General features: G+C 44.6%; 3 protein-coding genes across 6 annotated transcripts; 1 reads left to right on the forward strand and 2 right to left on the reverse strand.

Moving 5' to 3' along the window:
* Window positions 1-13,895: 13,895 nt before the first annotated feature.
* atp5f1c (ATP synthase F1 subunit gamma) lies at window positions 13,896-17,071 on the reverse strand. 2 transcript variants are annotated; one of them, XM_053414860.1, is made up of 9 exons: window positions 16,952-17,071; window positions 16,401-16,435; window positions 15,782-15,913; window positions 15,481-15,688; window positions 15,161-15,304; window positions 15,006-15,070; window positions 14,765-14,920; window positions 14,433-14,529; window positions 13,896-14,095 (listed from the first exon to the last, which is right to left on the reverse strand). In XM_053414860.1, exons 1-9 carry the CDS (start codon window positions 17,029-17,031, stop codon window positions 14,092-14,094), a joined length of 921 nt encoding a protein of 306 aa, XP_053270835.1. In that variant the 5' UTR covers window positions 17,032-17,071; the 3' UTR covers window positions 13,896-14,091. The 2 variants fall into 2 exon arrangements, with proteins under 2 accessions (XP_053270835.1, XP_053270836.1); XM_053414861.1 differs by lacking the exon at window positions 13,896-14,095 and having other exon boundaries at window positions 14,429-14,529.
* A 1,071-nt stretch (window positions 17,072-18,142) lies between these two features.
* On the forward strand, window positions 18,143-33,218 carry tbc1d30 (TBC1 domain family, member 30). Its single transcript, XM_053414956.1, is given in 16 exon segments — window positions 18,143-18,925; window positions 20,682-20,846; window positions 25,313-25,374; window positions 25,478-25,543; window positions 26,006-26,131; window positions 26,857-27,042; window positions 27,165-27,234; window positions 27,332-27,430; window positions 27,523-27,691; window positions 27,835-27,940; window positions 28,061-28,167; window positions 28,388-28,527; window positions 29,163-29,195; window positions 29,198-29,383; window positions 29,802-29,879; window positions 30,974-33,218. Coding segments are annotated over 16 exon segments (3,288 nt in total). The 5' UTR covers window positions 18,143-18,393; the 3' UTR covers window positions 32,137-33,218.
* A 711-nt stretch (window positions 33,219-33,929) lies between these two features.
* prkcq (protein kinase C, theta) lies at window positions 33,930-45,762 on the reverse strand. Of its 3 annotated transcripts, none has more exons than XM_053414957.1 (18): window positions 45,703-45,762; window positions 42,378-42,684; window positions 39,521-39,720; window positions 39,319-39,379; window positions 38,341-38,521; window positions 38,224-38,255; window positions 38,055-38,140; window positions 37,724-37,853; window positions 37,303-37,412; window positions 37,093-37,222; window positions 36,816-36,988; window positions 36,486-36,659; window positions 36,313-36,404; window positions 36,094-36,156; window positions 35,871-36,009; window positions 35,580-35,768; window positions 34,829-34,957; window positions 33,930-34,717 (listed from the first exon to the last, which is right to left on the reverse strand). In XM_053414957.1, exons 2-18 carry the CDS (start codon window positions 42,493-42,495, stop codon window positions 34,559-34,561), a joined length of 2,166 nt encoding a protein of 721 aa, XP_053270932.1. In that variant the 5' UTR covers window positions 42,496-42,684; window positions 45,703-45,762; the 3' UTR covers window positions 33,930-34,558. The 3 variants fall into 3 exon arrangements, with proteins under 3 accessions (XP_053270932.1, XP_053270934.1, XP_053270933.1); XM_053414959.1 differs by lacking the exon at window positions 45,703-45,762 and adding an exon at window positions 42,903-43,209; XM_053414958.1 differs by lacking the exon at window positions 45,703-45,762 and adding an exon at window positions 42,857-43,209.
* Window positions 45,763-53,688: the final 7,926 nt, after the last annotated feature.

Below are 53,688 nucleotides of genomic sequence, written 5' to 3' on the forward strand. Positions count from 1 at the left end.
CATATTATTAAAGAGGATTTTTTCTGCTCATATTCAGGTTGATTCTTTATATTTAGAGAAAATGTTTAACTGTCCTTTGCTGCAGCTCCTCTTTTCAGCCTCTGTCCCAAACACTTGGTTTTTAGCTCCTGTCTCTTTAAGGCTGATCGCCCCCTGGTGGCTGACTGCGTCTCCTCCTCCATGTTAGCAGATGGGACATGTTTCTTAAAGATGGTTTCTGGTTTCGCTTCACGGTCACAACTACACAGACTCTGACCCCAGAATGATTTAGCTCGAGACTCGTCATTTAACAGTCACCGATTCAGACAGAAGTACAGTTGGTTCAGATCGAATATCGGCAGGAAAGGCATCATGGGAAATGTGTGTCACCACATCACAGGTCAGACTCTGGATCCGTCTCTGCTGTCGTTGGAGCATCACTTCAGTTTTCCTCTCTAGGAAGGAACGTCGGTTTAAAAGACACCAGAGAATAGGAGCCGCTGTCAGATTGAAACCACATCAGGATGAACATCAGTCGTTTGTGACCCAGCAGTCACCCTGAGGCCCGAGCACACACACACCCACACACACACAGACACACACACGCACACAACCCTTCATATTTGAAGCCTCCGCAGACAAAACAGCGGCATGTGGAGCGTGCAGTGAGAACTGTGTGTGTCCGAGGACAGATTAATCTGCGGCAGCGATCGGAGAGACTTCATTCCTCACGTCGCTGACAGGTTCCAGCCTCTCTGTCTGGTCACATCAGACGCCAACAACAACGAGAACAACAACAAGCGCGACGGCAGCGACGCTAGAAAAGAAGCTGCTTCCCTCCACCTTCTTATCCCTCGCTCAAAGCTTTCCTCCCCTCTCCTCTACTCCTTCATTCTCCCTCCTACAAACTATCTCCACCAGCTTACCGTTATGTGGTGGGAGTCTAGTATATTATGTGTGTGTCTGTGTGTGTGTGTGTGTGTGTGTGTGTTATAACAGTATTACCGCAGTTGTGTATGAAAACAGCAGATAAGAGCGCAGGATGATGAAATGCGAAGCAACAACACATGACCCAGCTTAAAGATCTCTGATAAAACAAACACGCTATGTACTGTATCTACACACACTGTCGCACACATTCATACACACAATGCCACAAAAGCACACGCGTCTGAATACACGTGTACACACCACAAGGTATACACACGTTTCCACAGATAAATACACACAAGCTACGAGGCAAACGCTACACACATCCACCGCGGACAGAAAAGCAAATGTACGGATGTGGATGTGTGTATATGCGAAGTGGGCGTCCGTCCGTGTGTGTGTGTGTGTGTGTGTGCGTATGTGTATGTGTGTGTGTGTGTGTGTGTGTGTGTGTGTGTGTTCAGTAATGACACACGGAGGCCAGTTCAGCATTGTAAATGAAAAAGACGTGATAACATCGCAGAGACCGGCCGAGTGACTTGGTGGTTATATGTTGGGTGGAGGGGATTCGGGGGGGAGGTGGTTCAGGTGGGGGGGGGGGGTATGGCGGGTGGTGGTTGACATGGGGTGTGGGGGGGGGGGGGGGGGGTCACAAGGACGCATGAAGGTACAATTGTTGTATCATTTTATTTTTCTGCTGCAAACGACTTCAAGTCTGCAGCTGAAATCCAGTTTTCTGTTAAAGCACAACAGGAGGAACAGAATGTTTTGTGTATTTTTTTTATTATTGTGTATTTTTCACTTTAATCATTCAATTTACAGATTCACGTGTGATTTGAAGATTTAGAAATTATTCACTCTGAGGATGATGGTCAAAATGTGCAGGAGGTTCAACCGGCAGCAACATTTAGAATCTCGGCACGACAAAGTGAAAACACTGGATTCATAAACACATCATGATTTGAAACACAGGCTCAGATATATAGTTTTTATAGTTTTAATAATTTAAACTGGCTCTGGATTTAACTTCAACACACAATTAACAGCCGTATTGCAGAAAGATGATCCTGATATTAATCTTTGCAGCTGTAGCAAAGGTTGTGTTACGTTCAAGCCAATTAACCTCAACTGCGTTATTTTACATAATAAATAAACAATTATTAATACCATCGAATATATTTAACAAAGATTTTCTGCATATTCCTCCTTGTTGCTTTGTCTCATATACGAACGATGCGTTTTGACGGCCGCGGAAGTTTAACTTTTTCAGAACGAGTCAGTTTTCTGGGATTCGGTTGATAGAGGACTTCTGCTCCTGGGACAGAAAACGTCTTCACACACACACACACACACACACACACACACACACAGACACACACACACAGCCCTTTGGTCTGATAGCAGCTCGTTGGGGGGGGGGGGGGAAGGGGAAGTTGAGGGACAGATATGTTTTTTTCCGGATGGACAGGTATGGTTCCGGCCACGCTCCGCTGCTCCGGGACACGTCGGTGATTGGCATGGAGGCCGGGTCGCCTCCTCCACTGACAGATTATTCATATCACCTAGTTAGGTTTCATGAAGCAATTATACGTCTTCACACTCCGCCAACTTCGGGAATGGCAGACTATAGAAACACACACTATACGGCCCCCGGTGGTGGGGAATGGCTGCCGGTGACGAAGAGGAGGGTGGATTCACTTCCATCGGGGCGGGGAAGTCAAAGTGTGATTTTAAAATTGTTAGTGATTCAAACTAGAGACAAAAGTATATTTTATTTGCTGCTTGAACGACCGGTGTCTGTCGGGTCTTATACGTGAGAGGTGATGAAGTTTACATCTTCAGCCTCTTGGGAGTTAATTGGAAAAGATTCGGGTCAGTTAGCGACGGGTGATGGGAAGTGAAACGCTGTCGACAGAAAATGACACAAAACTTTATTCCTTACACACAAGTTAAAAATAATGTTTACAAACTATAACCAAAAGTCTGATTATCACCAAAATATGTTAAACACTTGAGGAAATTAAAGTCTGTGTAGAATCTGTTCTGTAAATTATGACAGAATCCTAATTCGTTCAATTTTTGGTCCACGTCGAATACCAATACTTCAGCCAACCACCAGGTGGTGATAGAGATGCTATGTTCATTCATTCCGGGTTCTCTCAGCTGATTAATCTGAAGCACAACTTAAAAAACTAATATTATTATTTACACTTTCACCAATTGGGGAATTCCCAAAGTTCAATAATCATTAAATTATATCTGGTTTATTTTATCTGTGCAGAACAAAGAGTAGATGAGTTTGTTTCTTAACCAGGATCCATAACAGGCTTTAACCAGAAACTGTGATATTTGTACCAAATAATAAACGTAACCCAAAACTAAATAGATATTCATTGATGTTTCCTGTGAAACTCTCACTCCCAACAAACGCACTTTCAACCCTGTGAGAGTCACAACTTGTCTTTGTGTGTCAGCGTTCGACAGAATCAGGCTTTGATTGCTCAACCACTACAGCAGAGGTTCAGTGTAGCCTGACGCACTCTGAAAACACACACAGACACACACACACACACACACACACAAGCTGCTGAAAGACGAGGCTCCATCTGCAGAGCCCGGCACGTACGCACAACACACACACACACACACACACACGGATGAAAATAAACTTAACCTGAAAAATACACTCAGCTCTTCCTGCAAATCTGACACATTTGCAACCTGTGAGTGACATCATGGGAAAAGTGACAGGTAGCCGGGTTTGTTTTTGGCAACACACCTGCATAAATACTGGCAGGTTACACACACACACTCACACACACACACACACAGACACACACAGACACACACTAAATTGTCCCGCAGCCTCAGTTCTCACACCATCAGCTATGACCTGGTTCGCTTTAAGCTGCTGTTTGAGCCTGGCCCTTAGTTGAGGTTGGCTGCTCAGACAGGGCAATAGTTTGCACTCACACACACACACACACACAGACACACACACTGGCCACTGTGGCTAATTGAATGGCCGGGGCAGGAGGTCCAGGTCTTTATGCTCAGGGAGAGGGGGCCATGAATATCTCTGTTTCATTTGGACTTCACTCACGGTGGGAACAGGTGAACGAGTGTGGGAACCGGCGGCCTCTGAATATTTACCTTATTAGAGCGTCTGCAGGGCCGGAGCGTGCACGTGCGTGTGCACGAGGAAATGAGACCACTCATTAGCTTTCATTCTATAATTGGCTCAGTTTCCCAGAAACAAGGAAAGATTTCTCTTCTTCTTCCTCAACGATGAGGAAGAGGGAAACGATTTTAAATGTTGTATCGTGTTAAAATATTTATTTTACTGGAAAAACTATTTACCCATTTATATACATATACATAGCATTTTATACTCGTTATGTTTTGTATACCATATCTGCTTGTCTACATATAAACATTCTAATCTACATTTATATATATTTCATGTACATATTTTGTATTTTATTCTCTTGTCAACCTCACTCTGACTCACTGCTGCTGTGACAATGATCAATAAAGTTGTATCTTATCTTTAAGATAAGGTTTTATTTTTCACCATCTGTGACAATACGTAGAAAGAAAGTGGAAATGTCAGATTTAATGGTTTTTTCATCTTCCGGCCTCGAGGCGATTCCACAGCTTCAGAACTGTTCATGTGCCGGTTCAACCCGAGTGTCTGTAAACATCTGGCTTCTAATCGTTCTCCTGCTTGTGTGTGTTTTGTGTAACGCTTCATGCGTGTTGTGGGGGGTCATCAGTTATCTGCTTGAGGAAAGAGGAGGCGGAGAAAGGAAAGGAAAGGAAAGGAGACTCGGAGCCGGAGGTGGGAGGAGCTGACGGAGGAGAGGAAATTGAGATGGTGTGATGAGGAGGTGAAGGAGGAGAGGCCTTGTTTGATGCAATAGTGTGTTTTCTGTGTTATTTGCGTCACACTCTTGTGTTGAATGTGAGATATTAGTTGGAAATGATGAGTTGTCGACACTTTCACAACATCAGGATCAAATTGGTTCAATCTCCACCTCCAACTATAGGAGGCGACATTTCACCCCTGTCCTTTTGTGTGTTTGTTTGTTTGTGAGCAGGATAACGCAAAAAAGCTACAGATCGGATTCTCACGACACTGAGTGGAAACTCCCATGATCCTTTGCTGCTTCACGACGTCATCGAACCAGGTCTGTTGTTATCGTTTCGATTGAAAGACCCCTAGTGGCCGAAGTTTAGGTTTACAGGTTCTCAGTGTGTAGCCTCGACCCAAAATGGTTGAACATCTTCTTATCACACACACACACACACACACACGCACACACACACACACACACACTCGATCCGTGATGATGAGACTGACGCTGCAACAAATGAAGCGTCGACTAAACGCAGCATAATTGTCTGTGAAAGCTTTGTGTCCACACACACACTGGATATGAATGTTCTGTCTGAAGACTCACACAAGGTTACACAGGGGCCACGGCTTTCATTACGACGTAAATACTGAGGAGAAAACACACAACCACACAACACAGACTCACAAATAAACACACACACAGATGAATAAGGGGGAAGTGAGCGTCATTAGAGCAGAACTGAGCGGGAGCCCGAGGTTATAGTTGAACATGAAGTTACTCAGTGGATTCACACACACTTCAAACAGATCTGCTGCAAACTGAGTGGATCCACGTTCTTATTAATGTCTGACAACGCACAACACACAACACACAACACACAACACTCACACACTATTTGTCTGAGAGAAGAATTCAACCTGGATTTAATACAGTGGACAGTACATGTGTATTACAGCAGTTGTGTTAAAAACAAAATGGGGTTCAAGGTTCTTTTTCTCTCGTTAGGTGGGCGTGTCTGCGGTGTCGTCCAATCAGCAGCCTTGTGTATATAAACCCCGCCATATTAAAAAAGAGGCCGCCCTTCCATACAGCAGAGTCAGAGACATCAGGCGTCTTTTGAAGTATTAAACACACGTTTAACCTCTTTCATCCCCCCCCACGAGATTTCTTCCACAACGCCAGGATTGACCTTCTCAGCTGCCGTAGTTCCAACCTTACCACCACGTATGCGTTTCCATCAATGCTTCACCGGTGAGACATCAGACAGGCGGGTGAGACGAGGGCGTCTTCAGGGGGCGAGACACCAGGAGGGCGAGTCAGGGTTTAAAACTGTTAGTTTAGCCCCAGTGGCTGAATGTTCCGTCCCCCGGGTCCATTTTACATTCTTCTCTCTCAGAGCCTGCAAACAAACACGGAGCACAATTAGTGCACGTGAGCGTGTGCACGTGAACGTAACGCGTGGGAGCAGAGGGAAATGATTTTCCGACTAAAATATGGCGTTACGTGGACCTGAGCACACACACGGGAGGAAATGCATGGCCTGACAGACACACACACACACACACACACACACACTCTAATATGGTTCATTTTCAGCTATCAAAACACACATGAAAAGAGTGTTAACGCTGTCAACAAGCGAGCATGGGATGTGGAACCGTCGTTTTCATTCTCAATATGTCAAGGTTGGGGTGTATTCCAGCAGAGGGAGAGAGGGAGAGAGGGGGGGAGCGAGGGAGCGAGAGAGAAAGAGAGAAAGAGAGAGTGAGCGAGGGTTAGAGGGGGAAGGAGTGTCGTTCTCCATCCTCTGCTCTCCAGAGAATCCCATCATGAAACGCCAAAGCACAAAGAGCTCAGAGCCTCCGACTGAAACCCGGGGACCTTTTATCCGAAAGGCGGGAGCTTCGCTGGGGCAACAGCGCCACCCAGCATGCAGCCACGTGTACTGCACCCACGTCCTGACCTGCCTGGCTTCTCCATTAGCAGGAGGGGGTGGGATAAACAAAAAACTAAAAAAAGGGACGTGTTTCACTCGTCCACATTCAGTGATCAAAATGAGCGACGGGGAAAGAATCCGAGTCAAATCCCCGTTTTTGAGCAAACACCCCCCCCCCCCCCTCCTCCTCAAACCACCCAGCCACATGAGAGAGGTAATCAAAGCCTCCTTCGTCTTTCTGTGTGGGAATCTAACCCTTAATGGGCTGCACCAACCTCACAGCCAAGCACACACACAGAAATCAAACTAATTACAATTTGTCCTTTCTCTTTTGTCCTTTTCACAGAGCTCCCTTTTAATTCCCAACGAGAACACAGTCAAAAAGGAGAAGGGGTTTTTGTGTGTGTGTGTGTGTGTGTGTGTGTGAGGAGTGGAAGGGGGGGGGGGGGGGGGTACTGAGGGATTTTCCAAAGTGGCACAGTAAAATAACACACTGGAGTGTATATCGGCTTCCACTCTCCCTCATTTAAATAAGCGCCAACACTGATTTTCTAACAAAAATATGGTACTAGTATAATAACAATGAAATAAGACCCTGTGAAAACTCGCAGCCTGCAGCAAGTATTTAAAATATCATTTAAAAAGGGCTGATCTGTAATTCAGAGCGGATATGGTATCAGACGGCGTGCTTGTCATTCCCGGCTATAATCTCCACTACACTGAGAAACACACTGTCTGCTGGCAGCTGTGGAGAACAGGGAGGACGAAGAAGACGAGGAGGAGGAGGAGGAGGAGGAAGAGGGGAGTGGGGGGGGGGGATTTGACTACTTATTTTCCCTTCTCCTCGAGGTGCCGTTGGTTTGTCTGCTATCGCCGAGGAAATCTCCGAATCGTGTTTTAAGAAGAATTGTACGGGGAAGTCGAAGCGAGGAAAGAAAATAGGAGGAAGAAGAAGAGCCGGGGGAAGAAGAAGAGAAGGAGACGAGGAGACAAGGAGACAAGGAGACAAGGAGACAAACCTTTCAGGGGAAAAGGAACAAATCAACTGATTGATACTCGATTATTAGTTCAGATTAATACCAATTTGTGATGACACCTCAACCTCTCTGACTTTGCTCTGCTTCAGTTTATTGGATTCACATGTGGCTCAGATCAGGTCCAGATGTTGGGATGTGGAGGTTTTCATTCCATCTGCCTGATTTCATTTAAGATATTCACTCTCAAATTAAACATTTCTCTCAGGAGGACATTAAATATGTAATTTTCTTTGTGTTCCATCTTGATTTACTGAGACCCAGTCACATCTGTGCTGATGTTCACACCACATCACTGCAAACAATCAAATGTAAGTTTATTCTTTACCTCGGAGAAATACACAAAACACTGCAAGAAGCCTTTGAGAAGCTGTTTGGAGCTTTCGATCAGATCACGTGAGCTTTTTGAAAATTCATCCCTTTCCGGCCTAAAAGCTGAAACTGAAAGTTCATCAATGACCAAGAAGTTCTCTGAAATGCTCCTTTAGCCTTGAGTCTGGATGACACAGTGTAAGAGTTGATTAATAAAAGATTAGATTAATAATCTGACATGTCTTTCAAAGATGGTAAAGGTTGATGGACAGATCAAATCAATTACATTATTAATATCACTTATTTAAGAAAAACATTTCCTTTTCTCGAACGTTTTTGAAGAAGCTTTTAAAAATGTCTCAAACTTTTCCTCACTGCCTCCAGCATCTAAAATACAATAATTATATTAATATATTTGTATTTTTAACTATTTCTGGATAAAACTAATAATTTAGTAACTGTCTGTCCTGAGGAACCATGATGGAAATTTTGTGAATCAATTTATCAGAAGAAGAAACCAAACAGTTTTTAACCTGTGAGGATTTATTGGTGACTTTTGATATTTTATGGATTTAATATTAAATCAGATTGTAATTTGTAGATTTAAAAAAAATATATAAATATATATAAACAGACTGAGCTGCTCTCACTCTCTCTACACACTCTGCTACACACACACACACACAGACACACACAAACACACACACATTGGGTTTTGGTTAGACGTGTGGTCTGGACAGGAAAGGGCTGGGGCCGCCACACACAGCAGGACACGGACCTCGAGGTTCACACCACACACACACACACACTGCCAGGCCATCCTTACCCACCTATCCTGTTGCAGTGGGGGGTCGGAACTGGCAAGGCACACACACACACACACACACACACACACACACACATTGAGTTGGCGGAAACTGGCAGTGACAGGTTATCCGGCGGCTCAGACTGGGGGCTCTGAGGTTGGGCTGAGCCATCTATCATACAGCCAGAAACACAGTAACCCAAGACATGAGTGGCAGGGGATCACACACACACACACAAACACACACACACACACACACACACACACACACACACACACACACACAACATGTGTAAGTAAGCTCCCACAAACACAACAATTGTTCAAACCATTACAACGACACACTGACTGTTAATGATTCAAAACACACAGATTTACATTCTATCACAGAGTGTAAATAAAGATGGACGACATGACAGCCCCCAAAAGTGAAGCCAAAAGAGTCTCAATGGCCCCCCTGGTGGCTGGCTGCAGTATAGGTCACAAACTCCACCTCCTCCATGTTAGCAGATTGGACAAGGACCAAACTTTGGCCATTTTCACATATTTACTCTGGAATCAGCCCCAGACATCGTCCGGATTAGGCTGCAGATATTTGTGTCGTCAGAGCTTCCAGGTAGAAGGAGCAAGTGGGTGTGGCTCCTCTAGAGTTCGAGGTGTGCATTGAGGATTGCATGTGCAAGAGCCGCTCCCTGCCCCCCCCCCCCCCCACAATCAAGCCTTCAGCCTGAGTTAGTGCCCCACTTCATTTGTAAAACGCCACCGTGAATGATACCACCGCCACGTCCCCGGTCTAAATCCCTCAGCCTCTCCTCAACAGGCCTCACTATTCACCCCCCCCCCCCCTCAGAGAAGAGCCGGGTCGGGCAGATTGATGCGAGGACGCCTCTCATTGGGAGCGGGAGGAAAGTGGCCAGTTTAAGGCCTGCTACTGTATTTTAAAGTGCCGGGATGTTAAAGAGACTGATGAGCCTCGGTGGCGGTGACCCTCTCCAATGGCTCGGCTTGAAAACGCCACCGGGGCGAAATGAGAGGGAGGAGGAGGAGGAGGGGAATAAATCTGCGTGGCGGCGGGAATCGATCGTTTCTCCCTCCTCCCCCTCCTCCTCCTCCTCCTCCTCCTCCCGCGCTATCTCATCTGCAGCGGCTGAGAGAGGCAGAGCGGTTTAAACGATCCTGACCTTGTCCGACATAAATAGTCAGAAAAGTCCACAGAGCAGATAGCTTTGTGTAAGGCTGGGGGGGGGGTGGGGGAGAGAGGGAGGAGAACGCACTGAGATAAGAGGAGGAGGGGGGGGGGGGGTTGTTGAATGAGATAATACCCCAGCGTTACTACATCAGAGTCGGTGTCGCTCACATTCACAAATGCCGCCGTGGGAAACAGCCTCGGCCTCACTTCCTGTCTCCTTCGTCCACATCTCCCTGTTTCTGCAGTAGTCAGAAAAAGAAGGGAGGAGGAGAAGAAGAAGAAAGGAGAAGTAGGAAGTCTCCATCCTTTCAAAGCTCTCATCCTTCATTCTGCGATCACCATGAAAGGGGGATGGACGGACAGAGGAGGAAGAGGAAGAGTCAGTGACGCCTCGGCCTCGCTTCCTGTATTTTCTCCTTCATCCCTCTCTTCCCGCCCTTTAATCTTTTTCTGGTCATAAAAAGAAGGGAGTTGAGGGAAGAAGGAGAAGAAAATGAGGAAGAGGAAGAGGTGGAAAAGGAAGAGGAAGAATCAGAGTCACTCACATGCACAGATGTCTCAATGGGAAACAGCTTCGGCCTCGCTTCCGTTCTTCATCCCTATCTCCCCCTTCTTTTCCTCACATCAGAAAAAGAAGGGAGCTGAGGGAAGAAGTAGAAGAAGAAGAGGAAGAGGAAGAAGATGAGGAAGAGTCAGTGTCACTCACATGCACAGATGTCTCAACGGGAAACAGCCTCGGCCTCGCTTCCTGTCTTCATCACTACTTCCCCCCACTTTCCCTCTGGTCAGAAAAGGAGGGAAGTTAAAGAGTGAAGAAGAAGAAGAATAGGAAGTAGAAGAGGAAGAAGGGAGGAGGGAGGGGGGGTGGGAAGTCTCCCGTCATTACAAAGCTCTCTTCCTCTCGTCCTGTGATCACCTGAGAGGGGGGGGGGTGCAGGGCGGCAGTGGATTGGCTCCCCCGACTGAAGAAGACATGAGTGTTTTAAAGAGAGCGAGCGGCTCTTTTGTGCGGCGGCGCCCCCCCGGTCTCTTGTGTTTGAGTGTCATGCTGCCGGTACCTGACGGCGCCGCTGCCCGGGGCAAACGCACAAATCTCTGCCTCCATTGTCGCCGGCTCCTCTAATCATTTCCCGCCCGTCGAGCCACAATGGAGGACGACGATAACGATAACGAGGTGAAGCTAATACAGAGCGGCGGCGGCGGCGAGGGCGAGCCCCCCCCCCCCCCTCCCTCGAACACAATGTTCAGATGTCTTCACTCATTCACACACACACACACATTTATACGTCTCTTAATGTAGAAACACACACTCTCACACTCACACACAGCCTAACACAAACACACAATTCATCTCTTCTTTCTCCCGCCGCTCACGTTTCAGTCTTTTCATTATGGCGCCAAACTGTCAAATCACCTTCACATTAACACAGACACACACGTGCACAGTTTCATCCGGACGCACAATAACAACAGGAGAATACGAGAATCAAGTCGTCTCTCTGCTTTGTCCTCAGACGTCTGGTGAGCGGCTTAGAGGAAAAAATACATTCTCAAATTGTGGAATATATATATCCTGTAGTTTATGTTTAAAATGATGTGGAATAAATCTTTGTGTCGATATATAAAAAAAAAGGGAAATATCTTAAATAAGAAGCAAAGATGGGATTTTTTTTTTTTACTGTCAGTTTTACAGTTACACACATCGATCTCTGGTTATTGATCCAGAAAGACGCTTGTTGTGTTTCTGTTTATATCTCAACTTCAAGATGGAGGAGACAGCTGGTAGATGATCAGTAAATATCCAATAAAACCAGTAACTTACACGTCTGACGATGGGAAAATTATCCTGAAAGATTCATTTTTAAACGTCAAGCTCGACTCAATTCCACCGACATTCTGAGTTGATTGAAACGACTCAACGAGGTCGAGGAAGACGTCCCTCGACTTTGTGTCACATGACCTCGACGAGCTTCCACCTGGGACCTGGAAAAACTGAAAGTCTAAACTGGGACATTTCCACCGTGACGCACTTCCTGCTTCCTGTTCTCTTTGCACTAACGTAGAAAATATCACAAAAGACAAAAAAGAACGAGACTCGGCTTCTCTGAATCAACGAGACCTCCCTAATTTACCCTCTTCCTCACCCTCTTCCTCACCCTCTTCTTCACCCTCTTCCTCACCCTCGTCCACGTGACGCTGGATCACCAGGCCTCACCAGCGATGGGGGGGGGGGGGGGGGGGTAGCTCAGCCTGCTGCTCTCTGACTGTGTTTATCAGAGTCTGGCATCGCTGTAATTTCAGTGTTCAGATGCAATCGCTCCCCACTCCCCTCAGGAGTAAACAATAACAAGCACAAATACAATAGACAAACAAGGCCTGCAGGACATGCACACACACACACACACACAGACACAGAGACACACACATACACAAAGACACACACAGATTCAGGTATGCACAAACAGGAAGGACGATATTTCGGACACAGAAATTATATGGAAAGGAAACTAGAAACACCCTGTGACTTATTTTCCAGAGGAATCAAGTGCAGCCGGATTATCATGAAACCACCAGAAGAAGAAAAAGGCTGAACTCAGATCAGATATTGACAGAAATGATTCATCTATCAAACAGTAAATCATGGAGGAAGGTGTGATGTCTGAATGTAGTAAACTCTCGTCTCCTCTGGCTCTTGCTCTCCTGCAGAAAGATTCACTGATCATTTCTTATCGCACAGCACCACCTGGTGGACGCTGCAGGAAGTGCAGGAGGAAGAGACGAGAAGTGGAAACTGAGGTAGATTCATGTGAAGTTACAAATAACAAAAACTCCACTGATGCTCATCTGCAGGTTTTAAATAATCTTTACCTTTGTTTCCCCAGTTGTGCACCTCAGTATATGAATATTCTATATGCAGGACATCAATGTGTCACAAAGACAACAAACCACCTTCCCTCCACTGTAATATTATATTTAATATCATTGTTTTGTCCTTGTTTTTAAGTGCTTTACAAATAGAGATAATTATCAATATTATTATGTAAATATTGTTACAATCCAACCATGTGAGCTCTAAGATATCATTTAGAAATTTAAGAAACATTCAAAGCAACATTATCTTTTCTGTTTATCAGATTATAGACATACCAATCTTCATCTTTTGGATTTTTATTTTATAAACTGTCTAAAATTAATCTCTTGTTAAATCAACAGTGTGTCTCTTGTATTCTGAACAGTTTGTTTTTATAACTTACAGTAAAACCTGCCTGAAGCTTCCCTCACTGAATAATCCACCTGTTGTTTTGCATTAATTCTACAAACTGTCTAAGAAGTTGTTGCCGGTAATATTAAGAAACCTTTGGTTAGAACTGATCTGATCTTTAACTTCAAATATTCAATTAAAAAAAAATTTCACTTGATATTAAAAGTTCTGTATTCATAAGTAAAAGTATTTGTCTTGTGCCACTCTGATTATCGCATCAGAAGTATTTTTGCTCAGTTGATGTTTTACAGTGTCTGTTTATATTACAGACTTATTGTAGATTGTTGTGAAGATAATATAAATGTTATATAATGTGCAGAACCAGAATCTTTGGCTCATGTGAGCAACGGCTCAGAGAAATCTGAGTTAATGTGGTTTATTTACATCAGCTGCTGAATGAAGCCAGAACCAAAGTGTCCCTGAAAACAACCAGATTATCTGAGATCAGCTGTTAAATTAAACACTGGCTTTATAAAGTTGAAGGAATCTTTTGTTCATCTTCTTTGTGTTTTCAGAACTTAAGGAGTAACTCTACTAAACATCAGCCTAATGTAATAAAACCTTTGTAGAGTCAAACATCAACATTGATTTATCTCAGTCGTGAGCTTTTATTGGTGAGGAAACAGATACAGGGACCGAGGAAAGAACGAGAACTCTGGGTAAGAGGTTTATTTTTCTCCATATATTTTACAAATAGAAGCACAAATGTTCATGAGACTCTTGACCACACGTGTTCCAAGTACTTTGAAGGGCTATAGTTAAAGGAAACAAGGAAGTCGCCCATTTATCTGCAAAGAGAAAGACAAAAGGTTTAGAGCAGAGAACATTAAGAGACTTTCAGACACTGACTAAGAGTCTAACAACAAACTGGAACCTAAAGGGAAACTCTGAGTTTAAACACGTCTATCAAACACACTCCTGTCTCTTCTACAGGAAACTGATGTAATGTTACCTCCTGTTTAAAGACAAGCCTCAAGTCCTGAGTAGAGCAGAATCAGTCATGAGAGGATGTGATGGAAATTAAAAGACATGCAGGGTTGAGAGGTCAGAGGGTTAACAGAGTGATGGAGGGATATAATGAAGGGGTGGAAATAAACAGAGGATAGATGGAGGACAAAGACTCACAGAGCAGCAGCTCCAGAGATGATCTCAATGAGCTCCTTGGTGATGACGGCCTGTCTGGTGCGGTTGAAGGTGAGGGTCAGCTTGTCAATCATCTCAGCTGGAAGGAGGGAGGAGACATCAATCAATCAATCAATGACGGGTGAGAGAGTTTTATCATGGAGGAGGAGCTGTGACGTTACAGCAGCAGGTGAGATTATACTCCAGCAAATCTAAATCTATTTAACATGATGCCATTCGTTTCCAGTTATTACACAACTGATCAACTTTCTTTAACTAATCTCAACCGTGTCATTTCTTTTTATTGTTTTAAAATGTGCCGACTAAAGTCTTACAGGCGTTCTTGCTGGCGCTGTCCATGGCGGTCATCCTGGCGCTCTGCTCGGCGGTGGCCGACTCCTTCATGGCCAAGAACAGGATGTTGACCAGAGCAAACTCCTGGTAGTTCCTCAGCACGTCAGCATCGATGTCGTCGTAGATGCCCATGCTCTCTGTTGGGAGGCAGCAGATACAATGAGTGAATCATCTGACTGATAGAAAAGAGGCTGTGAGTAGAAACTGAATCACATCAAGTACCTGAGCTAGCCACGGCCTCGTTGGAAAACACCTGCTTGCGGTCCGTCTTGTATGAGATGACAGATCTGCAGCAGAGAGACGGGACGTTCAACTTTCAGTTCAACTCTTGGGAAAAGAGGATAAAACGAATCCAAGTAAAGAAAAGAGTCTCGAACCTGAATTTGTTGAAGACGATGGTGCCCTGGTCGAACTCGTAGCCACAGTTGATCATTTCATTGGCCACGAAGGAGGCGTCGCCGAAGTTGGGGGGCTTGCGGCCGACCTCCTTGCAGGTCATGAGGATGTGCTTGGAATGAGTTCTGAAGAGAGAAGGTCAACTTTAGTCCTTCAGCGTGTTTGGATAGATAAACAGTGATCGATGAAAAGACCTTGTTGTTTGTCGTCAGGTTTTAATTTGTCACATAAACATCACAAACTCCTGCTGCTGACAAACTGACTCTGGGTCTGCCTCGTGTGTGTCCGGGGGGGCTCGTACCTGTGCAGCACGGCTCTCAGCTTGTCGCCCACATTGATCACCATCACCTCCTTGCCGGCGGCGGTCAGTTCACCGATCTGGGCCTTGATGGACTTGGCCACGCCAGAGTGGATGGCGCCGCAGAGTCCACGGTCAGAGGTCACACCGACGATCAGGTGCTTGGCGCCCTTCTCCTCCGGCGCCTTGATCTCGGCCTTCTCGTACAGAGCTGAAGGTCAGAGAGGAAACAGAGGAATCTTAGCTCAGGGTCTAGAATCACTTTAAAGAGAGAGAGAGGTCACATGGAGGCCGGGTCACGTACCCAGAGCCCCCCCGCCATAGACGCGTGCCGGCTTCAGCTGCCGCTCAGCACGAGCGTACTTGGCGGCGGCCACCATCTTCATGGACTTGGTGATTTTCTGGATGTTCTTGATGGACTTCAACCTGATGGTGACTGGAGGGGAGAGAGGATTTCACTTAGCGTTAGGTTTCTAATGTCGTGGACACCGTTAGATTTATTGAATAACAGCAGATGACGTCATAAATCAATCAGTCTGACAGAGTTCAAATTATTTAATCTTCAAATCAGATCAAGTTCATCTGATAACCTTATACAACATCAAATGTCAGAGACACAAAATCAGTGAATTTTGGACTTAATCCATGAAGCTGTGGGAATGAAACTTTAAAATATGTCTTGAATATGATTAATAATTCTGAATGAACTACATTGTGTTTGGTGTGTTTGATTGTGTAGTGAATAGTTCAAAGTGTGTGTTGAATGAAGAGGAGATTACAGGTCAACGGTATTTGGCAGATATATAAACAGTTTATAACTTTATATATAATGTGTGTGTTTGCTGTTTAAACTCTGCATTCAGGGAGTTGTTGTCCTGTGTTGTTTTGTTGTATTTAGTGAGAAGTACACATTGAGTACTTACTGTCCTTCAGGGTAGCCATGTTCCTGACCTGCAGACTGTGGACACACAAAGTTAAGTCAGGTTCAAGTATCAACACAACATCCTAGTTGTTATGAATATTAAAGTTGTGTATCACTGCAGCTCGTGTGTGACGCCACGTTGACACGAACTCTGAATTAAAACCACGATTACAGATTAGAGCTGCAGCGGAGCTAGCTTGAATTAGCTCTGCGCACCAAACGCCTGTGACAGTTAGCATCGATGCTAACGACACCGCTGCGACTCACACGAGTGTTAAAAGTCGTTTCTCTCGCGCGCGTGAACGAGTCAAGTGTTCGATCGCATCTTTAAAACACACAACGTGCAATGTCAGCTGCGTTAGCATTAGCTGCTAGCTCCGGCTCCAATTCATTTCAGCCCCCGGAGCCTGCGGCCTCGTTAGCGCGTCCTTCAGAGAACCAGCTCCGCGTTCCCGGTCCGGGTTCCGGGCACACACGGACTCAGAGTGGGCGGAGAGGAGGTGGAGGTGCACGCTGCTGTGGAGGAACTGGTTTAAATGGGAGAATATTTACCATTGTGGAGAGAAGATCAACGCGCTGCTACGGGCGAACATGGTTCCTCCTGTGAAGGTCACACAAGCACGACTGCGCATGCGCCACTTCCAAGTCAAGATGGACGGATGCTGCCTTCAAGGACCGGCGGAAGTGCCGTTAAAACCGGAACAGGAACGAGCTCAGAATGCTGCTGCTAAAATAAGATTCTGACTTAAAAATAGTCTTTAAGAAGTAAAATGGATCAAAGTCTCTTTCATCGTTTAAATATGTTTGTTTTCCTTTGCTATTAACTATCTTTAAAGATCCAGTGTGTGAGATTTAGGTGGAATTATCCATTGGCAGAAATGTAATATTAAATAATCCTAGTGATGTTTTCACTGGTGAGTATTCATATACATTTTTAAAGGAAAAGGAATCAGTAAACCTAGATTACTCAGACAAAGTACAGATACCTGGTACAGTAACTTGCCCTTGTAACCCATATTAATGTAATAAAGAAGTGACGCCAAATCATCTTGAGCACCACCTGGTGGCCGGCAGCAGTACATGTCATAAATCCTGCCTGCTCATGTCATGTATTCACATGCACACTTGGTATAAATAACTCCAACCACAGTGTTAACTTGATATGATTTCGCATTATATCAACATTTACTATATTTTAACTTCATTTGTGTGGCATTTTTAAAACGGCTGTTTCAAAGACAGCAAATTATATAATACAACATCTAAAATAACAGATAGCTGATAAAACGTCTTCTTCACAATCATCATTCTTAAAATCCATTATTCTTATAGGCCTGCTTTCATGTGATGTTGTGTTTTTACTGTGTTGTTATCTTTTTACTTTTTCTTTTACTTGGTCATTTATTGTATCGCTATATATTACTGCTTTTATGTGTTCAGGTTTTTATTTACTTTTCTTGTTTTGCTGTCAAGGTACTTTGTGAACTCTGCTTTTAAAAAGTGCTAAATAAAGTTTATTTTTATTTATTTTTATAACGACATGACAGGTTTCTCAAAATCTATATCCACAGAGGGATGTTTATTTATGCTTTATTTATTTACTTAAAATAACTCGTAATTCTAAGTACACAAAGAATTCACGCCTCTAAATCGCGTTTTTCTGACAGGTGAAAGCTGATTGGTGGATGTATTTTGGGCTCGTCCCTGATTGGTCGACACCTGCTGCACCTGCAGAAAGTTGCAGTTGGGGGAGTTGATGAAGGTGGGTCGGTCCATCCTGGAGGGGAGGAGGGGGGGTGCCGGAGGAACAGAGTCCGGGATAGAGGAAGGAAACTCAAAGCTGCCGGACACGTACCTACCCCCGTGAGGAGGAGTGGACTGACCCGGGAAGTGCGCGCTCCTCCAGGGAAACTTTCCAGCGAAGTTAAAAAATGTCGCCTCACCTGTCAGATCCCCGCACCGCTACTTTGAGCTAGTTCACCGCTAATGGAGAAATGGCGACGCAGCTGAAAGGAACCGGGAGCGAACTTTTAGAAGTTGACATCAGCGACTCGGGAGGCGGCTTCGTGTCCGAGGACGAGAGCGACGTGTTCGTCAACTCCGCCGCCGCCGTGCAGGAGGACTTCTCCGGCTTCCAGCGGTGGTCGAGCCCCGCCGCCGCGTCCCCGAGTGACACATCATCACCTCCGGGACGACAGGAGCAGCTCCCCGGCGGGGGCACGGCTCCACCGCCGCCGCCGCCGCCGCCGCCGCCGCCGCTGCCTGGCACCCGGGCTGCCGACAACAACAACTCCGAGTCCCGCTGCGATGCCCTCCGAGCCCCGAGGAGCTCCATCGTGGACTGTCTCCTGGTCGAGCTGTACGAGACGTACAGCGGCCGGAGGAACGTGGACAGCTGGGACAGCTCCACCGAGGCGTCCGGGTCCGAATGCTTCCTGGGCCGCAGCAACTCCGGGTCCAGCTTCCTGCAGGAGCTCCAGGAGAAGCACACCCGGCGGCATCAGATGAACTACCTGGCCCAGAAAGGTGAGGGCAGTGCGGGGAGGGGAGGGGGTGCTGCTGCTGGGGCTTCAACATCTGGATGTACTGTGAAGTTACAATAACAATAAATATGGATCTTTAAAAGTTCCTAATTTACTGTCAATAAGCACAAAGTTAAGAGTCCTCTTCAATTTCTATTTACTCTCTTTGAGGGGATGATATATTTGGATATAATTTAGCTAAATGTAAAAAAGAGGTTTTATTGTTGACATTCCGCAATAAGAATATAATAATTTTGTATTTCTGCTAAAAACTGACATATTTGTAAATAGTTTTATAAGTAATGTGTAAAAACAATGATGGCGTTTGATAGGAAACTTTAAAAATGTTTTATTTTTTAAACATTTAATATTTCCTGCCTTTGTTTATCTTTTTGTTTAACTGTATAAATTAAAGGCAAATAAATCCAGAGCCTCGAGGCCGTATATGGAAATACACAAAAGTGTAGAAAGTTACAGGTATAAAAGGAAATACATATAACGAACCAAAATTATTAAGGCTTTATTCAGTGGATCTGAAAATGAGTACAGGATTTTTTTTACAATAAGTCATTTTGGAGGAGAAACGGGAAACAGAGGTGAACATTTGAGAGTTTTAGTTTTGTGATCCACTCGTGTGTCCTTCAGTAAAACCGGTTGTTAACAGTGGTTCAGTGTGATCAGATCCCAAAGGAAGGAATCCAGAGCATTGAGACCTTTTCAGACACAAACACACTCGGACACTAATTAGTGCGTCGACAGCTCGTGTTCAAACGTTGCCACAGAGTCTTTAAAGGCACGTCTGCCCTTTTGTTTCCTCTGTCACACCGGAATCTTACAGCAAACACGGCCGGGGACTTCCCTGTTTGTCCTCTGCACATGTGAGGCTCCCAAGTTAAACAGAGCCGAGTGCCAGCACAGGAGGAAGAGGAGGACGGCCTCTGGTAGAGGCTCAGAGATCAGTGAGAACACGAGGCCTCTGTCTCTGATGTGTGTGGTTAGGATGAGTGATAATCTGTTGAGGGGTCGGCTGCTAATTAGGATCAAATATCCTTAATGCTCCAAGTTATGAAGGTGAGTGACCTTTGACCTCCTTGTGGAAGAGGGTGAACTTCCAAGTGATTAAAGAGGAAATTGGGGTTTAAAAAAATACCATATTTTATATATATTTTTTATAATCACCTGTTTCTCTTGGGTTACTGATAACTGCTTTGGGAGACATCACATTTGTTTTTTATTGGTCTGATGTCAAAACTCTGATGTTCCTCGGGCCTGAACGGTTTTGTCTAAATTGGAGAAGGTGGGGGGGGGGGGGGGGGCGGTCTGGTTTTCATTTCCACTTCGCCTACGGACACACGACTGTGATGTTCTGATCTGAGCAGACATCTCATGTTCATCCAAACTGTATCAAGTGGCTTTATTTAGATGATATCATATTTCGGACAGACGTATCTGAATATCTCTGTGTCTGTTGTGTTTCTGAACAACTTGAAAACAAAGGTTTATATTTACAAATCACCCAGAATGAGTAAGAAAGAGTTTGATGAGCCGAGAAAATGACTGATGTCGGACCTGCATCTTTTTATCTTGTTCACGTGATATTTCTGAGTTTGTGTCTGTGTCACTTGTCAGTGTTTCCCTGTTTGAACCTCAGAAAACAACAGGAATGAAACGTCCCTGGTAGATTATCCATCCGTGCTGTTGAGACCCTGATTGAACCGAGTTGTCTCTGTGGTTCATATCTTTCCGCTTTGCTCTCTCAGCCCCGGCAGAGCTGCAGTCCATCATCCAGGAGGTGAAGTATCGCACCGGCCTGCAGTCGGCCAAGCTGCTCCGCCAGCTGAAGAGACGAGACCGACTCTGTCACAAGCTGCAGAAGAACTACGACATCATCACAGCGTGTCTTCAAGCCGTGTCTCCCAAACGACGTAAGAACACACACTTCTCTCTTTGCACTTCTTAAGCAGATGGTGTCGTTGATGATTGTCGACTTTCAGGAAGAGGTGCTCACCACAAATACTGTTTGTTTTTATGATGCTGTTCAACTACACTTTCACAACCACAAGTGCCAGATAAGAAGGCATTTTACATATAAGACGTTTATTTGTGATCATCAGGTTTCATCTGATCTTTAATATTTTCACTGTCTCTGCAAACCAACCCCAGGCTTAGATGTCAATTTAGAAATAATTTTCAAGTGCAACTAAAAGCACAAAATGTCACACAGCTGTGAAAGTATTGTGTTCACTAGTTGTCCTATCATATGCTAGTATGGAAACTACTGTGGTGAATTTACATAGTGGATTATGACCCAGACCCAAAGTAGGGAGTTGTATTTTTATGTTCATATCCCAGTCTCTCCACTCTTTAACCTTGAAGCTGCTCCTAGAACATTTCACCTGAAGGCTCTGTTGTGTAAGAGGTGTTTGTAGTAATGTGACGATAATACGATAAGGATGAAGTTGAGGTCATTTTGAATTGGTCGCCACATAATGATTGATATTTTTTGTTAATTAGTGAATATCATACTTTATATCTCAGCTCTCTCTACACACACTGTGACATCACACACATCTGTTAACTTGGTCTGTGGTTCAGAAGTGAGATCTGATCACAAGTGGTCACTTTCCAGTCACATTTTAATACCTGGTGTGAACAAACAAACTTATTTGTCTCCACTTGTGATCACATCTCTCAGGTCGGATGTTAATAGCAGGTCTGAAATGTACCACGTGACCTGAAGGCCACAGTTTGTTCTCCTCTAATGACCTGAAAGGTTGAGGGGCGTTCAGTTTGCTTCAATACTCATCTTCACCACTAGATGTCACTGTTCACTGTGTCAGCAGACCCTTCTTTAATCTCTACAGGAGCTCAGCTGGTTCAGTGTTTGGTTCATATGAAGAAATAATTGAGGGTGGATCGAGGTGCATGTTATTATTTTGCTTTTATTTTGAAACTGTAATCTTCTCTCAACACGCAGCGTGGAGGCTCACATGGAGGTGGGTGTGAAATACACTAAGCATGGGTATTTGTCAGTAGTTTTTGTATTATTATTATATTATTATTATTTGTGTGTTTTTGGCCTGACTGTGCCTTTATTTCCACTTCAGTGAGTATTTAAAAGAATCCCTCTTACTGGTCACTACAGCCGCCTCCTGCTTTCTTCAGAACAGGAAAGGCCACTTCCTCACTGATAAGTGTTATCAACAGAAACACTGAGACCAGACTGAGCTAACGTTGGTCTTGTTTCTGGGTAAAAAGGTCTTGAAATAATAATTAATGCCAACGATATCTGCTGAAGTTACAGCTTTTCACTTGGGGGAAACTTTATAAGCTCATTTGTATTAAATCATTGCATCAGAAGCCACTTTGCTTCTATTAACGACTCTTATTAAATTATATTAATGCAGTGTTACCTGTCTGAACTCTCTGAAGCTCAGGGAGATGTTTGTTTTTCTTTTTCTGGTCGACACCTATTTGTACTTTTTCCAAATTGGCATGATGGAGGCAAACAGCCCTGTGTCACTTCTCTGTTCTACATGTTGTGGCAGCTCTGGACTCAACATGCTATGTTATCTGTGACAGATTGATTATAAGTTGATAAGCTGATTTTTGTATTTTGTTACTCTAATGCAGCGTTGGGTTGAACATCTGAGTGCAGATCCTTTTCGGTTCTTCTCGTTAATATAAAAAAATGAAATTGACAGATAATATTGTTTAAAACACGGGAAGTATTGAATACTTTTCACAACCTTACTTTTAAGTAATTTAAAATCCACTCTGAGGTCAGTGTGAAGAAGCTCAAATCAGGGAGATGTACTCTGGTTAAAAGCTGAGTTCTGTTCTGTGTGCAGCCGCTCTACAGATTTTATATTCAGACTAGTTAAGAGGCTGTTTCAGTAAACCAGCTGGTTGAGATAAGAGCTTGTACAAATACTTTTTATGTCTTTAAAATGTGAGTAAATAGGACAAACTAATGTCCTTTGGTTATAGAACATTGTCCCAAATGTTGGTTATTTTTTTCTGTGGCAGCAGCTCTATTTAAATCAGATCCTGTCCCAGTTCTGGGGCTGATCCACTGGGACTTTGCTGTTTTTAAATCTTATAAATAAAATCTTTTGTGGGTTGTCTACAGAACGTGTGTCTTCTCTCCTGGTCTCAATCTCAGTGTCTCAAAAAGCCCGTTCACTTTAAAATGTATTTATTGTCTCAATAAGCTGGGATTTGTTCCGTTGTACAAGTGGGCCAACCACAGAAATCTATTCTTCCTCCCTCTTCTTCCTCTCCTCCACCATTACCTCATCCTCCTCTGTCTCCTCCCCACGTGTCTCTCCATCCTACCGCATCCCTCCATCCTCGCACCTCCTCCTGGTGACGCTGGACCAGAGGAGGAGGATGAGGAGTAGGAGGTGTTGAGCATCAGCTGCACAAACCGCTTCTTCCTCCTGAAATTACTTCGTTTTGCCATTTTTCTGAATCGTATTTAATGAGGATATCTGAGAGTGAGCTCGTGATTTCCTGGACGTCACCGCAGCGTCAGGATGAACCCGGAGATGTGACGTTTATTTGAGCTCAAATCGGAAACTCACCATCACCGGAAGAGAATTCAAACCAATCGATATCTTCGGAGGAACCGCTGCTCTCTCTGCTCCCCTCGGTGGCTTCTCCATCTCCGAAGAACACCCAAAGAAAGACTTGAAACCGAGCGGGTGGAGACGATGTGAGGGGAGCGATCGGTTTGATTCCCGATGAGGCAGGAGCGGCTCCCCGCCGCCGGCAGGAGGCCGAGGGCGGGCGGGCGGCAGCGGCAGCAGGGATCGGGAGGGGTCGGTAACATCATCAGCAACGTCCTGAAGAAGCGGAACGGGATTTCCAGGAGTGCTCCCCGGCTGCTCTGCACCTTGGAGCCAGGTGACACCACACGCATGACCCGACCCGATGAGCAAAGCATGGCACGGTCTATCACCTGGTTTAATGCATTGTAATGTAGTAGTGGTGCAGGCTATAACACCGTTAGTCGGTGGTTTTAATGGTGTCACTGCATCCTGTGGCTGCTGCTGCTGCTTAAAGGGATAGTTCACCAATAAAGGAAGATGTACTCATTATCTCCTCACCTCCATGCAGAGAGACAGAGATAGGTGAAGTGTTTGAGTCCACAGATATACAATTTTAGATAATTATGGCCAATTAGGCAGATATACAGGGTGTTAAAGTTATTTTCATGAATGTTCTTCCTGTGATAAAAGCAGATGACCCACTTGAGGTGTCACATGAGCTCGTTTTGATCCCAATTTAAATCTCTTAGCATGATGGAAATCACAGGTCAGACAAATACCCAGTGACGTGTGTCTATCTGATACTGGAATGACTGGGCATTGATTTGACACCTTTTATATAATTTGCATGAAGTCTTTACTTTTGTGGATCTTTTACTTTATTTATATCTTTACAATAATTACAGTTTTGATTTATTTCTAAGATAGAATTTAAAGATATAAGTAAGAACAGAAAACATCAGCTGGACTGGGAGCAGCGAGAAAGTTAGAAACTTCCCGGGCATCAAACGAATCGCTGTCATTTCCAGCCTCCTTCGAACTGGTTTAGTTTAAATCCCATAGAAACCAGTTTGTCTCTCGTCATGATGGAGTTGTCCTCTTGTTCCCCGCGTCGTGTCCGCGGTGTGGGTCTAATCTGGGACCGGGAAGTGGGAGGGGTGTTTCCGCGTTAATCCTCTTCCCGAAGCTCCGAGAGGAAACCACGGAACACAGAATGGCGCAGGAGGAAACGACAGACACGGACCGAACAGGTTAAACACGTTCTGTCGTTTATTCTTTATAATGGAGGCTTTTGTTTAACTGAAGAGAGAATCGTCTCCTTCCTCCTCGTGGGATCGGGAGCAGGTGGATTCTCTCCGGGGAGCGAGCTGCTGGAGGAGGAGCAGGAGGAGCAGGAGGAGAAATGGCCGCAGTTTGGCTCAGAGCCGAAAAAACATGTCGGGATATTCCCTCTTAACTTCAGATCAGCATTTCATTTCCGTTTGATCTTCGTGGAAGGAAACTGGGAGAGAAAGAGGGGGGGGGGGGGGATTTAGTTCTAGATATTCTCTAAAGAAGTTTGTGTACTTACAGTCACGCGAGTTCAGCACCACCAGGAAGTGGACAGCGACACATCACAGCACCAAACTGCGTTCATTTCTTTTCAATCAAATAAAGAAATAGAAGCTGAACACGTGTTATTGTTCTCATCTTTCATATCTGTGCTGAAACTAAACCCCTAAGCTCCCATATGACCGTTCAGAGACGTCCTCCTGTCCTCTCCTGTCCTCCCCTGTCCCAGAAAGTCCCTCAAATCTGATTCTAGATCAGTGAAACCGAATGTGTTTGACTGTTAACAGGAGTCGACACGAGGCTGAAGTTCACCATCGAACCATCGGTGGGAAAGAATGGATTCCAGCAGGTGAGGCCTCAGTTTGTCTAATACTATTTGTTCACTGCTTCTAATGGTTGTGTGTGTGTGTGTGATAATGTGATAAACCATGTGTGTGTTTTCTTCTCTTTAGTGGTACGACGCTCTTAAATCAGTGGCCAGGCTTTCTACTGGGATACCAAAGGAATGGAGGAAGAGGGTGTGTAACTTTTAAACTAAGTATGACTTTGTTATTCTTCAAGAAAGAAGCAAATCAACAAAACATCAATTTGTGCTACGCCAAGGAAAGTGTGTTATTCTTTTTTTAATTATTAACCTCCAGACGTGGTTAATCAGCAGCAGCACTTTGTCTGATTCATTTATCAGACATCTAAAGTTTCTCTCTTGGGACGAGCGAGCAAAAGCAAAAGGAAGTGAAGACTTTAATCTCGTCAGAGGAGAAGAACAATGAAATGACACAGAACAAATTGAGTCAGAGTGAAACACACAGGGAAGAGACACCAGAGGAAAACAGCACAGTCATCATATTTGTATCTTGTCCGTCCCGATACTGGAATCATTTCTCTGACTGTCTTCTTCTACTGACAGTTAGAGGTCATGGTTGTTTTTTTGTGGACACTTCCTGATTCTTTGTGTATCTACCGTTGTCGTCTCTGTGCAGGTCTGGCTAACTCTCGCGGACCAGTACCTCCACACCATCTCCATCGACTGGGACAAGACGCTCCGCTTCGCCTTTAACGAGCGAAGCAACCCGGACGATGACTCCCTCGGCATCCAAATCGTAAAGGTAAACAGAGTGTTGTTTTGGGGGGGGGGGATGGGGTTGAGCCAAATATGCCTGTTTGTGTGTTTGTGTGTTTGCGTATGTCCTGAGTCAGCAGCATGGGGCTCAGTGTGGAAACCTCAGCATTTCTAAACATGTCGATTGAGACAGAAAGAGACAGAAACTTTTGAAGTGTTGTGTTGAGAGTTTTCAGAGTCGCCAACAACACATTAATACTTTAGTACAACTAATGCACCATCGTAAACCTGCCTGTTCCTAAGGTTCGATTCCCCTGACGTCCTGTGTTGATGCTCCAGAGCTTCTTCAGACTGACTCCTTGTCATTAGAGACTCCTCCTCCTTCTACTCACTTCTACAATCCACTGTCACTTCTTACTGTTTGTGTGCAGAGCGAAGTTATACAACTTGTGTTCATCCTACTTGGTTTATGTGCAGTGAGGATTTTATAGTAATTTTCTTTTCATAAAACGAAATTGAATCTGCTCTTGTGGTTTATATATAAGTTAGAGAAATGTACTGAGCTGCTGTCGTCAGTGAACGTCATCACTGCCTCATGGAAACACCAGAGATCTTTTCCATTTCTCGATGACTCAGCAGTCAACAGAGCGATTACCGTCGAGACAAAGTCCATTCTTCAGCCTGTCTGTGTTTGTCCTCCTCTCTCTGTCCCAGTTAAAGCACCGGCCAGTATTAAACTAATCTATAACTCTGCTTCCTCCTGGTGTCCAGGACCTGCACAGGACGGGCTGCAGCTCGTACTGTGGCCAGGAGGGGGAGCAGGACCGGGTGGTGCTGAAGAGGGTGCTGCTGGCCTACGCCCGCTGGAATAAAAGTGTGGGCTACTGCCAAGGATTCAATGTGCTGGCTGCTCTCATCCTGGAGGTCACAGAGGGCGACGAGAGCGACGCACTGAAGGTAGCTACACACAGTGATGTGTGTGGTTGTGTTAAAACTGAGACACAAGAATACAGATTCGAAAAATACGATAAAATGCTTAAAATTGTGTACATGTCTTTTTTGCTCTTTGTTGTTTTCAGGTGATGATCTACCTGATTGACAAAGTGCTGCCAGAGAGTTATTTTGCCAACAACCTTCGAGCATTGTCAGGTAAATAGACACTGTTTTTTTTGTGTCAGCGCTTTGAAGAGAATAAACACTTATTGTCGAGTTTATCGTTTCACTCTGTCACGTCTCCTCCCGTCAGTGGACATGGCCGTTTTCAGAGACCTTCTGCGTGTGAAGCTGCCCAGACTCTCCCAGCACCTGCACCACCTTCAGAAAGCAGCCAACAGAGACGCTGGAGGTACACGTCAGATCAAATAGATGGAGGCAAAAGAAAAGTTATAATCCAGGTCGAGTTGTGTTCTAATCCTTCCCCCTGTGTTCCTCCTCCAGGCAGTTACGAGCCTCCGCTGACCAACGTCTTCACGATGCAGTGGTTCCTCACCATGTTCGCCACCTGCCTGCCGGCCTCCACCGTGCTGAAGATCTGGGACTCGGTTTTCTTCGAGGGGTCAGAGGTGCTGTTTCGAGTCGCCATCGCCATCTGGGAGCGACTGGGAGAGTAAGTGGGCCTCAGTTTGAATTACAGCCTGTTCGGAGGTTTCATTGTTCGCCCATTTCTCATCCTTCCACCAAGACTCATGGCAATCTGCTCAGTAGTTTTTGTGTAATCCTGCTGACACACCTCCCTCCCTCCCTCTGCAGGAGGATCGAGTTCTGTCAGTCAGCCGACGAGTTCTACAGCACCATGGGATGTCTCACTCAGGAGATGCTGGAGCACAACCTCATCGAACCCGCTGAGCTCATGCAGGTAAGAGATAAACTAATCTGCTCACAGCTCCTTAAACACCTTTTGAGATGTTGTTAACTTCATATAAGTACTTCTCCCCCCCCCCCCCCCCCCCCCCCCCTCTTCTCCTCTGTCCATCAGGAGGTTTACTCCATGGCAGTGTTTCCTTTCCCTCAGCTGGCTGAGCTCAGAGAGAAATACACGTACAACATCACTCCGTTCCCAACCGCAGTCAAATCCAATGGAAGGTTTGTTTTTTCTTTATGATAAGATTTGGAAGCTTCTGATTTTACCAAAATAAACTCAGCTTCACTTCTACTGCTGATTCATTGTATGTTTGGTTTTAGTAGTTTTTGCATAATCCTGCTAACTAGCAATCACAGAGAGAAACATAAAGCGGTTAAAATCTTTGTAAAAAGGTGTGATGATGACAGAGGTGGTGATGAAGATGTTATTCTCTCGTTCCAGTGGGGGTCTGGGCAGCTGGGAGAGCGATGATGATGCCGACATGGACGACGAGGACTCTGTGGTGACTGCACTGGGTTGTCTGGGGCCCCTGGGAGGCCTGCTGGCCCCCGAGCTGCAGAGGTATCAGAAACATCTGAAAGGTCAGTGCGACCGACTGTGGACACGACACACAGGATTTAAAGAGGCAGAGATAAACTGACAAGTAGTTTCAGGCGAGCTGTTGCCCCAAGTCCTCATGTTATGCCCCCAATTCAACTCAGAGTACAAACTCCATCTCTGATCATCTTCCTCTTCCTCTTCCTCCGGCGACTCTTACGAGCAGGAAACAGGCAAACAACCTCAGGGTTTAGTTTAAGATCTGAAGCAGGAGGCGTCACGCTCCAGAGAGATTTAACAGAGCGACTTGACCTGGTTCGAAATGGAAACTTAAAAAGAGAAATATGATTATCAATAAACATCACAGTCACGTTGGAACAAATGACCGAGAGACAAACAAGAGGATTTTCTCTGATGCTTAGTTTTATTTCTTGAGTTGTCGGCTGATTAAAGAAGACTGAAGCTGTAATAAGTCAGAAAATAAGCTTTAAAGACCCAAAAAGCCTCATTGGATTATGTCTGACTCATGTAGTTTGGTCCAATCTTAACCTTTTAGCTCTTGACCCTAATCTCTTAAACTCTCCTGTGTTCAAGTCAAAGTGTAAAGTGGTAAAAAGAAGATTTTGATGTCGTGTTAAAGACGTGAACCTGAGAACCTGAACCTCTCTTTCTCCTCCAGACCAGCGATCAGAGCAGGGAAACTTCTCCGAGCTGAGCCCGGCGCGGTGGGAGCCGGAGGAGCAGGAGGCGCAGGAGGAGGCGCCAGGGCGGAGCACCAAGCTGCCATCAACAGCATGATGATGGAGAGGATGAGCACCGACATCTACGCCCTCAAGAAGCAGTACACCCGCATCAAGAGGCGGCAGCAGCAGCAGGCGATGCAGCTGTACATACGCACAGGTGAGAGAGGAGAGGCTGCAGCTGGTCATTGTTTCACATTCATGTTCGCAGGGAGCAGCTTTAGTTGTGACTCTAATGGTTTTAATGGTTTTAATGGTTTTAATGGGTAAGGTGCATGACGGCAAGGTGCGTATTTCCACTGCTTTATGATACAATAACCAAACTTCCTTCTAGGCTGCAGTGATTTCTTGTGTATAAATACAAACCTCTGATCTTTCAGAACAAATTATTCTCGAGAGAATAAAGAGTTTAAAAGTAAAGTTTCTAGAGTTCTCAACACAGACAAGGTCTTTATTCAAAGATCAAAAGTTCTGTTATTAAAATTGCGAATAGGCGTAAAGATGAAATCCTTCCCAGAACAATGAAAACACACAACAGAAGGTTTTGATGATGATGATGATGATGATGTGACTCGTAGGATTTGGACCTGAAGCTCCCACTCGTCCAGGAGTTCTCCCGGAGCCTCACAGCGACCGCACCGACCACCGAGCCGAGGGTACTGAGGTCGAACCTTCTGAAACCGGGTGTTCTGGGAATTAATTCAGGGTCTCCGACGATTTAATGGGTGTTTTAGAAGCAATCAGATGATTTAAAGGAGGGAAGCAGACTCTGGTCATGAAGGGAAATCAACAAGTCGTGCTCTCACATTAAAAGACCACCTCTGAAATAAAGACAGGAAACCAAACATGGATATCTTTTAAAAGGCGAAGATTTGAACTCTGGTAAAGGAAACTGCAGCTGGTTTGTCTGGTGATGGCTGGACTTGGTTTATAATCAATAATCAATTAACAATAATGAACATTTATATGGAGACACATGTCACGACTGTCAGACGGTTTAATAACTTTCCAGTTCCAGTAAATCTCCAGCTGTGATTGTGAATCTAGCTGCTGTATATTTATTATTATGTTTCAGTTTTAACAATAAATGCTTTTTAGAGTTCCTATTAGAGCCCGACAGTTTTGAAATGTGTCTCCAGTTTAAAGATGATTCTTGTTTCTGTGGCTGTGTTTTGTTTTTTGGGGGATTTTCTTTCTGACCCATTTCTTTCTCTCTAACCTTCATTAAGATATGCTGCTTGTGTAACAGTATTACAGGCGGATCTGATTTTTATTCCCCTTCAAACACGAGCATCTGAGCTCACCCTCCTCTCCCGTCGGTCTAATCGCAGCAGAAACACTCGCTCGGCTTCCATGAAGTCGTGTTTACATTCCAGATCTGGGAACAGGTCCAGAAAACACTGTACATATTATATAATGTGAGTGTTTGTAGCTGGAGGCGGAGAAATCAGGATGTTCTGGACCAGTTACTCAAAACCTGTAAGATGCTCGATGGATGAATCCTCAGAGGAAAAGCCAGGACGCCCCCTGGTGTCGGCTTTAGGCAACAGCTTAGTGCTGCTCCGCAAACATTGACTTAGAACATCAACAGGATGTTTATCAGTGAAATCAACACATCGGTCATAAAGCTGCTCTCTCACTTTTCTCTTCTTTCTCTATCATCGTTTTACGCTAAAACACAAATTTAAGAGCTTATATTCTATCTGCTTTAATCCTGTCTCTGTCTTTGTCCCCTTCCCCGTCCATCCAGACAAGTGCCCGGCCACACGTGTCCTCGCCTCCCAGCTCAACCCGTCCAGCGCTGTGATCAACCACCTCCTTCTGGGCCGCACGCCGACCGGAGGCCCCCGGGGCTCCAGACCCACGTCCACCACGAGCCCCTCCGCTCTGCCAGGGGTTCGACCGGCTCTCCTGCCCCAGGGTCAGGGCTCCCCGGCCCGGCAGCGCTTGGGCTCGCTGCCCTCCACCGGATCCCCGGGCGGGTCACCGTGGCGTGCTCATGTCCGGGTGCATCGGAGGAACATGGCCAGAGCTCGAGCACAGCTGGGCTTTGGGGATTCAGAGGAAAGGGACGATGAGGAGGAGGAGGAGGAGGAGGAGGAAGGAGGATCAGTGAGGTTGGAGAGTGAAGAGGAGGGGAGGATTGAGGAGGAAGATGACGATGAGGAGCAGAAGGATGGAGGAGACGGCTCTGTCTCTCCATCTCCTGATGTCTCCCGTACAGAGTCTGTCTGTGAGGAAGCTCCACCGGCTGCAGAGGAGACGAAGGCAGCGGGGGTGTCGGAGGTGATGGTGCAACTGGCGTTTCTGGAGATAGAGGACGAGTCCAGCCTGAGCCCCCCCGCCGCCCAGTTCCCTCTGCTCCCCCCTCCTCCTCCGTCCTCACGCAGACACAAAGAGTCCGACTCCTCCGGTTCAGAGAGAATCACCGGCTCTGACTCGGCTGCTTCTCCTGCAGCTCACCACTCCTCCAACTCCTGCCTCCCTTCTCCCACCTCCAGTCCGCCCCCCTCCCCCTCCCCCTGCTCCCTCTCTCCGACACCAGACTCCACATCCTGTCTTCCCTCCTCTTCATCAGCCCACAGCTTGTCTGCTCTCTCCCTTCCCGCCTCCTCCACCTTTTATAAAACCCCCTGCCCCTCCACGCCCTCTCTCTCCTCTGTCTCCTCCTCCTCCAAATCACACATCTCCTCCTCGCCGTCAACGCCAGCGCTCAACTCCTCCGCCTCCTCCTCCGCCCCGAAGCAGCAAGTCTTCTCCCCGTTCCCGAGCGTGAAGCAGCCCAGGAAGTCGGCCGCAGCCAGAAACCTCGGCCTCTACGGGCCCACGTCCAGAACGCCCACCGTACACTTCCCCCAGCTCAGCCGCAACATCAACTGCAGTACTGCCACCGCCACCACCAGGAGGCGATGAAGACCCAAACACTTCCTCACTGATGCTGGAAACACACACACAGTGAATCATTCAATTTAATTTCACCACGTTGCCTCCTGCGAAAACAACCTACGTCTTATTTAAAGTAGAGAAGTGTAAAGTTAAACTCTGTGGAGAAATCGCTTAGTCATCGAAACCTGTGATGGGAAGACGGGGGGGCACAAAGACTAAAGGGTTCATCCTGTGGAACTCACAAGCCATTTCAGACGAATATTATAGAAATAGTCCCAGTATCAGACTCTTTACTGGGACCAATGCAGCTTCTTCTCAACCATAATCTATTCATCACAAATAAGATATGAAAGTAAAATGTTCTATTGACTCTCGACAAAGTTCCTGGATTCTCTCTGGACCGACGCACGAGGAGACGCTGCTCTGGACTCACACATTTATCAACACAACCCTTTTTCCTGTGCGAGTACACAACAGCCATCCGGTTGTTTCTATGCCAAGTATTTAAAGAATTGACTCCACCAGTTTATTTAAGTTAAGAATCGAAGCCCGATCTGAAGAGTCGTTAACTTATTTTGTTTTCTTGTCCGTGTCTCCACCGTTGAACACGAGGAATGTAAAGTCAATTTAAGTTTGTCACTCATTACTACCCGTGCTATGAAAACACATTTAAATTCACCAGATGCAGATTTTAATTTGTATCTGCACCAAAGTTCACACACTCGTAAAAATGAAACCCCTAAAAGTTTCTGGTTTTCATTAAGATCCATGAAATTATTCTCGATCTCGCTGATTTCGGAACTTCCTCCACAAAATCCCATGGACATCGGTTCCATTGTGTTTGTGTAGTCCTGCTGAATGAAACTTCACACAATCTACACACAAGACGAGGTTTCATTCAGGATCATAACTGTATTTAAGTGTTGTTATAAATATGCAGTAACTGGAATGTGTTGCTTTATAAGGCAGAGGCAGAAAAAACTACTGATATCACGTCTTACTTTGAAACTTGTCCCCGAGCTCTGAATGGAGTCCACTGGGGGAAATGCAAATAAATGTGCGGAGATGGAAAAAATCCCAGTGTGGTCATTTGTGTCATGTGATGGAATCGGATGGAGAAACTTAACTGGTTGTGAAATTTGAGGTTAAAAATGGAGGTTTGGTGGATGTAAGTTTGATTTTCCATTTGAAATCCCAGAGTGACGCAGGGTGACGTGAGGCTGAAGGTCTCACGTCACGAGGCAGAAAGAGAAATGACTCAGTTTCCTGTTGTGTGCAGTTAAATATGATCAGTTTCAGTGGTTGGAGACGTGTCCTGCAGGCGCCGTGTTCTGTCTGTGGACTAAATAAAGATGGACGACGCGTCTCCACCTCCTCCCACTGAAGCAAAGTCATCTCCGAGGTCATTTAGAGTCAGAGTCTGTGGAGTCAGGGTGTCCACGTCCCACTGAGACGAGCACTCGACCAATCGTGAGTCAATCAAGTCGACTCACCAAGTTTATTTTAGCATCAAATAACTAATTATTTACTTTTTAGTTTAGTCTCATCTGCAAGCCTGGAGGAGGAGGGGTATATGATCTATACTGCAGCCAGCCACTAGGGGGCGATCCAGATGTTTTAGCTTCACTTAAAAGGAGCTGTCACGTCCTCACATCACAATAACACAAACATAATTTTTCATAATTAAAACAACAGTTTTCTCCTCCTTTTTAATTTCCATTAACCTTTTTAAAATGTGTTTTTAAGAGAAAAGTCCAGTGGAAAAACAGATGGTGTCTCCTCCGCTCTCTTTGTGTGTCTGACGAGTAAAACTACACAAGTGTCGTCCAAAAAACAACAACACACATTTTATTGTACATGAGTCAAAAAACTGGAGTATCTCGGGATCTAAGTACCTCGTTCACAATAACCTTCGTTCAACATTCAAAACACTTTTCTGGACAAAGTGGAATTAATAAATTATGACGAGGAACCACGAGTTTATTACAAACACGTTTTCTCTGGATAAACAGCTCGAAGGTGAGTTCAGGTTCAAACCGGGGATTCTTCAGGTGATTCATTTTATTCTTTTTAAACCTAAAGGTGATTGAAATGATGGAGTTCTAATTGATTCCTTCGTGGATTTTAGATTTGGTTGTAAAGAGTCTTTGTTTTTCTTCTTCGCCTCAAACACAGAAGTTTTTCTGAAAGATATCCGTGTCTTATTTGAGTTTTGTTTAAAAATGCAGAGATAAGTGCATCAAATATCCCTTCACAGTTGTGTTTGTAACCCCCCCCCCCCCCCCCCCCCGGGTAATGCTCCTCATCACAGTCATGTTCGTGGATGCAGTCGAGCTCTGGGACATTCGGTGTCTGAAGTTTAGTTGTAGTTGCAGTGAAGTGCTTGTTCGTGACCGAGCGGCTGGTTTGTAGGTAGTAGGTTGTCGGTGTGGAGGTTAGAGGTCAGAGGTCAGCGTGCTGCCATGCGATTGACCCCCGGGTTGACGAAGGAGAAGTTCTGGAACATGGTCTGGTCCACGCTGTTGATCAGAGTCCGGTCGGCACACGACAGACGAGGCTTCTCGTTGATGAACTCCTTGTCGAAGTTGCTGCAGTCGCTGGGAGACGACTGGGAAGAAGAAGATATTTATTAAACATCTCTATCTGTATTTTAGTCGAGCTCTAATTAATTTAAAATACTTCCAACACATGGTTAGGTCTTGTGCCCTGCTGTACTTACTATGGTCGGCCTGAAGGGCGGCGCCACCTGCCGCTGCTCCAGGGCGTCCCAGTCGGTGGTGCGGAAGAAGTCGTGCTCCCTGATGTTTCCCTTCACTCCGAGCCGCTCCTCAGGTTCTCTGACAAACAGCTGCAGCACAAACATCTGGAGTTACACTTCAGAGCCATGCTTCTGTTGCTGATCACTTATTCAAATGTTTAAATTAATTTATAAAATTAGAAACAAACCTGCAGATTAAAATATACCAAAGCCCAAAGCTTTTATTAAATTACTTTACCCAACTAAGCAAAATATATTTAATTAACTAATATATGTGACAAAGATAATCTTGTAACTGTTATGTCACTTAACTGATTATCAAAAAAATTATTGCAGATACATTTTCTTTCTACTTGCTTAAACTGCCAATTTCAGATTTCACTGATTCCATTTGCTGCTCACATAAATTATATGTATCTGTTTGTGTGTGTATATGTACGTACGGTATGTATTATTACTATTGAAGTAAATATATACTTAACTAAGTATACAGCCATATATTTATTTAGTAATTTATTAATTAACTTGACAAAATATAAACATTGACATTTCCAGGTGAAAGAATTCAAACAGCTTTTCACTTACACAAAACCTGAATCATAGAATTACTGCGTCAAGGGAATAATGAATTCCCCTGATACTGAGAATCATACAGCCGACACACAGACACCCACACATGCAAACACACACACACCCACACACACTCTCTGACCTTGACCAGAATGTCCTTGGAGTCCTTGTGGAGGCTGCAGGGATACACAGGGTTGTCCGTGCGGATGCTCTGGAACAGCTCCTCCTCGTCGCGGCCGTGGAACGGAGAGTGACCGATGAGCATCTCGTAGAGCAGCACGCCGAACGACCACCAGTCCACCGCGCTGTTGTACTTCTGCCCCAACAGGATCTGATCCACACACAGAGAAACCATCTGACCAGGTGCCTTACAGCTGATTGTGAAGTCACGTGAAGTGATGACAGTCTGAGGTGGAGTATGAAGTGTGGTCACCTCGGGGGCGATGTAGTCGGGCGTCCCACAGAAGGTGGAGGTCCTCAGGTCGTCGTGCATGTTCTCCTTGCACATCCCGAAGTCTGCGATCTTTATGTGACCCTCAGAGTCCAGCAGCACGTTGTCCAGCTTCAGGTCTCTGAGGACGCAGGCAGGCAGGAAGTCAGAAAACTGTGGGTCACTGATTTCAAATGTTTGTCTCCGGCTCCAGCTGAGACTCTACCTGTAGATGATTCCCTTCGAGTGGAGGAACTGGAGCCCACAGATGATCTCGGCTGCGTAGAAGCTGCACAGACAAACACAGAAGAAGAGGAGGAAAACATCAAGTGGTTGTTTTATCTCCTCCCTCACGATCGTCTCTCTCCAAGAAGCTTCTGAACAGTTAAAAACTACAGTCATGCATCTTCATGTATTAAGTTAATCCTTGAGGTTGTTCACATACGTGGCTCTGTGCTGGTCAAACTTGCGGACGCTCTGGATGTGGAACATCAGATCTCCTCCGTTCAGATACTCCATCACGAAGAACAGGTTCTCCTGAGAACAAGAACCGAGAAACATCAGAGGCCGTGGAGAGAACGTCCCCTGCTCCCTCGTGTCCTCGTGCCTGGTCCTCACCTTGGTCTGGAAGGTGCAGTACAGGTGCGTGAGGAAGGGGTTCTCCCAGGCTAAACACAGAACCCTCCTCTCCACCATCGTGCACTCCACATCATCGTCCATCAGCACCACGTCCTTCTTCAGAGCCTTGACCGCGAAAAACTGCCCACTCTTCTTCAGCTCGGCCAGAAACACCTGGAACACAAAGAGAACCTCAGGACAATCTGTGGTTTTCTGTGGAAACTGGCTGGGATCAGTTTATATATTATTTCTTGTGACCATTAGAAAGATTCTTAAAGCTTCACAACATAATCAAAGCCGTGTTAATCGTTGTTGGATGAATTCCGGTACCTTTCCGAAGCTGCCCTTCCCGAGCATCTTGTGCAGGACGAAGTCTTCCACGGTGAACTTGGGGTGGTGGTCCTTCCTCGGGACGGCGTACAGTGGCTCCTCCTCTTGTCTCGACGCCTCAGCGAGCGACCCGCTGTCGTCTGTGGGTCCGTCCCACGAGATGCCCAGCACCTCTGCCAGAGGGGAGCAGGTCAGAAAACACACATGTGCACGTTGTTGAAGAATTAAGGGGAAATGAACGTGTGAGATGAAAAGGAAGATGTCAGAGTTTGTTTACCTTTGTTTGCAGGAGATGGTTTGGCCGGTAATCCCATAATCAACCCCGACGGAGCTCGGACTATTCCTGCCTGGCCGACGCCCACTGGACCTTCTCGACCAATGATCTCATTGTCTTTGGTGCTTCGGGCCTGAAGGTCAAAGGTCAAACAGACGTGATCCAACATGTCGATCACATCACGTCTCTCCCGAGGTGTTTTTATTATTTTACCTGCTGAATGCTCTCGATGTTGGCCAGAGCTTCAGCCATCAGCTTCTGGTTGACGCCACAGAGGTTGGCCACTTTCGACTGACACTTGTGATGAACGTTCATGCTGCACTCTGCACCAGAAGAAGAAGACACCATTTTGAAATATAATGTTTTATAATCTGATTTGCTCATAGACATGAAGAGGAGTTGAATCAAATACTTGAGATATCATCCTCTAGTTTAGAATAGGGGGAATATAACAATTTCTTGTCACCAGGGAATAATAATGTTCACATTTCCCTCACTGCAGCAGGGAAACACTTTCTCTCAGGCTCCTCCTCACAAAGCAATGCGTTAAACTTTAATCTACACAACACGAGTCCAGTATCTGACATCAACACAATGCACAAATCTACAGAATCATAAAGCTCCCGCCTCTCACCCTCACATTTGAGCCCCTGCCTGGCGAGTCCCCACAGCAGCGTCCCACAGTGTTCACAGAAGGTGGGACTCTTGTAGTTGTGGACTCTGAACCTGTGCGGCATGTCGATCTTGAATCGCTCCTTGTGGATCTGAAGAGAGACACACAACATCACACAGCTGAACTCTGAGGCCTGGGGTAGAAACACATGGTTTATCCAAACAGCAGCTGGAAGGTTGTTGTGTCTAATGTCTGATACAACACACGGAGGAAGTGTTGGACTTGGATGAAGAGCAATGCATCCTGGGAACCTGAGTTGTTACACCTGCTGTATATGAGACTGCCCACTCACCATCGTTTCTTTGCTGTTTATGGCGGAACCCGTACATTTGGCGATAATCTTGTCGATGCACTTTTTGTGTATCGCTGCGTTGCATTCTGAAAGACACAAGAGACGAGCGGGTGAGACACGTGGGGGAAGGAACTAGAAGCAAATCGTTAGAATTCCTCCTGAGACTTACGTCTGCACTGGTAGCCCTGTTTGTTCAGACCCCTGCGGTGCAGACAAACCGATTAGACGGAGAAAATTCTGTGATACACATTTGATTTGAATGACTGATCTCAGGTCTGTCGCGTACCAAACAAACTCTTTGCAGACGGAGCAGAAGGTCGGCTGAGGGAAGAAGGTGGCGCTGAACTCGTGGCATTTCACCACGTGGACCTTGGCCTGTTTGATGGCCCCGCGCCGCTGATGGAGGGCGAACAAGCCGTCTCTCTCCGGCTCCGACTCCGGGTCTCCCTCCGTCTGACCCGCGGCGTCTGGAACACAGAGGTCAGTCAAGGTCAAGTCAGCCGCTCGGCCACCTGTCGTCCTGAGAGGTGGATTCCCTAATGGGCCGGGGTCTAAATATAGAATCGTGAGATGGATTCTTCTCCGGCCTCGGCGTCAGAGAAGAGGATCCAAAACAAAACACTAAACCCCCGGAGCAGAGCAGAGGGTCCACACTTTTATTTTTAGTTTGAGAAAATGTAATTAGGCCGAGAGGATTAAAGACACAGGATACAGGACTGAGCAGAACATGTGGATTGTTTTACGCCTTTATCATCACTTTGACTTTTATTTTGATAATATTTAAACCAAAACTACATTTAAAGTACTCTCTCAAAAAGGTAGTTCGGTCAAATTAAAGTATTTAAAGAGTAAAATGTGGGAAATTAAGGTTTCAAATAAAAAATGGAAGCTTGAACTGCTTGACTTTGGGCTGCATGTGGAAATTATGCATTTTCATGTTTTTGGAAACTGAAACTATTGTTTTGAGTAAATTCTGAGAAGACAAACCACAAAGTTCACTGAGCGTTAGAAATAAGACAAACTGTTCTTTTCTTAAGACGACCGTCCACCCTTTTAATTTCACATCCTATAATCTTTCATTTCCACTTTCGGTTTCGCACATTTTGCTTTTGCCACTGATTTTTCTTTTGATGGTAGTTTCAGCTTCTCTATTAGTATCTGTGTGTGAACATGTGTCTCAGTGAGTTGTGTAGTGGGAGGCAGTGGGTGGAGTCACGCTCTGCAGTGGGTGGAGCCACGCTCTGCAGGGGGCGGAGCCACTCACCGCTCTTCTCCAGGTAATATCTGGCCTCCATGAGCAGGCGGCCTTGAGGCTTCAGCTCCAACTGAAACCGAGAGAAACACAAACTGTGAAGCAAACGTTACAACTTGGAATGAAAAGGGGAAGTTTGTGGCTTCAGGCTGGTCACAGTTTGGCAGCACAGACACACACACAGACACACACACACACACAGACACACACTCACCCAGATCTCCAGCTTGCCGTTCTCCTTCTTGCAGCGCGTGGCCAGCGAGTCCAAAGCCACCGTGGCCTCGGACTTCAGCTCGGCCGTCCGGTCCTTCACCATCACGTTCATGATGCGCCCCCGGTGGATGTGGGCATCGAACGTGGTGTTCCACGGCGGGTACATGGTCGGCTTCTTCTGCTTGTACACTTGACCTTTCTCTGCGAAGAGAGAACGTCTCATTCACTCAGCGCTGAGGTTTCTCTATCACGTTTCATTTTCTGAAGCCCTCAGGGGGAGTTTAGGGATGAAACGGGGATTGAACCGACGACCTTATGGTTAATGGATGACCCGCTGTACCTCCTGATCCACAGCTGACCTATTCATAACTTCGCGGTTGTCACAGTCGTGTTTTAAAGATTCACATCATCAATATGAACAAATGGGCCTGTTAGTATTTGTGTGGAACATCTCAATCCGATGCATTTAACTCGTTGGGGTTCTATTAACGGAGACGGAGACGACTTCCTGCCGGGGACTCAAACCAACACCCGGAGTTAATCTGTACCAGAGTCTCACCGGGAGGATCAGAGGCTCTTTCCCAGCCTTCAGCTCCCATCATCAGCTCAACCCTCTCCCCGGTAGAACCTTTCATTTGTGGATTATTAGATATCTGACGGGTTGGAGCACCGGGACCATGTGACCCGGACAGATGTTCATCCCCCGGCCTTCATAATTGACATCTGCTCATTTTTCCCCCTACGCACCGACATCCTGTTTATCCACTTACATAACCGTCCTTCAACAATAAAAGCCCACTAAGCTTTCTGACTCACAAAGTGACCAGCGGCCTTCTCCATCACCGGCTCAGCACCGGACCGGCCAGCTGCCATCTGTCTCTGAAAATATTTACCCCTCATACACATCAGCTACATCTGTGTGTGTGTGTCTTTGTGTGTGTGTGTTTCCTTGTGACGTTGTGCAGGCTGAGAGGTGACAGTTTTGGTGTCAGCCAGTTCCTGTGTTATTCTTTGAAACAGCAGCGGGGGGGCGTTTTAGACGTGAGGGCGTTCTCATTTACATTTTCCTCTTTTGTGTTTTATCACATGAGACTTTAAACCAGGAGCCGTTTAAGAGCTTCAAAGTTATTGTAGTTTTCTTGTTGTTGTGTTTTTTTTTGTGCGTCTCCAGTCACACAACGGAAAATAAAAGTCCTCAGCTGCTCTGCCTCATTTGAACAAGACTCTGAAAGTGGAAGTGAAGGCTCAGTGACGAGCTGTCAAACTGTTTCCCATCAACACAGGCTGGGATCTGTCTCATTAGCATAACAAATACAAATAGGAAACACTTATAAAATCAGTAACAAAGGAGGTTTGTACGTGTGAGTCCTCGTGCACAGAGTTGTGTTCACTCTCCCTCGACCTCACTGTACTTTAGTTTCTGACCCTCGACCCACTTCTAGAGAGTTTATTCCAGAGATCTCCTCAGTCTGTGGCTCACTCGGGTCGAGAGCTCGTGGAATCAGGGACATTTGGACACTAAATACGTTGAATATTAATAAACCTGAATAAACTTCATGAGCTTCCTCCGGCTGGAAGCGTCAGGAGCAGAGAAGATATCAGAAGATGAACTCCGGACGATCTCAGCTGAAGAACTTAAAGTCTAATCTGGCAGAGACGGAATTATCTTTTATGGAGGATTTCAAACGGAAGCTGTTTATCAAAGTCTCAGATCAGCTTCTATTTGAATTCGGCGGCAATGAGACAAAAAAAAATACTGTTTCAACCGCCACAGGAGTTTCTCACCATCAGACCAGAATTCAACAGCCTCAGGCCTGAGAGCAAAGTGTCATCAGGCCTGAAACCACTGGAGCTGAGTGTGATGTCGAACAATGTGCTGACACGGGGGGGGGGGGGGGGGGGGGGGACACACATCTCACACACCGTGAGGTCTCCAGTGTTTCCATTTAAATTCATCTGAGGTGAAGTCAAAATGAAACCGATCCAGTGAGTCAGTGTCGATGAAACATCAGACTTGTGGTTTCGTGGAAGAGGAAAAAGAATCACCAGTAGCCTCCTCTTTCCTCCCAGTGACACGGCTCCTCGCTCACGTCCACCACCACCAGTGGTTTAAACACAGACAGACGCAGGACACAGATAAATGTCCGCTGCCCGTCTGTTATCACGCTGGGACGAGAACAGACGACCACAGAGAAGATCCTGAAGTCCGGCAGCGTTTGGGTTCTTTCCTCGTCAACAAGACAATATTTAAGGAAACATTTAAAGCTCTCATTTTGTGCATCTCATACAAAGTGAGGGTTCCACGTCTCTTTTGATAATAAAGAAAGTCCCGATGCAATTAACTGTAATGATTTAAAAACAAACAAGTCTTCTCGGACGAGGCAGACACGCCTGAATGTCGGTAATACGGTGCAGTGATGCTAAATTTAGATGCTAACTTCTAATTAGATTTATTTGTGCCAAAGAAAAATGTAGAGAAACTGGTTTGTAGCAGGCATTGTGGTTGATGTTGTTGATTCTGGTGCAGGCACAAGCAACAATGGACACGTGTGTAGTAAACTGAGATATTAATGGTTTTGAAAATCAACCCTTTTGGAAGTCGTTTGTTAAAAATCTCTGTTGCAGAGACTTTAAACGACTCACACAAGAAAATATCAGAATGGAAATAATGTGGAAATAGAAACCAACATGCAAACAGGCCTCATTCAGAAAGTGTGAGTTTAAATGAGCAGTAACTTCTGTGCAGCTTTCTGACATTTCCAAAAAATACTTCAATAATAAAGTGCAGCTGTAACCACTGAAACCACTGAGCACACATTCAGAAGTAGCACAGGTCGATAACCGGAGCAGCTGCTCACCTGTGTCGATGGCCTCCTTCATGTACACGGCACAGTACGGGCTCAGCACCTCCTCGTGGTACGCCAGGCCCGGGTCCATCTCGAAGCTGGAGAAGCCGATCCGCAGGAAGGGAGACATGTCTGCACACGAATCCTCAAAAAGTCCAAAGTAGAAACCTCCAGGTGGTTTTACTCTGTCTCTTTGCAAAGCGGCGTCAGGAGATGAGATTTCTCAGATTTAGTTCTGATGCTGCAGCAGAGGAGGAGGAGGAGGAGGAGGAGGAGGAGGAGGAGGAGGCTGTTTTTCACCCTTGATGCTTTACACAACCTGTGAGAGGAAGCGATAGAGAGAGAGGTTTCATTACCTGTGACATCGTGACCACAAGAACTCGCTGTCAACTTTTCCCCTCAGCTCCTTTTAGACCGAATCAACAAACTACACAAACACAACTACTGAAGATGTGTTGAAATAGAGAGGATGGAAAAAAACAGTTTCACACCAAAGCAAAGAGAACGAAGCAGCTTCAGAAAGTTAAAACCAAAAACCTCCAGGAGCCGTCACTGGGACTCGGAGCAGCTCGGCTCAAAGTCAGAGATCAACTGTGGAAATAACGATGGTCCTCACTGGTGCTGCCGGGACTGCAGCAGCTTGGATGTCAGAGTGCTGGTGACGGTCGATGGGATATTTGAGGCCTGGGGGGGTGTGTGTGTGTGTGTGTGTGTGTCTCTCTCTCTCTCTGTGTGTGTGTGTGTGTCACTGCTGGAGAGCAGGCTCAGAGGTGACTATTAATAGAGCTGAAATACAAAACGCAGATCAGGAATATGCGAGCGCCTGAGCCTGAGTCCACAGAGCTTTCTGTCAGGAGCCGAGAGGCGTCACCTCCTTTTTACCGTAACTCCCACTGACCCTGAGTCAGAGGAGTCATGTGATCGGACACACACACTGAGACATGCACAGGGCCAGAGGGCAAGAAAAGATGATTCCTGACTTTTCAAAAACCTCATGACTGACACATTGAGCTGAGTCTGGATATTGATGAAGCAGCTCTTGAATGCATCATGCACTCACATGGATTATGACTGTATTAATGTTGATATCACTTTAGTGCGATGTGCACTGGTGAAGCATGAAGACGCACAAATAATCTGAAAAGCTGCTGCACTTTATTGTCATATGGTTTTGAGTAGTCTCCAATTTGTGTCATATAATAAAATCAGCCTCCTTCAGCTCACACAGACACACACACTCCAACCAGCCAGGGACTCAAACCTGTGACATGCACAGAGCTGCTGCTGCCACCTCCTCTGCTGTCGCTCTGCAGGAGGAGTTCAACTTCCGGTGCCGACGTTTACGACGAAGTCACCACACTTCCTGTCTCGGGGCAGTTTAAACATTTTTGTTTTGAAGCTTCACAGGTGGAGCCGTTGAGAACCAGAGAGTGAAGAGATGGCGGCAAATACAAAGAAAAAGCCAGAGAAACGTATTTTACTGGTGTAATTAGTGTTTTACTGGTGTAAACAAACCTTCATCAGGATAATAAGTATATTAATAGCTCAGGTCGAGAGTTGAAAGGATCTGCGGCCGTGCGGCTTTGGAGCCGATGGAATGTAAAGCATCGGGCCCGTGGTGAGGTCCTAATGGGATTAATCCACCCGAGCCCGCTTTGCTTCTCATAAAGTAACCGCACAATACATGTAAGTAGATTTAGCCGTGACCAACACAGCAGGTCACCGTGAAAACAATCTGCTGATCTGACATCTTAGAATTTAATTTGGCTGTTTTGAACCCGAGCAGCTGCTGGAGGAGTCGAATGAGACTCAAACACAAGAGAGACTTTTAATTTGTTTTCATTTTTAGAGAGATGATAAAACTAGTTAACGTCAGATCTTTGTGTGTGTGTGTCTGTGTCTGTGTGTGTGTTTTTGTGTGTGTGTGAGTGACAGGGGTCAGACACTCTTTGCTGCAGCCACCCGTCGACACCTAAAGGCCACACGCACACATCCTCAAACACACACAGAGCAGAGGGAAGGTCGAGGGCTCGAGACCTTTCAGGGACCTTTCAGGAGAGAAGTCAAAGGAGCCGCCCACCTGACGCTCTGTGGTGACCAGGCCAGCAAAGTTCAGCCTGTGTGTGTGTGTGTGTGTGTGTGTGTGTGTGTGTGTGTGTGTGTCTGTGTGTGTGTTTGACGAGGAAGGGGGAAGTCTTTGTTGTTATTGACAGTTGCTCCATGTGTGTGACAGAAACCCTTTGACTACAGCTGCTGCTTTTGCAAGAGCCCAAACACTGAGAGGCCCTGAAGTGGTCACTGGTGTTACTGGAGTTACTGGTGTTGTGAGGACCTGAGTCTGTGGTGTCAGGTTGAAGTTAAGGTTTAAATTGAAGGTCTCCAGGAAGTCACTGTGATTCCTCTGTGCACACGGGGATGTGATGTGACCCGTGCTCTCTCACTGATGAATCATCTTTTAGTAAAAAACTCTTCTTAAAAAACGAGATCATTTCACGGGAAACGAAATTCAAAGCTGTGTTTGTGTAGTTCTGAGGTACTTTGTGTTGTTATCCCCCGATTTTAAAATACTACACACTTTATCTCAAAGCTCCTGTCACTGATTGTAGTGCAGACACAGGATTTCAACTCAAAAACACCTGATCAGTTTTAAATATTACATATATGTGTTATTAATTATAGATCAAACAACATAAAATACCTGTAGAGATCAAATAAGCTTCATTTTGGATCAGCTTCAATATTAAATTACTGCTTATAACACAAGTTTGTCATGTTACTACAAACATCTAAATTAATGGTAAATATTGTGTTTTTATTGGAGTTTTAATTGTTAATAAAAATAGGTTTAACAATCAACATGTGAATAATGATCAAATATTAAATTGCTGCGAACAAACTGTTCATTTAATTTAATTAATGACAACTTACTTCTGCTAAACAGTTTTTAAGAGGGATGAGCTTCATTATATTTATTAAACTACTAAAACTACTAATCACTTTCCAGATTACACACAGAGAAAGTATGATATATTTAAAATAACGTATTATTGATAAAGTATGTGTATTTAAAATAGTTTAAATGACTTCCCACATTGAATCATCATGGGAAATACACAGGTAATAAAATAGAATTAATATAAATATATAAAGAGCACGTTTGATGTATTTAATTAGATTTACTTGATAATATGTACAAAGCAAAAACACTAAACAACACAACCTGAGTAGTTGTCACACACATGACACATGCAGACGTGTGTAACTGTCACACACATGTAATCTGATATGTGTGTTTATTATCATGAGCCTGACACAAAAAACACACACACGAACTGACCTGTGGAAGATTCAGTGTCTCCTGAGGTTGTTTCTTCTGCACATCTGAACTTTACTGACTCACAACGAGAGGCTGCAGCTACACACACCGTGAGGCGTTCACTGACCGTCCGGAGAGTGCAGCTTCGTGCCACAGCCAACACAAAGCATCACATTCTGAAAAACACAAAGTGACCTGTTGTATACTTTAATAAGATTTCCTCTGGAATGAGATTCATGCAAATTGATAAGCAATAGATAATAAACGAATAAAGAGCTTTTTAGAACCACTGCAGTAAAGTGTGAAGGGGCCGTGAAGGCAGCACGACTCTGTCCACCCACACAAAATGAAACAAGACTTCAGAGACACATTAAAAGACAAACTGCACGTGAACAGCTCAATGTCCTCTGAGCTGTAAACTGGGACAGTTCAGGAAACATTTATACATTTATAACAAATATATAAAAACAAAGAAATCAACCTAAAGGGGTTGAACAATGCTCATTACGCCACCTAGTGTTTCAAAGTGGTTTGGACCTGGAAGAGCCGATGCTGACGTAGAGTCAACAGTTTGTCTCTGTGTAACGATTTATATTGTTATTATTATTATTATTATTATTATTATTATTATTATTATTATTATTATTATTATTATTATTATTATTAACTACATGTCATGTGACCAGCCCGTCCTGATAAAAGACCATAAAGTCAAACAGCAGCCACACACTGGAACTCAGCAAGTATCACAATCTGCTGCATATGAACCTTTAATAGTTATATTAATAACAATGAACAACTTATTTGACTCTAAATTCTGAGAGTCATAAAGTTATTACATGTACCAGTGCTCTGACTTTTCAGTTTGTTTGGATTCAACACTTTTGATTGTGTCAAGTTTTTCAAACTTAATTTTCATAAAAGAAGGAAAAACATAAAATTTCGCCAAGATACAGATTTAAAATGGAACTAGTGTCAAGAAAATAACAGATTTCATAGATGATGACTCAGCATCACAGGAAGTCGTAAAGATATTTTACAAATTAAGATTTTGAGGAGGAAATGTTTCGTTTTCCTTCGTGAAAATGAAAGTCAGTCAAATTGTTCAGTTTATTTTTGTCACGTGCTCCAAGAACAAGACTTTGAATAAGAATCAGGAGAAGATGGAAGAAGCTGATATGAAAGTTTGATTCAATAAAAAGCAGCGACAGATCATAGTAGTTTATATTCTGCCCACCAGGAGGTGCCAGTGTTCATGTAATGTGTTTCCAGTGATATACATGAAGGTGGAGGATGATGATGATGATGATGATGATGACAATTATAAATTGATGGAAAAAGCTAAAGTTTTACTAAATTAATTCAGAGCATATTTTATGTTTATTATACTATTTAATAGTGATTAAAGAAACAGATCTATAGCTTAATCTGAATCCATCTCGCCATACATTCATCTGTGTTTGTGTTTACGTTTGCGTTTGTGTGTGTGTGTGTGTTTAAGTTTGTGTATGTGTGTGTGTGTGTGTGTGTGTGTGTGTGTGTGTGTGTGTGTGTGATTGCGTTTGCATTTGTGTGTATTCTGGTGATGAGGTCACACTTCCTTCCCATAACTGTTGAGTGTTTTTGTCACATTTAATTGTTCAGACAGTGCTGTTCTCACACACACACAAACACACACACACACACACACACACACACACACACACACACACACAAACACACACAAAGACACACACAGAGAAACAGTCATAATTACAGTTTACTCAGAGAAGATTTACGACTCAGTCTTTGTGCGTTAAGCAGAAACACAGAGAAAAGGTCCAGATGTTTGTGTTGCTGCTGTGAGTTTGTCACATGACGTTTACTGTTCACATAGAAACACAGAAACTCTCATTTACTGAACTCTGATCTTTTCTTCATGAATATCGATGCTGTGTATTTTACTTTTATGGCTTCTTGTCCTTTACTATTCTTGCGACTGAAGTTCTGTATTTCATTTATAGTCCTGTGTTTTATTATATTTTACTGTCTCTATATACAATCTGTACTGTACTCTACTATCTTTACTCTACTGCACTTTACTTAACTGTACTTTACTGTGAAGTGTCCAGGGTCAATACTGTATCATCTTGTATTGTAAAGTACTTTACATTAAATTAGTACAGTATGCAGTAAAGTACATTAAAGGAAAGGACTATTATATTTAATAGAATACATTAGGGATCTTAAAAGTAAATTACTGTTATATGGCGTAAAATATACTGCAAATTACAGTACTTACTTTTAATGTACCTTACTGCACAGTACAGTACTTTACTGTATTGTGCTGTACTGTACTGTACTGTACTGTACTATCATTTACTACTCTGTCCTGTCCGGTTAATGTCCTGTTCTGTCTCACTCTCTTCTGTCCAGTGGACCTACAGTATATCTTTATAGAATCTATATTTCCACGTACAGAACAGTCGTTCCTTAAACAGCCTCATATTATTCTTGGCCTGCTGCTCGTCATGTTCTACTTTATTTGAAACTGATTTGAATTTCAAAACCTCAGCGACTGATTGAGCTGCAGAGGAACTTAAATAATATTAAATAAATGTTAAATTAATCTTTCTTTTAATGGCACCAGCTGCTTTATGTTTTCCTGTTTTCATGATATCTCACAAACACCTTGAGGGGATTTCTTAAAACATAAGTAAAAGAATACACTGAAAACTACACATAGGATAAAAAGACATTATGTAGTTCTGAATAAAACACATTCTTCGTGGTTATTCATCGTCATCACTGAGTCACAGTCATCGAGTTTCTCATGTATTGAGCTGGTGACACTTCAGATCGGGCTGTGAACCAAAGATTAAAGATACTTGACATGACAGTTGGATCTCCCCCCCTGGTGGCTGACTGCAGAACAGGTCAAAAACCCTGCCTCCTCCATGTTAGTGGATGGGATACGGACCAAACTAAAAGTACACGTTAAATAAAACCTTTTGAGTGACAGCTGAGGCTGTGAAACATTTACGTATAATTTATAACTTCGTAGCTGTGACCTGTTTCTACCTGTTTTATCCCCTGCTACAAGTTTAAAAATATAAATGTATTTAATATTTCTACTGACCCATGTGAGGAAACTGTCATGTGCAGGATTTCATTTCCCTCAAGCTGCAGTTGAAATAGCTGCGGACGTGAACATCAGTTTTTTCTCTGAACAGGAAAAGAACAACTTCCCTTTAAATCGAATCAGACGTCTGTTCTGGGATTTTCAGCTTTTAAAAATTACGACCAGATTTCCCACAAACCCAGTTGGTTTGGGCTCGTTCTTCTTCGCCTGTTTATCATCTTCATCTACTTGTTCTGCATTTAAACTTTATTCCATTTAGATGTAAAAACAACTTATCAGGTTATTTTTTAAAGACAAATTGTTATCCAGCATTATAATGTTTGTTTGTTTGATTGTTTGTTTGCAGGATTGCAAGTATATAAAGAACCCATTCAGATTTGGTTTGGATCCGGGATCCAAGGAGAAATATGGATTTAAATGTGTTGTCCCACACAGAAAATATTGTTTTTGCCCCAGTTCTTCTACTAGAATTTGAATTGTGTATTTATATTTTTCTCTGTACATCACAGAAGCAGACCATCCTTCTATCAGAGGAGATATATCGTGACTTCCGGTTCAGTTCTCGACAGTGACTCAGTGATATGTCGCTTCCCTCGGACAGTTCCTGCTTTAGGTGTCAGCTCGCAAAAAAATAAACATATATATATTTCTGCGAGTTCAACCACAAGCCCTAACCCTTCTGTGGGTTTCCTCTTGAGTTGCACTAAATGAATCCTCGTGCACAGAGCTCAGTGTGAGCAGCAGCACATCCAGCAAAAGGCTCTTTTCTTTCTCCTCCTCCCTCTAATCAGGGAAAGAACAGGAATCTGCACGAGAGGGAGAATCTCATGTGTAAAAAAACAACAACTATATTTTAATATCTGCCATGTTTTATTTTAGAAAGGGAGGGAGGGAGAGAGGAAGAGAGAGAGAGAGAGAGAGGGAGAGAGAGAGAGAGTGGAAAATGTTATTCTTTTGTACAAAGCACCGACTCGGGACTGAGGGATGGAGCCTGCACTCTTTTTATACACGTTGCCATGGAAACCAGCCCAGCAGCCAACCAGCTGCCGCAACTATACGGCCTCCTCCTCCCCCCCCCCCCCCCCACCCCCCTCCTTCTCCTCCTCCCCCCCCTCCTCCTCCTCCTCTTCCTCCTCCTCCCAGCCATTTTTTATTTTCACACACTCACGACTCTCCCCCCCCCCCCCCTCCTCCCTCTGTCCTCACATTCATATTGCATACCAGCACACAGATTTTTATAAGCTGACGACTGAGTGTTTCTACTGTAAAAATAACCCTGCACACACACATTCACCTTCTACCTGAATACAACACACAGACACACACACACACAGACACACACACACATGCAGGGAGCTGTGTGGTTGATGGTGAGGAACGCAGAGAGGAAATGAGTCAGCTGTCTGACATGAGACTGCGACAATTTATAAAAGCAGGTAAAGTGAAAAACTCGATGCAGGTGCAGGACGAGGAGAAGTTGTTTCACGACCGAGAAGAACACGTGCACGCAAATAGAGCACGATAATTGCAGTGCTGTGCATGAAACATCTGGGCAGAGCGCACACATGCACACACACACACACACACACACACACACACACACACACACTCAGTACACTGCAAGAGGACAAAGAGAAGTGAAGAATCGTGTGTGTGTGTGCAACACAAAGAAAAAACTAACTGTGAGTGGAGACGTTTCACCACCAACACCCGACTGTCCCTGAAATTCAATCAAGCAACACACACTCATAGATTTCTGTTCCTGAATATTTCAGATTTGTCTTTTGGAGCAAGATTCATGAATTCCTCTGGATAATGGGTGGAAATGTCAAAAAGCAACGACCTCAAAAGTTTAAATAAAAGATTTCCTGGATCCTCCCCTTTGTCCAGATCCACACCAAAGTGTGATGACTTCTTTCTCGGCCTGTGATCCATCCACCAAGTTTTGTGGAAACATAAGTTCCTTGGTGAAGGTAAAAAAACACCAGACAAAATTAATTTTCATTTATTCCAGTGGTCAAAGTACTAATTAAGTAATTGCAAGCAAACAACTGATTAATAGAGGATGAAAGGTGATCATTATTTGGCCTTCAATCTTGTTTTTTATGTAATTATTATATTTCTCTCTGCTTCTCTCTGACATTTGAATTTGTGGAACCAGTGAAGTTCTGCGATATCACATGTGAGGCTCAAGTAGAAACATTTTCCTTTTATTTGAGAAACCACAGCAGAATGAAGAGATAAATTCTCACGAAAGTCAAGAAGGAAAATTCTCTGTCAGGCTCTTTCGAGTCTCAGACACAGAAAATGTGTTTATGCTAATGTGTCGTCTGCGACTCCGACCGGGTTCGAGTTTCACTGACGCAGCGAAGAAGAGGAGAGACGAGTTTAATCGACCTCCACCTGCACCCCCACTCATCCACATGGCTCTGATCTCACGTTACTGACAGACCTGTCACACACACACACACACACACACACACAAACACACAAACACACACATCCTCCTGTTTGGTGCCTTCCTGAGTGACTCTGTGTTGGTAGTAGAAAACTTGGGTTAGAGGTTATGCCTTCCATTAAGATGCAGATATTTATATTTTACCTGGATGCAGAACAAAACAGATGTAAGAATAATTTGTTCCTGATTTCTCTGGTCATTTAAATAACTGCACGTGATTGTGTTGTCTACATTTTCATGTTGTGTACGTGTCCACTGGTTGTGTGATTGTTCTACCGGCTGAACAACAAATTCCTCCTCAGGACAATGAAGATATCTCGACCCTTTATTTCCTTTATATTAAGAATCATTCTCCTTATATAACAATTTAATTCTTTAAATCTCTTCATATGGTTTTGCTCCCTCACATTATTCAGTTTTTCTTTAAAAGAACACAAAGTTTAATCTGTTTGGATTTTATAAAACTCGTTAATTTAGCCGAAGAATCAAACTCTGCAGAAACCCAGTTGGAGGATTTATATTTTCCTTCCACTGTTTCATACAAAACTTTTTTGGCCGACATTAAATTTCTACAGGAAACTGAGGCAAAAGGTGTTAAAAACCAATGAGACCAATTTCAGGGTGGAAACATCTTTTTTCTTTTTTCGTTTCCTGTGTCAAATTATTCAACGTGAATTCCCGTGTAGGCGAACTGCTCGGCCGACTCTTAACGAGGCCTTTCTGTTTCCCTCCCAGTAAACCCACTCCTCTGCTCACACACCAGTCGTGTCCCACTCCTCCACCGCCTCCGCTCAAACCAGCACTTTACTTTTTTATCATTTCATCCGTTCCCCCCGATGATGACATCGATGAACGCAGACTGACTCTCTCTCTCTCTCTCTCTCACGTATCAGATGTACTGTATGCCTCGCTCGGTCCGAGTCAGGCATATGGTGCTGCAGCAGATGGGGGGGCTGGGGGGGGGGGGGGTGACCAGATGACTAATGAATAATGAACAATAGAGAGGAAACTGCTCTGTCGTATAAGCAGAGGTGTGATGCTGGAGATAGGGCCACGGTTCAGGCCCCTGCTAAACATTAATCAATACCGAGTCGTGTCCCGGTGTCTGAAGCACATGAGCTGGTCCTCACTCCTCCTCCACTCAGACGTCTATTAGCTTATCAAGAGCTCAGGAAGCGCATCAATTATGAGACGGGCTTTGCTGGATTCAGATTGAGATCTGTTGAGGGGGGGGGGGGGTGGTTTACAGGCATCTCTCAGTGCAATTCATCAGCAATAAACACGAGATTATTCCCCAGAGGAACGTGGAGAAAGTATCTACAGCTGCTGTTAACTGCACCAAGGAGGTTCTGTTTCCTCCTGGGTCTGTCCTCGGCTTATTTGTTATAAGCAGGAAAGGATTTAATGGAATTCTTCTTCTTCTTCTTCTTCTTCGTCTTCTTCTTCTTCTTCTTCTTCTTGGTCCCAAAAAGTGCTGCCAAAATGAACAGTTGGATCCAGATCTCCTCTTTTGATTGGACTAAATGTGGTCCTCTTGTTCAAGACTGTAAAGACGTAAGGACACTTTTTAACCTCGGAGAAGAAAGTCCTTATAATTTCATTTCCCCCCGAGACTCAGTCCAACTTGCTCCGATCGTCTCACTGATAGAAAACTCTATCGTCTGCATATAATCGTCTTTTTCGACCCTCAAACCTAAATGTTTTTTACTTGCTCGTCTCTCTTCGTCTCTCTTCGTCTCTCTTTTCTCTCTTTTCTCTCTTCTGCTTCGAACCCATGAGTTCACACATCGTCTGAGTCGCAGGTTCGAGCTGAAGTGGTGACAACAGAGGAGCAGGAAACACGACACCTCATCAGTGAGAAGTGAATCACTGAGGAAATCAAACTGCAGTTATCAGAGGCGGGTGGATTCAGTGGTGAGCTGAGAGCCTCGTCCTTCATCACATCTGATTGTTCTCTCTCTGTCGAGCCTCCACACACCGAGTGTGTGAGTGTGTGTGAGTGTGTGTGTGTGTAACCATGACCTAGATTTCAAGTGTGCAGTGCAATGCAAGTGATGGTTGTGTGTGTGTGTGTGTGTGTGTGAGATAAAGAGAGAGATAGTGTGTGTGAGAAAGGGCCGGGACTCAGACTATGGTTAACCAAACAACTTGCACCTTCCCCCACATTCAGTCATAGCCCTACGTTACACAGACACACACACTTATTTGTGTTTTCTCTTGTTTTTTAGTTGCTCATTTGTTTCAATAATCAATTTTTGTTCAACCCCGATTTATAACAAAAATTGTCGTGTGCAGCCGAGTGTGAGGAGGTCGGGTTCAGGGTGGTTTTCTCTGCTGGTTTAGAGATGATGGGAATTCAAGTGTGGCTGGGGATGGATGGATGATATCAACTTAAAACTTTCTGATCATTGGGATTAATTCCCATAAT

This window comes from Pleuronectes platessa, chromosome 22 (assembly GCF_947347685.1).
Source record: "Pleuronectes platessa chromosome 22, fPlePla1.1, whole genome shotgun sequence".
NCBI classification, from domain to species: Eukaryota; Metazoa; Chordata; class Actinopteri; order Pleuronectiformes; family Pleuronectidae; genus Pleuronectes; species Pleuronectes platessa.

Excerpts from the sequence above, each read along its gene's own strand:
- atp5f1c (XM_053414860.1), bottom strand. The coding sequence starts at position 17,031 with ATGCGCAGTCGTGCTTGTGTGACCTTCACAGGAGGAACCATGTTCGCC. Across the intron at positions 15,914-16,400 it reads CATGGCTACCCTGAAGGACA|TCACCATCAGGTTGAAGTCC; the intron begins GTAAGTACTCAA and ends TCTCCCCTCCAG. Across the intron at positions 15,071-15,160 it reads ATCGTCTTCAACAAATTCAG|ATCTGTCATCTCATACAAGA; the intron begins GTTCGAGACTCT and ends TCTCTGCTGCAG.
- prkcq (XM_053414957.1), bottom strand. The coding sequence starts at position 42,495 with ATGTCTCCCTTCCTGCGGATCGGCTTCTCCAGCTTCGAGATGGACCCG. Across the intron at positions 38,522-39,318 it reads ATATTACCTGGAGAAGAGCG|ACGCCGCGGGTCAGACGGAG; the intron begins GTGAGTGGCTCC and ends TCTGTGTTCCAG. Across the intron at positions 38,141-38,223 it reads ACAGGGCTACCAGTGCAGAC|AATGCAACGCAGCGATACAC; the intron begins GTAAGTCTCAGG and ends TGTGTCTTTCAG.